General features: G+C 43.9%; 2 protein-coding genes and 1 non-coding gene across 4 annotated transcripts; 2 read left to right on the forward strand and 1 right to left on the reverse strand.

The window, feature by feature from the left end:
• The first annotated feature begins 9,643 nt into the window (after positions 1 to 9,643).
• Positions 9,644 to 38,155, forward strand: VDAC1 (voltage dependent anion channel 1). Of its 2 annotated transcripts, none has more exons than XM_044227664.1 (9): positions 9,644 to 9,794; positions 20,986 to 21,058; positions 21,585 to 21,634; positions 22,902 to 23,054; positions 23,146 to 23,198; positions 29,292 to 29,519; positions 33,468 to 33,618; positions 36,191 to 36,248; positions 37,209 to 38,155. In XM_044227664.1, the coding sequence occupies exons 2-9, from the start codon at positions 20,992 to 20,994 to the stop codon at positions 37,298 to 37,300; spliced, it is 852 nt and encodes a 283-aa protein (XP_044083599.1). In that variant the 5' UTR covers positions 9,644 to 9,794; positions 20,986 to 20,991; the 3' UTR covers positions 37,301 to 38,155. The 2 variants fall into 2 exon arrangements, with proteins under 2 accessions (XP_044083599.1, XP_044083590.1); XM_044227655.1 differs by lacking the exon at positions 9,644 to 9,794 and adding an exon at positions 9,915 to 10,012.
• LOC122897657 lies at positions 27,052 to 27,158 on the reverse strand. Its single transcript, XR_006382587.1, has one exon. It is a non-coding gene; the product is annotated as a U6 spliceosomal RNA (small nuclear RNA).
• Positions 38,156 to 42,479: 4,324 nt separating the features above from the next.
• C1H5orf15 (chromosome 1 C5orf15 homolog) lies at positions 42,480 to 58,241 on the forward strand. Its single transcript, XM_044227676.1, has 3 exons — positions 42,480 to 42,681; positions 55,019 to 55,545; positions 56,716 to 58,241. Exons 1-3 carry the CDS (start codon positions 42,543 to 42,545, stop codon positions 56,845 to 56,847), a joined length of 798 nt encoding a protein of 265 aa, XP_044083611.1. The 5' UTR covers positions 42,480 to 42,542; the 3' UTR covers positions 56,848 to 58,241.
• The last annotated feature ends 12,489 nt before the right edge of the window (positions 58,242 to 70,730 follow it).

Raw genomic sequence — 70,730 nt, forward strand, 5'->3', positions numbered from 1 at the left:
GCCGTCGGCTTCTCTCAGGGAGAATAACTCCAGAGAGAGCAAGGTAGAAGCTCCAGTGTCTTTTCAGAAGTCACATGACATCACTCCTGCTGCATTTTGTCATTTGAAGCAAGTCACCCAAAACTCTGGTCTATATTCAAGGAGAGGGGAACTAGGATCCACCTTTACAAAGGGAGGATTGGGAAAGGCTTAGTGGACTCCCTATAAACCCTCCACACTGGCCTATGGGATCTGGAGGGGATAAATGGGCAGGGCTTGGAATCCATAGTTTATTCCCTGATGACCCTGATGTGCTGTCATAGACTTGCCTGGCCTCAAGGATCCTTACCCCCAAGATGGTGGTCATCTCACCTACTTTAGTAGACACAGGAGGCAAGTGAAAGAAGAGTGACTCCAAGCCAATGGAATCGGTGACCTGAGCATGATTCCTGAAGATTTATTTCAATTATATGGATATCCCTTACCCTGGTTTACATGAACTGGGGAACCATTTAGAAAATTCTCCATGTAACATTGAGCCTGTTACAAACGATCATTACCAAACCATATAACAAAACCAGGGAAAGATAGGATACAATATACATATATATCTCAAGTGTATATCACACACTTGAAGGATGGTTGAAAGGCTGTAGCAAGACATGGAAAAGGCCTGGGAATGCATTTGTTATACAAAAAAGAACAGAGTTGCAGTTATGTAGGTGGGTGGTGAGAGGGCTGGGAACACTTCAAAGAAATGCATATTACTGTTGGTTTTCTTGTCTCTTCGATAAAAGAGGGTCATTCCTTCTGCAGAACTTAGCTCAGCTGTCACCTTTTCAGGGACATTTCAGACTTCTTGGTTAAAGCTGGTCTTCTCTATATTATTCAGTATTTTAGTGCCTTGTTTGTGCCCATATAGTACTTGTCACATTTGCAAATGTCTATCTCTGCAGCCTGTGGGCTCCCTTAAGAGAGGAAGGGACTGGGTCTGTGTTTGTAAGCACAGTACCTTGGACATGCTTGTTGCCCAGGAATTCTTAGTTGAGGTATGAATGAGGTAAGGTCTGAAGGAAGGAGGAGGAAGATGCTGCAGGTGCAGGAGGGAGAGTTTGTGGCTGGTTGAGGGAGGGGAGGCTTGGATCAGCCTAGAGCAGTGGGCCTTGATGTTTAAAAGTCCTAGAGATGTCTAAAAGAGTCTAAGACTGCATGGGCCAATGTTTGAGAATCTGATTAAATCAGTGTTTCTCAACCTTGGCATAGTTTATGTTTTGGGTTAGATACTTCTTTGTTGGGAGGGGGGCTGTCCTGTGTACGATGTTTAACAGCATCCCTGTCCCTTGGAGGTCAATACCACATCCTCCGCTGTTGTGACAATTAAAAATATCTCCAGATGTTGCCAAATGCCCCCTCGGACTGGCCACGGAGTTGGGTCAGAAAACTGGTCCAGCACCCTAGTGAGTCTGAAATCTTTGCATGAATATGAACTGGGGATGTAAAAGAGGGACACCGAGGCCTGTCTCACATAGGAACTGCTCTCTTGAGAACGTGTTCTTCAGACGGCTGGGCGACAGGTTTGGTGTGTGCTGCCACCTGTTGGTGGATGGCTGGGAGTGCACCCATGGCAATCCAGACTGTGGGGACAGTGAGGCCACTTGCCTGGCAGGAGGGCCGGCAGCACGGACGGCCATGAAGGGCTTCTCCTTAAGGATGGGCCAGGGAAACCCCAAATAAGGCCAGCCAGGGTGTGCAGCAACCAGGGAAGCCAGGGGGAACAGGACATTTTCCTATCAATTTGGTCAAGTGTTTAATGATGTGTGTGTTAAAAAACGTATTTATTTCGCTCTTCCTTTTCCTGCAGACATTATGATCCCTCTTCCTTAGAAATCCTCTGATTTGGGCTTGGCCCTCAAGGGTTTGTATCAGGACAGGGACCCTTTGACATGGGGTCATGCCCACAGCTTCTTGTTCCTCAGCCATTCCCCTTGGCCAGACTGCTGGTGATCCCAGAGGCAGCCCCCTGTCACAGGCTACCTTTATGGAGGTAAAGGGGGGTGGGGGAGTGAGGACTGACAGGGGAGAGGGCAGGAGGTTGGCACCTCCAGTGGCCAAACCCAAATTTACCATCTTCTGGTACACCTGCCCCTTCTTTGCGCCCCCAGCTCCATAGGGACAGCACCAGCCCTAGTTACACAGCCAGAAACATCACCTCCATCAGTGAGTCCTACAGGCTTTGCTTCCTCTCTGAGTCTACTTCTACTTTGTCTACCCTCCCACCTCCACTGCTGTTTTCACCATTGTCTAAGGCTCCCTCATCCCAAGCCTAGGCCAGTGCAGTGGCTTTGTTGGACTCTTCTATTCCATGCAGTGTTACCTGAAGTCAGACACCAGTGACTGCATTGAGCTGGAAGCTTGGCCAGGGCAGGAATGTTCTAGATGGAAATACTCACATATCTGCTACCTGGGGTTGAGGATGGGGGTGGGGATGTAGCCCGGCGTCTCTCTCCTGCAGGGAACGTTGAATATGTCTGGGGGACTGGAGATACAAAAGACAAAGAAGGGAAGTTCCTTGGCCTCTAAAACCTAGGCTTAGAACTGGCACACTGTTCCTTCCAGCACATTCTGTTGATAGAAGAGGACCCAAGGCCAGCCAAGTTTTTATAGGAGGGGAAGAAGACTCCACCTCTTGGTGAGAGACTCTTGATGTTTGGGAAGAACTGGCTGCCATCTTTGCAAACAACAATTCTCCTTTAAAGATTCACTTACTCACTTCATTTCTGCTAAAAACCCTCCTGTCAGGCTTTCCCTGACTGTCCTGAGTAGACCTTCCCTTCATCGCTGCTACCCTTACACTGCCTTAATTTTCTACTGGACCTTTATCAGCACTTGACATTATAGTTCATACTTAGTGGTTAACTTTTAGTCTTGCCCACTGCACAGTAAACCGCAAGAGAGGAAGGACTATGTTTGTTTAGTTCATTGTTAAGTCCTCAATATCTCTAAGAGCACTTGGCCCATTGTAGGAACTCAATATATATTTGTTGAATGAATGAATGTTCCAGAGAAATTTTCTTCCATAGCACTTACCGAAGTTCATCATTACATGTAGATTTGTATGGTGATTTGAGCAAAGTCTATCCTTTTACCCACCATTATTTTACATTGCTACTTCTTAGGGCAGTGTCTGGAAAATAGGAACCCATGATGAATTTTGGCTGGGTGAATGAACTCTGAGTGGAGGGACAGGCTGCAGGGCAAAAAGTGAGGCATCTTCCTAGGAAATCATCTCAATTTATAACACACAGATGCCAAATCTTGAAGAAGAGTGCTGTAAATAAATATGTTCTGAGGGGTCTCATTTGGTTTAACAATGGACTATTGATTTCAGTTTGGTCATGTTTTCACAGTCCTGGGGTGGAGCCCCATGTCCAGCTCTGTGCTCACTGAGGAATATGCTTGTTCCTCTGCCTCTGCTCCTCTCTTGATCTCTCTCTTTCCCCCTCTCTCCTTCTCTTGCTAATAAATAAATCTTTAAAAATTTTTTAAAAATGTTCTGAATTGCCATTTTAACCCCCCATTTGGAGCAGCCACACCCCAAATTTCTCACTGTGAGGCTATGTAAGGTCACAGAATTTCTCTGAGGAACACCGGGGGTACTTCTGAAAAATGCAGGTGGGGGCCCCACCCCCCAAATATTAATGGAGCACCTTGAGTGGGGAGACCCCACCACCTGCTGTACCAGTGGCCCTCCAGGTAATTCTCATGTGAACTACAGTTTCAGAAACATTGCTTTCCTTTTCTGTGTTCTAAGTTTGTGTTTCTGGGGGCTAGGTTTTCCTGTAAACCACCTGTGTCTATTAAGTCTTGGTAGGTGTATTTATTTGTTTCTCTCAGAAGGCTTTGTAAACCAGCCATCTATTCGATAATTTCTGGAAAATAAGGCGTGTTTCCTTCCCTTTTGAGGAACCTGATGCTCAGGGTCATGGAGAGATCATATGGTCCAATCCCCTGTGGTTGGGCAGGACCATGCTTAAACCATAGCAGACAGAAAGGAAGCAAAACTGGGTTTCTCCTTCTGCAGATTTACAGGGGTGGAATTAGGAGGTTTGTGTCTGGAGCTTAGAGAAAGAAGAGCAGGGTCCTTGGTACAGTTAGTTAATGGGAAGCCAGTATTTCCCCAGGGGTGAGGAGGAACTGGGGAGGGTAAGGAAGGGTGAAAGGGTTTAATCTGCTTACGTAAGAGTCATGGAAGAACTTGTTTTGTAATGCCATGGCAGCAGGGCTGCTAAGTTTAGATTTGAACCTGAAACTTCTGAACCTTGAGAGGCATCTGAGGCTCTCACAGCTCCCTGTGCTGGCGCTGGCAGGAAGGGTTGTCTATGTCTCTGGCTCCGTGGTCTCCACCTGGGCAGCTGCGGGAGATGGTGGGCATTAGAGGAAGGAGAAACTTAACTAGTTTTAGGAAAGCTATGGCAGGGGCACACGGGTGGCTCAGTCCCATTAAGTGTCTGACTTTGGCTTAGGTCATGGTCCCGGGGTCCTGGGGTCGAGTCCCATGTCGGCCTCCCTGCTTGGTGGAGAGTCTGCTTCTCCCTCTCTCCCTCTGCTGCTCCTCCTGGTTGTGCTCTCTCTCTCTCTCTCTGTCAGGTAAATAAATAAAATCTTTACCAAAAAAATTTAAAAACGAAAGCTATGGCATTTGCAAAGAGAACCCTGATGGTCAGCCCAACCCCCACAATGTTTCCTCCAGCAAAGACTACAGTAGGTCATGGAGGGGGTCAGGGCACAAGAGACTGGGGGCTGGTGGTGTTGGCAGGAACCCTTTGGCTCAGTAGCCAACCTGGCTGCTGATTTGTTGCCTGCCTACCTGTCAACTACCCCCATCAGCCAGAAGTTCCCACCCACCAGCCAGGACAGAGCAGGAGTCACTGTTGGTGGGGCCAGTGAAGAAGCAACTACTCTCTTGGAGCCCCTTGGAGGGCCTTGGGGAAGAAGGACCAGCAGGCACTGTGGTCTCAGCTAGGGCAGATGCTGCGTCTGAGAAAAGACCTTGGTGAGCCAAGAGAAATCAGGAGAAGCCAGTCCTCTTCCAACAGAGTGTACGTGTGTCTGGGTGTTTGTGACTGGGGTTGGGGGTTGGCTTAGGGGAAGGGCTACGAGAGAGGGAGTACAGTCCACAGAACCATTCCCCTGACACCAATTACAAGTTTCAGTGTTTCCAAGATCACCTTTACATGTAATAATGTACTAGAAGGATTTGCAGAACTCACTGAGGGCTTTTATACTCACGGTTATGGTTCTGGAATATTGCCAACTCAGGAAGTGCACTCAAGCCTGGGGGACCAGAGATTTACTGGGGCTCCATAGTCAATTTTCCACGTAGCTGACATCAGCTTCCAGTCCCTCTGCTACTGTGTGATTCAAAGCCCCCACCCTAAATCACATTGTTAGCTTATCCTGTGTGGCCAGCCCTCATCCTAAACGAAGATACTCCTATCTGTCATGATCTTGCAAGGGCTCAGATATTATTTTCCAGAAGCTAAGGGCCAGTTCCAGACCTCTCTTAGAATGAGGTGAGGTTACATTCTTTATCATGCAGAGAGATTAAACAGCCCCCCCTGCCCACAGCAAGTCTTTGAGGCCATTCTTCCTAGATAATTGACAACCCATGGGCATGATTCCTAGCTGTCTGGCCAGGAGGACTGAGAACAACTGTCCCCAGAGTGTGCCACCTGCCCAGAGGGAGGAGTGAGCCACTCCAGGTGGGTCACCTGTTTTGGCGCTGTGTGCCACTCACTATTTAGATGTCTTACCGAACACCTGCGATGTGAACAGTATTCTGAGGAGATAGGAGAATCAAGAGCAAACCGACTGTGAAAGAATTTTCTTTTAAAGATTTTATTTATTTATTGGAGAGAGAATGAGTGAGAGAGAGCATGAGAGAGGAGAAGGGCAGAGGGAGAAGCAGACTCCCCAAGGAGCTGGGAGCCCGATGCGGGACTCAATCCTGGAAGTCCAGGATCATGACCTGAGCCAAAGGCAGCAGCTCAAGCAACTGAACCACCCAGGTGCCCCCAACTGTGAAAGAATTTTAAAGTGAGTTCTAAGCTATTAAAGAAACAAAGGGTTGATCTCAGAGTAAGTACAGAGTGGGGAAAAGAAACTGCTTTAGATTGCACGGCAGGAGAAGGCAGCTTTGAGGAGGTTCCGTGTTAGCTGAGAATGAGAAAGGAAGCAGCTTCAGGAAAGACAGGGGAAGAGTGTGCCTGGTGTAGGGCACGTGTGCCCCAGCTGCCACGTGATGCCTCCACACAGATTGGGAAAATGCACCCGGAAGCAGAAACATAATTGCTTCCTTGGGGCTGACACAACCGTGTAAGGACCCAAGGTTTCATGAACCCCATCTGGACGGGATCTTAGCTCCACCCATCCCCCTGGCCCCATGCTTGTGGTGTGTATAAGCCTCAGGACCCAACATGGAAAACTTGGACAGACAGTGTCTGGAAGCAAGCCCCTTTGGGGCAGCCCTACCGGCTTGGTACTGGAAACCAGGCCATTTTAACTCCATCTGACCTTGCTATATACCTATACCTTTCAAATAATGTTTTGCCTATTAGCAGAGGCCATGGTGCAGAAATTGGGAAATTCTCCCTTAAGTCCCAGACCTTTGAGCAGTGCATGAAAGTTTCAATGCCACCCAGGTGCCCCCATAAATTGATTGTTTTAGTTAGTTTGTTTATTTATATATTTATTTTTTTAGTAATCTCTCTACCCAACGTGGGACTCAAACTCACGACTCACAGTCAAGAATCACAAAGTCTCAGGGTGCCTGGGTGGCTCAGTGGATTAAAGCCTCTGCCTTTGGCTCAGGTGGTGATCCCAGGGTCCTGGGTTGGAGCCCCACATCGGGCTCTCTGCTCGACAGGGAGCCTGCTTCCCTCTCTCTCTCTCCCTGCCTCTCTGCCTACTTGTGATCTCTGTCAAATAAATAAATAAAATCTTAAAAAAAAAAAAGAATCACAAAGTCTCAGGGCGTCTGGGTGGCTACCAGTGTGTTTAAAGCCTCTGCCTTTGGCTCAGGTCGTGATCCCAGGTTCCTGCGATTGAGCCCCACTCGGGCTCTCTGCTCAGTGGGAAGCCTGCTCCGCCCCCCCCTCCGCCTCTCCAACTATCTGTGATCTCTGTCTGTCAAATAAATGAAAAAAAAAAAAAAAAGAATCACAAAGTCCCGTAAATTGAAACACAACTTTCATTATTAATACTGAATAAATTTCCTCCCGGTATTTCTCTCTGTGTGTCTGTATATGTAATTTTTTAAAAACCATGGATATGATGTTGAAACTTCTTGGAACTGCTTTAAACCTAGGAACCTCATGGTTTTGGATACGCAGGAGAAAATTTTTTTTTTTTAAAGATTTTATTTGTTTATTTGACAGACAGAGATCACAAGTAGGCAGAGAGGCAGGCAGAGAGAGAGGAAGGGAAGCAGGACCCCTGCCGAGCAGGGAGCCCGATGCGGGACTCGATCCTAGGACCCTGAGATCATGACCCGAGCCGAAGGCAGCGGCTTAACCCACTGAGCCTCCCAGGCGCCCCGGGGCAAATCTTTATTTTAAAAGTCCCTGGAAGTCTGGATGGGGCATTGGTCCATCCCGGCAGTCGATGGAGTCAGTTCCATCAAAGCTTGAGGACTGATAGAAGGGGAAAAAGGGTCATTCCCTCCAAAGAAAAGGGGTTATACCTGATCTGGGTTTGTTCATAATTACAAAAGAGGACCTGATTGGCTGGTCTTGAGTCACGGGCCCTGGTAGACAGAGTGAAGGTGGGGCTGGGGGTGAGGGTGCTAAGCCTGGCAAGTCAGGAGGCCTTTTTATATTGTTCCCTGGGGGCTGTGGTGGGATAAGTCAACACTAGGGTCTGAGGATTCTATGTCCCACCAGGGTTCTTTACTGTTTTCTGAGCACTTACTTGCATTGTCTTCCATTTTAAACTTGCCACAGCCCTCTTAAGTTGAAGCTGAGCGGTGAGCCCTGTTGCTCAGGGTCACACAACCAGTGAGTCAAAGGGAACTCACCCGTGATTAATCTGAAAGCAGCACCTAGGGGAGCCCCAGAAGGAACCCAGAGCAGGTGGGGCAGAGGGAACTCTTCCCAAGCTCAGCATCCTGAAAGAGGGTTTGGCAAGGAGTGGTGCAGAGGAGGGAGCCCCTCGGACATTTGGTCTGAGCATCACACCTGCGCTTCACTGGCACAGGGTGAGGAACCTGCTCCTCACTAATGGGAGGTTTCCAGAGCCCCGCATTCCCGTAGAGCCATCTGGTTCCGCCCTGCCTCCCTGAGGTCCTGTCCTACCAAAGTCCACTGAACTGCACTCATGGGTGACCAGTGGCTTTCCTTGCCACACTTTCTCCAGGAGTGTGCCGGGGCCCTTGTGTGCAAAGTGGGGATGAGGAAGCTCTGAGTCCCCCAGTCAGCCCAGCTTACTGGCCTGGGCAGAGTGTGAGCATCTGTCCTCCACGCTCCAGGACCTCAAGAGGTTTAACTGTGCTTGCTCACAATTCCAATCAGACTTCAGAGCCCAGTACACCGTGTCACCATCCCCACCCATAACCTAGTGCCCTTCTTCCTCAACATCCCACCCCCACTGGAGCCCCAGTTGCCCTTTCCATTTAAGCTGCCATCTCTTTCCAGAAGCCTGTCCTGACTGCGTCTGCCCACGCCCCACTTGCCTACTCCTTGAATTTGTGCCACAGCTGGTTGTGAACGAGTGTCCTGATTTCATAAGCCGGCGCCTCCTCCACCGGGCCCCCCGACGCCTCAAGCCTTGGAGAACGTTTGTTGGCTGAGGCGAAAGACGCGCGGAATCTTCATCAAGTTACGAAGGGATTCATTCTTGGGAACACTCAGTGGTAATTCTTGGTGAAGGAGACCACCCGCTCAGGCCTAGCAGGGAGCCGCCACGCTCCATCCGCGCATGGCGGGAGGCGGGCCCCTGCTGGACGCTGATCTCCTCCCCGGAGGGGCCCTCGGCTGGCCAGAACCTGCATGATGTCCGCGCGCTGTGAGACTCAGCAGGAGACATTCTGGCGAAACGCATTTTACTTTTTTCACTTCTCAAAATGCTCGGGAAATGGCTACTAGCAGTTTCGTTCCAGGGAAAAAGTGTCTGCTAATGTGGAGTGCGAACTCGGCGCACAGGGGAGTTTTCTCAGCGCTTCGCCCTCGGCCGCCGCAGGTCTCGGAGAGCCTGGGGTCAGAGGCGCGGAAACAATCCTCCGGAGCCGGGACCCGGGAGCGGCGGAACGACAGTTGTGGCCCGTCCTCCGTATCCCCGCCGTCTCGGGCGCCCAGGTCCCCAGCCGGGCCTGGAACTGCCCCCCCAGGAGCCCGATTTAACACCGCTTGAGGGCTTTTGCCAGGGTAGGGGTCCCGGGGGTCCCGGAGGCCACCCGGGCTAGACGCTGGTCCAGCATCGCCGCGTCATTTCCCGGGGAAGAGCGATTGTCTCCCAGCCCCAAGGTCGGGATGTGGGCCCAGGATCCCGCGCGTCTCCTTTTGGCGCAAGTCCCTCCCTCCGGCCACCGCTTAGCGAACCGGAAGACCCTCCTCCCTCCACGCAGGCTTCAACCCCGCGGAGTTCCAGCCGAGACCGGCCCGCATGGGCGGCCGGCACGCGTGTCCCCGCGCACGCACACATCTTGCGCACGTCAGTCCTCACGCCGCCTCATTCCCGTGCCCGGGCACACGCAGCTCTCACGCGTGCCCGCATACCCCATGCGCACACGCACCCGTGGCGGGCACTGAGGGCGCGGGAAGGTAAGGGCGCGAGCCCACAGGGGCTGGGGACCCGGGCCCAGGCCTGGGCGGTGTCCGGGGCGGGCTCAGGGGCGGAGCTCGCCGGTCGGGGCGCGTAGGGTCGGGGCGGGTCCGCGCCGCCGCTGTCCGCGCCGTCCCGCCCTCGGCCCGCTCGCTTCGTTCTTCTCACTGCAGCCCCCGCGGTAGCAGCCGCTGAGCCCGCCGCCGCTGCCGCTAAGGTAGGCGCCTCGGAGAGCGGCCCGCGCTTTGCGGGCGCCCGGGTTTGCGGGCCTGGTCCCGGGGAGCTGACCCGGAGGCGGTGGGGGGAGGAGCGGGCGTGGGTGAGGGGCCCAGGGCCAGGCCCCAGGGAAGGAGCCGGGGCGCCCGGCGCGGGCCTGGCCGGTCCGCGGCGGGCACAGCAGGCCGCGCGGGCCGGAGGCAAGCGGGCCCTGGCGGGGGAGCGGGAGGCCGGACGTCCGGGGGAGCCTGCGGCTGGGACTGGAGCCTGCGGGGACCTGCGGGAACCTGCGGGCGGAAGGGCACGGGCCGCCGCGGGAAGGCCAGGCCGGCTCCAGGTCTAGGTGACCTTTCCCGGCGGCGCCCTCTGGCCCTGGATCCCGCCAGCGCGGGTCGGGAGGGGGACCGCCTTCCACCCACGCTCGCCGGGCTCGGCCCACGGACCTGTGCGGGCCATGCTGTCGCCGCGGGGATCAGTTCCTGTGACGACCGTGGCCTTTCGTTCCCAGACCCACAGGCCGTGTCCGGCGTGTCTGGTCCACGCCCAGAGAATCTGGCGTCCGGCACTTGTCCACCGGTGCCAGCTCCTTAGCGGGCGGAACCGGAGGCTGAGAGTCGACTTAGGCCGCTGGGGCCTGGGCAGTAGGCTAGGCCTCGGGAGAGGACGCCCCGCGGGGAGCGGATGTGGCCTCCTTGGCCTTAGGAGGGATTCCTGGTTCGTTTGCTCATTCATTCACTGCGGCGGAGCTTTCACGAAACTGGTTCAGAGCCCTTGGATTTCAGAGCTGCAGTCCTAGTGACTGGTCCAAGGTCACGCAGCCGAGACGATACCAAACCTGGGTTTTCTCATCTGTGGCATAGGAGCAATTATAGCTCTTCTTCGTTGGGTTTTTGGGAAGAATGAAATGAGGTGCTTAGCGCAGAGCCTTAGATAGAAACCTTGACAGCCTTGAGGCTTTTAGGGAGGTTTTATCCCATGCTCTGCAGACCATTTTAACTCCACGTGGTGTTCTGGAAGGGGTTCAATAAACATAGCCAGTCCCCGTTATTTTAAACATTATTACTAAGCATTTATGTGCCAGGCATTGAGTAACTTTCAGGATAATTCATGAAAAATCCTGTAAATTTATAGACAGATAAGGTCAGGCTGAAGCATGTACTTGCATGTGGGTGCAGATCTGAGGGAATCCTAGCCCTTGACCAGCCTCACTTCTGTGGAGAGATAGAGAATGGACCCCTCCTTTGCTTAATACTCGGTTGGCAAGGCCAGGGCAGACTGCCCAGGACTAGCCTTGTTTCTCCACCCCGGCTCTGGACTGAGTTCTGCAGGGTTCGGCTTAAGCCCTCTGCAGCTTTGTTTTCAGTGCCTGGGGTGGTGCCACTTGGCGCACAGTAGACTTGAGAAGAGTCGATGGGGGTAGATGCACTCTTGAGAGGCAGCTCATCCTTCCCGATAGGAGGATAGTTTTAGCACTGCAGCACATGGCTTATAGTAGGTGCTCATTAAGTATTTCTGAAATTATTGAACGGGCATATGTCGTGGCTGCAGGCCCCGACCATAATCTCTTGATCTTGGACAACCTTTCTAAGGGACATGCACATCTCGTTCACTTCTAGAAAATTGCCTTGCTTAGCAGGGTCACAAGTGTTTCAAGAGCTGCAGTGGAATGTACAGCCCTAGAGTGCTGAAAGGTGAAACTGTTTCCTAATTTGAAATAACTGTTTTAAACATGTTACCTTCATTCTGTGACTTTTCGTGTCCTGTGGGAAACCTGTAGAACGGGTGTTTCTGGGCCTGCAGGGGAGGGTGACCCAGGTGAATGGGTTTATTCTAAGGTTTTGGGCCTGGTTGCTTTGCTCCCTTTCTTTCTTTCTTTTTTTTTTTTTTAATTTTTTTTAAAAAAGATTTTATTATTTGACAGAGCGAGAGATCGCAAGTAGGCAGAGAGGCAGGCAGGGGGTGGGGGGAAGCAGGCTCCCTGCTGAGCAGTGAGCCTGATACAGAGCTCCTCCATCCCAGGACCCTGAGATCATGACCTGAGCCAAAGGCAGAGGCTTAACCTACTGAGTCACCCAGGCACCCCGCGGCAGATGTGGGCAGTACCCTTCAAACTGGTGGTAAGGAGGGACATTGACCCCCCATGTTTACCAGTAAGATGCTCCCAAGACACTGCAGTTCACTCTGTCCTTGGTGGGATTTCTCATGGCCTGACGTCTTTGTTGGTGGTGACTGAGAAGAAGGGTCTGTGGCCTTGGAGTTCCTCCAGACTCCTCTGGTAGCCACTGAGGAAATGTGACCAGTGGGATCCTCCGCTGGGCCTGGGCACCTTCCTCCTTTGACTGCTCGCCCTCAGGGGGTGTGGGTGATTGGGTATCCATGCCCTTTACCCAGAACTGTGCTGGAGAGAGGCTTGGAGAGCAGATTGCGTTCACAACTTGGGTCTGACATGAGCCATTTGATCTAGTACAGTTCAGGTTGCTGTCTTATTCCTCAGTTTCTCCAGTGTGTGATCATCATCATCAAAACAGTCGTTTTTACTAGAGAGCCTGCTTAGCACCCTCCCGGGGGCTTCACATATGTTCTGTGACATTGAATCCACCATCCTACAAGCCTTGGGAGAGAGGTACCATTGCTTCCTTTTCGTGGGTCAGGAGGCTTGAGCACAGAGTTGGTACCAGGGCTGGCAGATTCACACTGAGGTTGCCACACCAAAGGGCCCTGTGATGAGCTGATAGATGTGAAAGGTAGACTCTGCTGTCCAGTAGGGGAGTGTTCTTTCACACTGATCTGAGTGAACCCGTGTGTGGCTGGGTGTAGGCTAGCTCACTGTCAGCGGAGTGCAGTCCGTGGAGTCACCCCTCTTTGTTACAAAGACAATGACCCTGGGCATATTAGGAGAAAGGTTAGTTTTTCCTGGAATGAGGTAGGAGGCATTCTAGGACCTACGTGGAGAATATTGAGCTAAATAGTACTTCATTGTCATCAGGGAGGACTTTGGACCCTGTGGTTGAGGGTGACCTTTTGATAACTTGCTTAGCACCTGTAATTATACTAGGAAATCTATAAAATGCAAACCTCTAACAAAACACTATCTGTGGTTGTTGCATACCTCCCAGGTACCATTTACTGTAGTAAGTGTTTTATGTTAATAATCTAATTCATTTCTCACAGCGATGCTGAGACAGGTCCTCCTTCCCCGTACTAGAGCTGAAGAAAAGTGAGACTTGTCTTGCCCAGGTTACATATCTAGAGAGTTGTGGAGTGATATTGGAACTCAGGGCTGCTTGACTCCCAAATCTACCTGCCCAAGCCCTATTTTTTTTTTTTTTTGAAGATTTTATTTATTTATTTGACAGTGAGAGAGATCACAAGTAGGCAGAGAGGCAGGCAGAGAGAGAGGGGGAAAAAGGCTCCCTGCTGAACAGAGAGCCTGATGTGGGGCTCATTCCCAGGTCTCTGAAATCATGACCCGAGCTGAAGGCAGAGGCTTAACCCACTGAGCCACCCAAGTGCCCCAGCGCTGTCTATTTTAACCCCTCTAGGTCAAGCCAGGTAGCAAGGCTCCAGGGAACTTGAGGAGTCTGAGGCCATGCAGGAGCCCTGGGTGCACCTGGGACTCAGACTTGGCATGGTGCCTGCCAGCCTAGGCCTTTCTTCCCTTGATGGGTGGAGAGGCAAGCAGGGTGTCCCCAAGTCAGTTACATTGTCATGAAGCTTCTTATGGAAGGCTTTGCTGGGGTGGCCTACCTCCCAGAGTGTTTTAAAATAGAAGCAACTGCCTAGGAAGCTGGGCTGCCCAGTGTGAGACTGTCGTGGAGTAGGAGGGAAGGACAGCTGCACTGGGAACACAGACTTGCTACCAGGACCTGCGCTACCAGCGCAGGACGTTGGCTTTGCCAGCCCCCTATAGACCTACCCAGAGGCTGCCTTTATGGTGAGAAATTGTGTGTGAGATGGGGGTGGGTGGGGAGGCTTCTGATGGTGTTGGCCCAGTATATTGGCTTTCAGAGCTGGGCTGGCCTCCTACTGGGGAACTTGCTTTTCCTGGTCCCCAGACTTAGGGGGAGGTGCTTTTATTCGAATCCCTGGCTGGTCTGATGCTCCTCCTATAAGCTGGCCCAGTTCTGCTCAGACAAACCACCTCTAATGCTGTTAAGAGAAACACCAGGGCCAAAGGCTTTCCTGCAGTTTTCCTTTTCTGAGGAAAATTCAGGATGGTGATGGTGATAGAGGTGGTTGCTGTGTTGGTCAGGGTCCTTGCAGGGATCAGGTGCAAACTTATGTGCGGTAATCAAAGAAAGCATAATGAAGGGATCATTTGCAAAGGTGTGAGGAGGGTGTGGAGCATCTGACAAGTGATGTGTATCCCTCCAACCCCCTACTCTGGATCCTTTGGAACCTGGACAGGGCCCCTTGGCAGGAGCTGTGGCCTTGGAAAGTAAACCGAGCCCACTTGAGGCCAGCAGGGAGGGAGCTTGGGGAATGAATACCCCAGCCTCGCTCTCCCATCTTCTTCTGGTGCCTCCTCTTGGCGAAAACCAACCATCCTATGATAGCAGTCCATAATGATCAGCTCTTGGGGCATAGAACAGGATGGAGGTAGAAAGTGGATCTGGAGGAGCAAACAAAGACTATCCAGAATGGGGACACCTGGGTGGCTCAGTCGGTTAAGTGCATCTGCTTTCAGCTCGGGTCATGATCCTGGGGTCTTGGGATGGAGTCCTGCATCAGGCTTCTTGCTCAGGATGGTCTGCTTCTCCCTCTGCCTGCTGTTCTCCCTGCTTATGCACGTGCGCTCTCTCTCTGACAAATGAATAAATAAAATATAAAAAAAAAGAATATGCAGAATAATGGATTATGATTAGCACTGCTGTTTATGGAGCACTTACTGTGTGCCAGACATTCCTACATGTCCTGCCTACCTACCTTACTTCATCTTTGCAGTAATTCTGGTGGAAAGGCATTGTTATTAGCCTGATTTACAGATGAGCAAAGTGAGACCCTGGGAATATAAGTTTATCAAAGTCTTGTCCAAAGTTACACAGCTGGTAGAGGCTGGTGCTGGTAGAAGTCTCATAGCTCCTTCTAGGAGTCACTGGACCTTGCTGCCTGGGCACCCGGATGGGCTGGGAAATGCCATGGCAGGGTGGCTCCTGCTGTTTAGGTCCTAGCCCTCTTGTACCCTTGCCCTCGAAGATGGTGTCTCTCAACACACTAACCTTGCCCAGAAGACTTTCCTGACTGAGCTGAACGCTATCCTGTTCCCTTTGTCAGCCAGATCCCCTCTCTGGATCCTGGATACCTGGATCCTTCTGCCTCTGCCAGCGAAAGTGCTGTGCTGCCTGTTGTTAGGCTGGGAAGGGCGGAGAGGGAGGGAAGAAGGCTTTGGAACAGGTAGCTCAGGCCATTCTCAGGTATGCTAAAGTTAGAGAATTCTGTCTTACTTCTGCCTCCTGATAAGGGTGGCCTGAGCCCCAGGTGGTCACCTGGGAGTAGCATGTGTCCCCGACAGGCCTTGCCTGTTAACCCTGCCATCTCAGTGTAGTTTGAATCTGTTCTTGGAACCGGGATAGATAACTTTCCACATGGCTTTTCTTTTTGGCACCTGCACTGCAATTAATTGCCTTTTAGAATGTGGTTTATTGCAGCATCGTGAAGGCAACATAGCTCAATTTCACACACACTGGTTAGATTTTTTAGTTTTTCTGTTCTTAAAAAAATTACCAGTGTATACCAACAACTTAAATAATGAAGTGGAACAAACATTGAAAATCCCATTTTAACTCCACTCCTTCCTTAAACCCCTTTTCCTTTCCAAGCAGCTCCCAGGCAGCCACAACTTACAGATGGGCCTACAGCTTTTCCATCATATGCAAATGTGTGAACAAATGAACATGTATGTAAAAGGGTTTTCCTCTAGTAACATGGAATTGCACATTGTCTGTGACTTATTTTTTTCATTTAACTACAGCTGGCCCTTGAGCAGCATGGGGGTCAGGGGTGCTTACCCCCCATGCAGTCGAAAATCCTTGTACGACTTTTGACTCCCCCCAGATTTAGCTACTAATAGCCTACTGTTGACCAGAAGCCTTACAGGTAATATATAGTCAATTAACACATATTTTGTATGTTATATATATTATATTACAATAGACTAAGCTAGAGAAGAAATATTAAGAAAATTGTAAGGAAGAAAAAATACATTTACAGTACTACACTGTATTTGTTGAAAAAAATCCACATAAAAGTAGATTTGTTCAAATCTGTGTTGTGCAAGGGTCAGCTGCATATCAAACATAGCTTTCTTTGCCACCAAGTATAAACCCATCTCATTCTTTTTGATTACCACGTGATACTCCTTAGTTTGCAAGCCTCCTGATTTTATTAATTCTTTTCCCTGTTGACCATTTACATTGCTTTTGGCTTGTGTGTTGTCAGTCATGCTGCCATGAGCACCCTCTTGCACTGGTCTTTGGGTGCCTTGGGTGGGTTCCTCACGGTTGAATTGCCACTAGGTTAAGGTATGCCCACTTAGGCACTGGCCAGCCCCTGTCTCCAAAGGGACTGTCCTGTACGGAGTACTTAACACTTGGCGTGAGCAGGACTCAACATTTTCCACACCAACAGTGGATGTTTTCATATACGTTTTTGCCAGTTTGTTGAGTGAGCCTCTCAAACACAGATGTGTCATTCACTTTGAAGCGGCTCCCTGAGGCCATTAGAATAAAGTCCACACCTTGTTCTGAGGTCAGAAGTGGCAGTGGTCCCTTCTGAAGGCACTGGGTCTCCTCAGCCCGAGTGGAGCTCCCCTTAGGTCACAGTGGGGGTGAAGGGTCTCTCCACCCCCTCTCCCTGGTTGCCTTGCACCTTCCCTGTAGAGGGAGAGCCTGCTGCCTGGCTACATTGTCATTTACTTAGACTCTCTTGTCGGTTACTAAGTTTCTATTTTTTTTCCTCCTACTATAAAAATACTTTCTTGCTCCTTGCTCATTTACGCATTAAACAGGCATTTATATTGAATATCTGCTACGTGCCAGGGCTTGTCATCTTTGACACATACTTTTTACATATTTCGGATAAATTTAGGCATGACAGGCTCTGGGATGCTTTGAGTTCAAGGTATGATTTGGGGGTAGGTGTGCACTGTGGGAGTGTTGGGGGTGCTGGGAACAGAGCAGCGTCACTGCCAGGCAACTGATGAGTCAAGGAAGCCATGTCCCCCCAAGGCAGAGGTTATGTAAGTGTTATGCAGGCCATGCTGGGCGATATACTATCTCTACCCTTCCAGCTTCCAGTATGGGCTGGATTTTCATTCCTCAGCTGGAGTGGAGCTTACATAATCCGTTCAAGGTCAGCCAGGGTATGGTTGGGTAGGTAGCCTAGCAGGCAGTGGAGGGTTACCAGGGGCTCCTGTCTCCTGCTGTGATTTACTAGTCTTTCTCAAAGTCATCAGTGACTGGGGATGAGTCTGTTCAGCCCAATCCTGTCCATGCCTTGTGTTCTACATATCCTCGGAAACCAGGCTCCCAGGCTCCCAGGCTCCCAGGCAGACAGCTGGGTTCCTGCTTTCCCTAGGAAGCTTTCTGGCATCTGGCCAGGGCTGGCTGCCTTCCTATGTCAGAGTGCCCCACTTCGTGCTCAGTCCCCAGAGGCTGGGCTTCTGAAGGCACATGGAGTGGATGCTGCAGAGACAGATGGTGAGCGATTTGGAGCTGATCTGGGTGGAGGTAGGGGCTGGGGCCAGGGTTCAGCTTCAGAGTCAGCACAGGCGGGAGGTTACTGAGAAAGCAGGATGCCAGGCTCTCTTCCCTCTGGTCCTGGCCTGAGAAAACATGAATGGGAATTGTAATTTCTACACCAAAATTGTTTTTGTAGTGGGTACTGAGAACTGTGTAAAAATGGGCATATCCTGGGGGCTGTTGGCAGTTGTAAAAAAGCAGAATCTTGGCCCTTGCCTCCGTCCTCCAATAAATGCAGAAGGGGACTGGGTGGGGAGAGCAGAAGACAGCACCAAAAGCACAGGGAAGCTGCATTTCACAGCACTTGGGGGCTTCCAGTGAAGTGGGAGTCATCCTCTTGCCTTTTTTGGTGGGTGTGTGCTCAGGTCCAGGAGTGGGTTTGGCTCCCACTCAGCTGGGGGTTGCTCTGCATCTTCCCTGCCAGAGGCTGAGCGGGAGCCACATGGAGAGCCTGGCCTGATCCACGCTCCCTCTGTGGCCCCAACTCCTTTGTCCTTAGAGGGTAATCTCTTTAATGGCCACAGCCATGTACTTTAGGGTGATATTTGCTGGCAGTGGAGTGGTTTTTTTTTTTTGACAGGTGGCTTTACTTGTTCGGTTTTGGGAATTAGTGACGAGCGAGGGTATTTCCGGAGCATTAAATGATGAGTGATCTGCCTTTTCCCTGAGGGGCAGACCAGTCCAAATATGAAAGCCGCTCCTGTCTGGTGAGGTGGGTCCTAGAGCCAGCAGAGGGTACTTGGGAAGGCCCTGGCGCCTGAGGTACAGGGAGGTCTTAGCTCATCTGGAGATACTGCCACTGTACTGCTCCTCCCCTCCCCCGGGGCTGTTTGTGGCCCAGTGGGGGAAAGGCAGCTCTGAAGAGGGGTGCTTAGTCCACTGATTCCTGTTAGCATTGCTTGGGGTGGAGAATGCTATGGGCCCTTAGCTGAGATGTTGTGCAGATTTCCTTGGGGCTGCATAATTTCAGCCTTGGACACAGGGTTGTTTCATTCCTTCTCCTTGGAGGAAACCAGGGCAATCTGTGGTCAGAACATGCTTATGCTGGCGGTATTCTGTTCTGGAGGACCTGGTGGATGGTTTCCTGCTCTGTTTCAGGGGTGGATGTATCTGTGAGGTTTGTTTTGGGTGGAAGGGGAACAGGAGTCCCCAGACTTGAAACAGCCAATGAGGACAGCCTAAAATGGATCTTCCCCCATGTTTTTTGTGCCTGACCCTAATGTGGACTGAGCTATCCATGGTTCTAGCTTGATCATGTGCAAGAAATAACACGAGCAACAAAAATAGGATAGCGTAAACAGCTCACTGGGCTGCTCCACTCCGCTCTGCTCTGACACAAAAGTGAGGTGAAGCAGAATTAGCAAAACCTCTGAAAAACGTAAAATAGGACTTGGACCACAATTTTATAATTGTGGTCGTTTGTAGTTGTTTATTTTCTAGTGCACTCATTGCTTCTTGCAGCGTCTTGGAAATTAAGGAAATGCGGCTCCCACTTACTGGGAACATGCCATGCAGGTGTTTGTTTGTGTGAATACATACATATGTGATTTCATGTGGGGTATATGCAGATTCAGTTTGGCAATTTAGGCATACTGTATTTTAAAAATTAATGGAGCCATCTGTGGGTTTATTGGATTTCCGCTAATTGAGGCTAATGATTCTGGAAATGGAGAAGATGCATGTGATGGTTGCTGTCTCGTGGCTTCTCTCTGCCTCTGTGTGTGCTGCCCTGGGTTAGGATTTTAATGCTGTGTATGTACTACGTCATAGCAAAGCCTCCCAGGGAAACAGTGTGATCTTTAGGGCAAGGAGTATTTGAACTACTCACCTTCCTTGAACACTGAGATGTTTAATAAATGCTTGTTGACTGACTTAGGATATACAACAATTTCAAGTAGAACTTTGATAGTTGATTTTATTTTATTTTATTTTTTAAAGATTTATTTATTTATTTGATAGAGACACACACACACACAGCGAGAGAGGGAACACAAGCTGAGAAATGGGAGAGGGAGAAGCAGGCTTCCCGAGGAGCAGGGAGCCTGATGCGGGGCTCAATCCCAGGACCCTGGCATCACGACCTGAGCCAAAGGCAGACACTTAACGACTGAGCCACCCAAGCACCCTGATAGTTGGTTTTAAAGATTTATTCATTTATTTTATAAAGAGAAAGAGCATAGGAGAGTGGGGGAGAGGGGAGGGGCTGAGGGAGAGGGAGAGAAGCAGACTCCCCGCTGAGCCTAGAGCTCCATCTGAGGATCCTGAGATCATGGCCTGAGCCGAGATCAGGAGTTGGGTGCTCAACTGAGCCACCAGGTGCCCCTGATGGTTTTCTTTCTCCCTTCCTCCTCCTCTTCCCTCCTTTCTTTTTAAATATTTTATTTATTTATTTGAGAGAGAGAGAAAGCATGAGCAGGGGAAGGGGCAGAGGGAGCAGCAGGCTCCCTGCTCAGCAAAGGGGCCTGTTGTGGGACTCGATCCCAGGACCCTGAGACCATGACCTGAGGCTTAACCCTCTGAGCCACCCAGGCACCCCTGATAGTTGATTTTAAAAATAAAGTCCCATTGCTGCTCAATAAATGTTTGCATTTATTTTTCAGGCTTGTGTGTAGTTTCGTTTCCTTCGACATGGAGAGTTGCCTAATTGTTAGGTTTTACTATATTCTGTGTGAAGAAAATGGTACTCAAAAAATGGGTTCCTCTGAAGTGCAATTTTTTGAAATGTTAACATTCATTTTGGCACATAGTAGGTACTCTGTATTTTGTTGAATGAATGAAATCAGAACCATTTGGAAAATAAGCTGGCCTGATAAAGCTCTGATTTCTCTTCATCGCATTTAATGTCATAGTAGCCGACATTTTGTAAGAAGATACATTTTATTGGCAAGAGTCCTGCAGTTCACCAAAGTAGTTGGCTCATGGGAATGTGTCGTTGACAATTAATTCATTCAGCAAACATTTACTGACTCCTGCTATACTCTGGGCTTATGCTCAGTCCTGGGGATGCCAAGAAGAGATCTAAAGGCAGGCTGATCTGCTATCAGCAAAAACTTGTTAGGTATCTCAACCTCTGGATACAAGGAGAAGCTCGAGATAATAAGGCTTCTCTGTGCACATCTGGAACTCTGTGCTGATGATTTTTATTGGTGGTTAATTATAGCTAATAATTTTTATTGATGGAAAACTAATTTCCTTAATTACTGAATTATTTCTTCTGGTGATTCTTTCATTGTAGCAGAAGATGGCCGTGCCTCCCACGTATGCTGATCTTGGCAAATCTGCCAGGGATGTCTTCACCAAGGGTTATGGTGAGTGTTTCCGTTCACAGGCTGGATTGGCATGTTTGGGATTTCACCCATCGCATTTTGAGAGACGTGGGTCAGTCGGCTCTTACAACTTTCACGTTAGGGAAAATAAGACAAGCTTTCGATGGCTGGTGAAGTAGTTTTGGTTTGTGCAGCTGGTAGGGGCAGGCTCATGAATTACTACAGACAAGCAGACGTTCTGAGTTCCTCTCGCATGGCGGGGAGCAGCTCTGTGGATGCCGTTGCAGTGGAGTGTGATTTCTGAATGTAGCCTGTCCTTCGGCATGTGCTCACGCTGTCCTGCACCTTTCCCTCCCATTCTGCTGGGAGTGCAGGTCGGGCTCTGGGGGGTGCTGTGCCTTTTCTTTCTGCCACTGTTTGGTGCCTCCTGAGCTCCACATGTGGGCAGGCAGCAGCGGAGACAGGCTCCCTATACACTCCTGGCATTTTGGAGCAGCAGGAGGGGGCAGAGATGCTACTCTTAAGTTAGTTATTTAACCTATTAACAGTTACCATCTCCTTTCTTTAGGATTTGGCTTAATAAAACTTGACTTGAAAACAAAATCTGAGAATGGACTGGTAAGTTGTCTGACCGACACAGAGTACGAGTGTTTATTGTAGATCAGTAGGTAACTGCCATGTCCTGGGTGGCAGAGCCAAATGAAAGGCCCTTTTTGGTTGTGGTGGGTTGTGGTCGTCACATTCATTGCCGCCTCTATGGGATGGTTGATCCAGGGGAACCCTGCTGACAGATCCCCAATTTAATAGCTTTGTGTACTTAATTGACAGGCCTCAGTTTTGTTTTTCCTTGTTTCTTATATTAAAACTGACTTGTTTTCAGGGTGCATTGGTGGCTTAGTTGGTTAAGTGTCTGATTTCAGCTCAGGTCATGGTCTCAAGGTCCTGGGATCAAGCCCTGCATCACCTGCTTCTTTTTCCTCTGCCCCTCCCCCAACTGTGCATCCTCTCTCTTTCTCTTTCTCAAGTAAATAAATAAAAATGTTCAATAAAAAAATTTTACTGGTTTTCAACGCCACATAATTAATTAAAAAAAAAAACTTAGTAGTTCCTTTTTTTTTTTTTTTAAGATTTTATTTATTTGACACAGAGAGAGAGAGAGAGATCACAAGGAGGCAGAGAGGCAGCCAGAGAGAGAGGGGGAAGCAGGCTCCCCGTCAGGCAGAGAGCCCAATGCGGCCTTGATCTCAGGACCCCGAGATGATGACCCGAGCCGAAGGCAGAGGCCCAACCCCCTGAGCCACCCAGGCACCCCTCCTTTTTTTTTTTTTTTTTTTAAAGATTTATTTATTTTAGAGAAAGAGTGCGTGCACAAGCTGGAGAAGGGTAGAGGGAGAGGAAGAGAATCTCAGAGAATCTCAAGTGGACTCCTGCTCCAGAGTAGTGGGGGCTGGATCTAGTAAGCCTGAGATCATGACGTGAGCTGAAACAGAGTGTTGGATGCTTAACTGACTGAGCCACCCAGGTGCCCCTTAGCAGTCCCTTAGAGATTGTGCTTATGGCAGTTGTTGGAAGGAGGAAGTTTTGGGGCTGATCTACTGCAGTGTCATCTTTAGCCCAGTGCTTTTTCTATTAGGATGGAAGGGGGATTGCCTTCCTGTCTAGACTAAAGCATTACCAGGGAGGAAGGAAGTTGTCTCCTGGTGAAGAATTCCTCAAAAAGAGTCCTTCAATCAACAGACTTCTTTCGCCCCATCTGCATTTAAATATTGAATTATAGGAGAGGCTTTAGCCCCTGCCCCACACATCCTTACATAAGGGGACGTATGTTCTGTTTATGGTGGCATCGTGCTGGTGGACAGGCTGTGACTCTTTCTCTCCTTTAAAGGAATTTACAAGCTCAGGTTCAGCCAACACTGAGACTACCAAAGTGACGGGCAGTCTGGAAACCAAGTACAGGTGGACCGAATATGGTCTGACGTTTACAGAGAAATGGAACACTGACAACACACTAGGCACAGAGATCACTGTGGAAGATCAGGTAATGGGCCCCAGGGAAAAGACGTAGTTTTATTCATTGACATCTGTTGCCCTGCCTTTTGACTAAACCTGGCAAATTTTTTTCCGTTCAGCTTGCACGTGGACTGAAGCTGACCTTTGATTCATCCTTCTCACCAAACACAGGGTAAGAATCTCATGTGGCTTTTTTTTTTTTTTTTAAAGCAAGGACATTTAGCCATGTGTTCCAGTAAGATTCTGCACTGCCCGTTGTGGTTCTCCTGGCTTCATTTGTGGCAGGCTGTAGGACTTGTGGTCCAATAATGCTTTTTCACGTGAGTGAGGCTGCTGCTAATACAAATGGCCAAGGCTGCAGGGCAGTGGCGAGGTTTGGAAGCAGGGACTAAGCGATCATGGTTGCCACCCCAATTTGTAGGCTGGGAGAGTCCTCTCCCCAGCACCAAGATAGTGTGGCTTCTAACTGTAGGGAGGCTCCTGAGGCTGCTCTTTTTGCCCCATGCCTCCTAGCCTCAATCCAATTAGACTTGACAGTTATTGGGCTCATTAGGAGGCAAGATGGTGTGTTGGTTGCCTCAGGTCCTTGGCTAGACGGGGTACCCTTTTTTTAAATTTTTAACCATTCAGAGAAGTAGTTGTCTTAAACTTGGAGAAGGTTGTTTTACATACTGCTGACAGGTGCAAGAGTATATACTGAATTTCATTTGTTAGTTTTTAAAAATTGTAGTAAAATATACATTAAAATCTAGCATCTCAGCAATCTTTAAGCATATATATAGTGGCATATGGATTTCATCTTTTGCCGTTCCATATTATTTCTTTTCTTCCCTTCTGATGAATGTGTTTTAGAGGAAGGGTCTACTGAGCTCAGAGCCTATACTGCATGTGGGTAACTGCAAGGGACTGGGCAGGCAGGGCTTCTGTCTCTGGAGGTTGGAGTCTTACTGTAACTTTGTTCTGAATGATGTGAAGACCATTGGGCAGGAGCTGCATTTGCTCTTGTTCTCATCCTGTTGTAGTTTCTCCCTCAGGAGCATTGCTTTCTTGCTTGCCTGCTTCCCTCCAGGCACCCTGCTGTGACAGGAGAGGTTACCCAGAGAGATGCTCTGATCTCATGGGAGGCAGGGGAATGTGCTCACATGCTTGAATTTGCTGCCTAGGACTTTGTCTGCTGTGCTGAGATGGCACACTTAGGAATTTTTAAGGGTTTTCCCTCCCATTACATTTGGGAGGTTTGCAGAGAAGTCTCCAGGTCCTGCAGTAATACACATAAGAGGAACATTTTTTTAAATGTAACTTTGTATTTTGAAGTAATTTTGTACTTAACATACACAAAAATGTTGCACAAGTAGTGTGTAGAGTTCCCTTATTTCCTAGACCTGGCCTCTCCTAATGTTAACGTCTTACAGGACTACAATATGATGATCAGAACCAGGAAATTTATATGGTTTTCGTAGAGTTAACTAGTCTGTTGTCCTATTGATGTCTTATTTCAGGTCCATGATCTAGTTCAGGGTACTAGATCACATTTAGTCATCAAATCTCTTTTGTCTCCTCTAATCTGAGACATAGTCTTTCTTTGTTTTTCATGACCTTGACAGTGTTAAAGAGGATTGCCCAATTATTTTGTAGAATCCTTCAATTTAGGTTTGTCTGATGTTTCCTCATGGTGAAACTCAGGGTACCCATTTTCACAGCCACAGAAGTGATGTTGTGTTGCATCTTTCTTGGTGCGTGATGTCAGGGCATAGATGTCAGTATGCTTGTTACTAGTGACATTAACTTTGATGACTTGACGAAAGTGGTGTTTGTGAGGTTTCTCTATGAAGCTCTTTTTCTCTTTGTAAATAAGTATCTTGGGAGATACTTTGAGACTATGTAGATAATTTGTTTCTTATCCTTTGAGTAAGAAACCTAGTATCCATTGGTGATTCTTGCCTGCAACAATTATGTTTGGCAGATGGTGATTTTTCTCTTCCCATCATTCCTTCTGCATTTATTAATTGGGATTCTACTGTAAGGGAGAGCTTGCTCTTCTCCTTCATTTATTTATTTAATCAATTATTTATATCAGTACTGATCTATCGACATTTATTTTATTCTGTGGGTTATAATCCATTACCATAATATATTTTATACTCGTTTGTTTTAGATATGGCTATTGGGCCTCCTTCCAAGTTGACATCCTGTGTTTTATTATCCCCTATCATTTCTTTTGAGCTCTACTTCAGAAGATGTACCAGGCTCATCTTCTGCTTGTTCTCTAGTCCTGCTATCAGGCATTTCTCCAAGGAGCTTCAGTTCATTTTATTGAAGAATGGCATTTAGAAACCCAAGGTTGTGTCCATATTGCTCCTGGGTATTTGAGACAACTTTTGATGGCCTGATGGAGATTGGAAATGAAAGCTGGCTTTCCAAAGCTACTAAGGGGGATAGGCTGGGAAAGCGTCCTGGCTTCTGTCTGGAGCTGAGCATAGAGCACATTATGGATGAGGCTGCAGATTCATCTGTGCACCAGCACCCACGCTGGGTACCCCACCACAGAAAAAAGCCAGTTTGTTAACCAGAAATCAGAGTCATGCCTCACTCAGGCAGTTGTCAGTTCAGCACCAGGAAGTAGCTTAAAAGGAAAAATCCCAGTAATATTTGAAAGAGGGAAAACTCCAAAGGCGTGGAGTGTTACATGAGAGCAGGAACCTGGAGAGGAATCTGAGTCACTGCTCCAGCACTGCCCATTCTGTGGGGACTTTGTGCTCCTGGCCAGAATTCTTTGAGACAGCGTAGGGGAGGCACTGTGTGAATGGTCTGGCATGGCTGGTAAACACCGCTGTTTTCACCCGCAGCACACTATGGTCAGCAGCAGCTCCCCCGCCCACTTTTTAAAAAGATTTTATTTATTTATTTGGTAGAGATCACAAGTAGGCAGAGAGGCAGAAGCAGGCTCCCCACTGAGCAGAGAGCCCAATGTGGGGCTCGATCCCAGGATCCTGGGATCATGACCTGAGCGGAAGGCAGAAGCTTTAACCCACTGAGCCACCCATGCACCCAGCACAGCTTTTTACTGGTGGTTATACGATGCCTGGTTTTTATCGTTCTTGGTCTCCTTTTCTTTCTAAATGTCAGCCTTTGAGCAGATTTCTTTCATAAATCACCCAGCTAGCATGGTGCCAATTCGATAAGCCAAAACCTAGGCTTCTTTCCCCAAAGAGCAGGAAGTCCAGAATAGGTTTATTTTGAATTTTTCTTGTGGAGAGAGAATTTGTTTGGTTGTTACTCCTTTCTTTCAAAGCTTGAGAAAATGTACCAAAGCCACATGAACAAAAGTTGCACGCATCACTGTCATTTGTGAATGGTGTTTGCTTTACTTTCAGCCACAATGTCTGAAATTCTATCATTGGCAACTTGGAATGTTTAACCTTATTTTTTTTAAAGACTATTTATTTGACAGAGAGAGAGAGAGAGAGAGAAAGAGACAGTGAGAGAGGGAACACAGGCAGGGGGAGTGGGAGAGGGAGAAGCAGGCTTCCCACTGAGCAGGGACCCTGATGTAGGGCTCAGATCATGACCTGAGCTGAAGGCATCTGCTTAACGACTGAGCCATCCAGGCGCCCTTTAAATTTTTTAATATAGAAAATTTCAAACATACAAAAGCAGAGAAAAAAAAAAGGCAGAATAGTATGTTAAGCCCTCATCATGTTCCTATCACCCAGCTTTAATAATTATCAACACATAAACCAATTATGTTTTATTTATACATTCATAATCTCTCCCTCAGACTTTTTTGAAATAAATCAGTTATCACATAATTTCATCTGTAAGTATTTTAGTATGTATATTTAAGTGATAAGATTCTTTTTTAAAATTTTTTAATTCCAGTTAGTGAACGTATAGTCTTACATTAGTTTCAGGTGTACAATACCATGTTTCAGGAATTCCATACATTACCTGGTGCTCATCACGGCAAGTGCCCTCCCATCCCCTTTCCCCTTCCCCTCTGATAACCATCAGTTTGCTCCCTAGAGTTAGATATGGAACGCTTCATGCATTTATATGTCATCTTTGTGCAGGGCCCATGCTCATCTTCTCTGTATCATTTCAATCTTAGTATATGTGCTGTTGAAGCAAGCACGATATGATTCCTTTTTTTAAAAAGTATAACTACAGGGCGCCTGGATGGCTCAGTGGGTTAAAGCCTCTGCCTTTGGCTCAGGTCATGATCCCAGGGTCCTGGGATCGAGCCCTGCATCACGCTCTCTGCTCAGCAGAGAGCCTGCTTCCCTTCCTCTCTCTCTGCCTGCCTCTCTGCGTAATTGTGATCTCTGTCTGTCAAATAAATAAATAAAATCTTTTAAAAAAAGTGTAACTACAGTATGATTGCATTGTAAAAAATTAATCATAATTCCTTGAATTTTAAATCTCTAGCCTGATCAGATTTACATGATTTCATTTTTCTTTTTTACAGACTCAAAAATTGTCCATGCAAAATTGCAAATATTGCTTCCTGTGGCTCCTTAAATCTCTTTTTTAAGTTTTAGATTCTCCTCCTCACCTTCCCCTGCAATTTATTCATTGAAACTAGATCATTTGTCCTGTAAGATTAGGTATAGACTAAATTTTGCTGTTTGCATCTCTGTGGTGCCATTTAACTTGTTCCTCTGTCCCCCATGTTTACCGTGAATCAGTAAGTCTAGATTTAGATTCTAGATTGTTGCATTTAGATTCCTGGTGGGGGTGGTAAAATACAAGTGGTACTCTATGCTTCCATGACTTGGATATAGAAGGCGTGGTTTGTTCTTTGTATGTTAAAGTTGGTGCTATTCACAATTCATTCATTAGGGGTTACAAATTGGTGATAATTCTACTTTAATCATTCATTCTTCATGTGGTAGCTAGAATATTTCAATAAAAAGAAACTTCTCATAAACTATTGGTTATCTTGAGATAGAGTTAGGGTAGGAAAGGTGGGAAAATGTTTGCTTCCTTTTTAATTTATTGTTTTGAAGTTACACTTTGGTTTTCTAGTCTCTGATGATGACTGCTATGTGTGTTTTAAGTGTCATTATGAATGAATGCATAGGTTTATACATACTTGTTATGTTTCAATCCATTGCTGGTGTTATTCTTAAAGATGAGCTCATTGTTACATGTTTGAAGCCGTTAAGAGTCTCTTCAGGCCAGCTCTGAAGGCATTGTGCGCCAACCACAGTAGTCTTTGGTAGCTTTGATAAATACCTCAAGTTCACCCTGTCCTGATTTGTAGTCTGTTGTTTCTCCAAGGGACACTGGTGCCTTTTAGGAGAGGCTGGTATTTAGAGTCCAGAGTCTGGGTGCTGGGAATGAAGTTTTAATCTCAGTGTGAATGAGATTGGGGTGGGCAAGGCTGTGTAGATCCCGATCTCTGCAGACAATGCAGCTTGCTGTGGGAGGATGTCCATTTTGTAGCTGAATAACAGAAAATAGTCTAAATTTTATTTGATAGGTGTGGTCTTGTATCCCATTGACCTTTGGTAAAGGCAGGGTAATATATTTGCAGGTGACACGAGTCTCCCTATTTTCCTGAGTAGTAAGCACAGGAGGCACCAATCTGGTCATACATGCAGATCTGGGATTAGCAGACAAGACCCACAGACTTGTCCTGTCTTGCAGGACTTCCCAGCCCCCATGACTGCAGGGCCTCAGGTTGCAGGTCAGTATCCAGGTCTCTGAAATATACTTATTAGGATCTCTTGAATACTGAATTAAAAGCTATCTGTTATATTTACTTAGAAGGGATCTATCTAGTATTTGTTACTTTCTTTACTTACAAAGTTAGAAAGCAAGCATCTCCTTAAAAGGGGCTGTTTAGATAGCTGCCTTCATGACAGATACACCATGTCTTTTTCATAGTCTTAGAGAATAGCAAAGAAACATCTGTTTCATAATTACACGGTGGCATTTTCCCTAATAAATGCCTGTGCAGGCCATTACATTAAGCATAGGGAGAGTTTAGTAAAAGAAAATTACTTAGCACTTTTCCCCCAAGCTTTTCCAGCCTCTGTTCTCACTTCATTATTGGGGCATTTCTGCACATTGGATTCTGGTTAGAGAGCTAGTATTCTGCCGATGTGGCCTAGAGGCTGTGTAAGGGAGAACTGGGCCCTCACTTGGCCTCCTATCCCTGTATGTAAACTGGGATTTAAAACAATGCTTTTTTGGTACTTGTTGGTATGGTTGTTGCAAGGCGAGTTAGCTTGTGATCTTAATACAATTTCTTTTCTTTCAGGAAAAAAAATGCAAAAATCAAGACAGGGTATAAGCGGGAGCACATCAACCTGGGCTGCGATGTGGATTTCGACATTGCCGGTCCTTCAGTCCGGGGTGCTGTGGTGCTGGGCTATGAAGGCTGGCTGGCTGGCTACCAGATGAATTTTGAGACTGCGAAGTCTCGAGTGACCCAGAGCAACTTCGCGGTTGGCTACAAGACTGACGAGTTCCAGCTCCACACTAACGTGTAAGTGTATGTGAGTGTGGTGTGTGAGTGTGTGCAGAAGGGAGATTGCTTTTCAAGCTCAATTTTTAATCACTTGAGAGTATGTTGAAAGCAGATGAGCCAAATGGCCTGCTGATATTTTTCTGTTTCCCACCTGCCTATTTCCTGAAGTGGCTTAGGTTCTTTGTGTTCTAGAGATAATCATTGTTGTCACTGGTACACACAGAATGACTGCTCAGTTACAGCAGTGGCATGATGTCCATCCAGAGGAGAGTCCTTTCCCTGCTAGTGTCCTTTTGTGGACATTTAAGCACCTTTCAGTTTTAGTAGCAAAATGGCAGGGAAAGGTGCCACTGTCTTTTTCTCTGTGTGATGCCTGAGGTCAGGTTGCTGTGGTAAATGAAATGCAGATCTGAGAGACAGGTTAGGGAACGGTGATCTCAGTTGCATAGTGTCTTTTCCGCATGGCATAGCATGCACAAGTTTATTGCCTACCAGACAGTACATGAAGGGGAGAGAAAAGTGCAGATTAGGTTAGTGAGCTCCTTGTAATCAACCTTGGGAGTTAAAGTGGAGTGCTGCTGATTTAGATGAATGGAAATGCACATTTCAGCCCCAAATCCCCTAGGCATGAGAAACTAACCTACGGCACAACTGGGGGACAACTTTACCAATTTTCTTTCTTCCCACTAGAGGGCACTAAAGCAGCGACTTCTTAAAGATCTAATAACAATTCCATTTACAAACTTTTTTGAAGAATTTTTACCCAGTAGTTCCCCCTTTTCTGCCCTTTCACTTTCCACGATATCAGTTGACAGTTCCACAGTCAGCCGCGGTCTGGAAGTAGATGATCTCCTTCTGATGTGTTGTCAGAAGGTCAGTAGTGGCCTGATGTGTCACTCACCTCACCTTCATCCCATCATGTAGGCATTTGTCGTTTCACATCATCCCAAGAAGGTTGTATACTGGGCTGCCTGGGTGGCTCAGATGGTTAAGCATCCGACTTCTGATTTCGGGTCATGATCTCAGGGTTGTGAGATTGAGCCCCATGTCGGCGTGGAGCCTGCTTAAGATTCTCTCTCTCTCTCTCTCTGCTTCTGCCGCAACCCCCTCCCAAAAAACAAAACAGTATGAAGAAGGTGTATACGATATAATATTTTGAGAGGCCACATTCATATAACTTCTATTACAGTATATTGTTAGAATAGTTGTATTTTATTAAAATAATAAATTAGAAGTTATTGTTGCTAATTTCTTACCATGTCTAATTTATATTTTAAATTTAAATTTGTCTCAGAGATGTATGTATAGGAGAAAACATATAGTATATACACGGGTTCGCTACTGTCTGTGGTTTCAGGCATCCCCTGGGGGTCTTGGAACATACCTCCTGCAGATAAGGGAACACTATTTTAATTAATATAATTGACATAACAGAATATAATATAGCAGATATTAATATAATTTTTGAATTTTTTAAAACTAGGAAATCACAGGAAAACCATAGTGAAGGACAGTCCAGTGTTTCCTGGCTGGGAGTGGGAGTGTGTGACTACTAAGGGGGTGGAATGAGATTTGGGGGTGATGGAATTGTTCAGTATTCTGATTATAGTGGTGGTCACACAAATATTGCACATGTGTTAAAATCCATAGAAGTGTACACCAAAAAAAGTAAAGAAAAAAATGTAAATTCAAAAAAAGGTAGCATACAAAAGTGTCACAGGAAAAACAGTGCAAGTAATAGAAGGGTTTTTTTATTTTTTTATTTTTTATATTTTTTTAAAGATTATTTATTTATTTATTTGACAGAGAGAAATCACAAGTAGGCAGAGAGGCAGGCAGAGAGAGAGAGAGAGAGGGGGGAGGAAGCAGACTCCCTGCTGAGCCGAGAGCCCGATGCGGGACTCGATCCCAGGACCCTGAGATCATGACCTGAGCCGAAGGCAGCGGCTTAACCCACTGAGCCACCCAGGCGCCCAGAAGGGTTTTTTTTAAGTTGGAGTTTTGACTGAAATGGAAAGTCTTTCTTGGTTTGGAATTGGAAATTGGTACCAGTTCTAGGAAGAACAATGGCTATTAGCGTTTCCCCCACATACCTGAGCCTCATGTACCTGATTTTAAAATAAGTGGACATGATTTATTTTTAGCTGGTGTGGGAACAGCTGACACAGCTAATCCGGGTTGCCCTTGTGCGTGTGGAGGCCCCGATGTGTAATAGAGATTCTTTGTGCTTTATATAGTTGAATTTGAACAATGACTTCCCTCTGTTTATGGTTTTGAGAGCTCAGTACAGGAAGGCAGTGTTGCCGGTTTTAGAATATATTTTTAAAAAACTGACAGTTTTTTTTGGACAAACATGTGAACCCAAGAAAAACTTCCAATTTCAGTTATACTAAAATCCCTCAGAAATCTATTATCTAGGACAAGCTGCTATTTTGTAACATCCTCGGATTTTCTGAAGAATTTAGGATTCCCTGTGGAATCCTGGGTTGCCTGGGCTAAACCTGTACTTACTGGAAGCACAATATCTGTATGATTGAATTTCAGGGAAAACTTTAGCATTTAGAATGTATTTATGAGCGTCTGCTTCAGGGAGAGTGTAGTGGTGAGGAGCAGAGTTAGCAGTGAATCAGCAAGAATTTGTCCTTGGATTAGTGAGTTCTAAGGTCTTTGCTGAATTCCACAGCACATAGGCTGTGCCTTACCAGTTTCCGGTGACATTTCTACTTGAAACACCCAAAGTGATGAAGTGGAACTTTTTCATGTTAAGAATGTGAAGAGGTGGAAGGGGATATTTCCAGAAGCTGGAGTCAGTATCGTGTGTTTGGAAGAGAGGAAGGAGTTTGTCCCAGTTGGGTTTCATTCTGTTTTTGAAGGAGACATTTTGTAATGCACCAAGTAGCTCCTTTTCATTGCATCAGAACTGCAAATACTGGCAGTTTGGACCAAGAGTTTCGCACAGGTGGACCAGTCTGAATTGCAGGTGAAGCTCTTTTGTCATCACTGTACCCCCAAGGGACCAGGTTGCTTTTGACTGTGTCTTTGCAGCAAGCAGTGGCTGTAGCTGGGGTGCTAAGGGCTATAACTGCCTTCTGAAAAATAAGAGTGGCCCAGCCTTTCTTACCATTTCTGACTGAGTTCTCTTCTCATTGCTTCACTTTCCTTACTATTGTTATGATAGACACATATATAAAAGTAGTAACATTAGCAGTAGCAACAGCAAAAAAACAAACTAACTCCCCCCTCCAAGAATCGCAGGGTCTTAGTTGCTGCATTTATTCATTCATTCATTCATAGAAAGTATGAACAGAGGGAGGGGGAGAGGGAGAGAATCCCGAGCAGACTCCCTACTGAGCAGGGGAGCCCGACTTGGGGCTCCATCCCATGACCCTGACATCAGGCCCTGAATTGAAATCAAGAGTTGGACGCTCAACTGACTGAGCCACTCGGGTGCCCTGTTGCTGCTTTTATTTTTTAAAAATTTTTAAGGTTTTATTTATTTATTTGACAGAGAGAGACAGTGAGAGAGGGAATACAAGCAGGAGAAGCAGGAGAGGGAGAAACAGGCTTCCTGTGGAGCAGGGAGCCTGATGTAGGGCTCCATCCCAGGAGGCTGGGATCATGACCTGAGCCAAAGGCAGATACCCAACAACTTAGCCACCCAAGCGCCCCACTGCTTTTACTTTAAAGAATATTTTGGAAGCCAGCTTCAAGTTGCATGCAGCCAGAGATTCCTGCCTGGGGGTGTTTCTGGTGATGGTTCACATAGCCTTTCCCTTCCTCTGAACCCTCCCAACTCCAGTGTCTGTTCCATTCCTATCAGACTTTTCCCTAATTGGGTGGGTACCTGTTTTGTGATCACTTTGGTTCATTTACAGCACCCCTGTCCTCTGTTAGACTTGGACAGCTGTGCCCAATTGCAGCCTGCCTTTGGGGGTGGATTAGCATCTATGCTGTGCTTGTTTGCAGAAATGATGGGACAGAGTTTGGTGGCTCCATTTATCAGAAGGTGAACAAGAAGTTAGAGACCGCTGTCAATCTGGCCTGGACTGCAGGAAATAGTAACACTCGCTTTGGAATAGCAGCCAAATATCAGATCGACCCTGACGCCTGCTTCTCGGTGAGTTCCTGTAGAATCATGCATTGCCCAGGCTCCACATGATGGTGGGGTTGGAGGCCTTCTGGATTGCTGGGGTTGCATGCTTGGGCTGGAGATTTTCTCGCTGGGAGAGAGTTTGAAATGAAAAAAGTGCTAATAGTAATCGTGCTGACCGTGGGTGCCAGGTACTGTGTGTGACCCATTATATGTGGGTTACTGTATTTAATTCTCACACAACCCATTTGAGGTAAGTGCCTTTACAAAAAAATAATCATCCCAACCCTCTGTGCACAAACGGGGAAATTCAGAGAGGTCAGTGGCCAATGGGGCAGACATTTGGTATGTGCTGGGGCCTGGACTTGATGTTTTGCTGGGGAGCCTCCTCCTCTAATCATCCCTTGTTCCTGCACACTGTAAAGGGGTTTACTTTGAATCTGAAGGTTTTTTTTCTTTCTTTCTTTCTTTTTTTTTTTAAAAAGATTTTATTTATTTATTTGACAGAGAGAGAGAGAGAGAGAGAGATCAAAAGTAGGCAGAGAGCTAGGCAGAGAGAGAGATGGGAAGAGAGAGACTCCCTGCTGAGCAGAGAGCCCCATGCGGGGCTTGATCCCAGGACCCTGAGATCATGACCTGAGCCGAAAGCAGAGGCTTAACCCGCTGAGCTACCCAGGCGCCCCATGAATCTGAAGGTTTTAAATGTTTATTTTCCTTCTCATTTCTCATTCTCTTGCCTCCTGTATTGGATATTAACTTCTGTATTGGATATTAAGAAACCAGGCCCTGGCATTTAGCAGTTGACATCTAATCATGCAGATTCAGTAGCTTTGCTCATGGACCCCTTGAGTTGCACGATTTTTGCATTAAATCCTGTTGAACTCATCTCTGTTGTCACAGGGCACTACTAGCTGCATCTCTTTTGGGGTGGAATGAGGAAATCTCGTGTTGCAGGATGGTCTTTATATAATTTACAAATAGGCCATTTGAAGTCTGAAATGGCAACAATCTGGCTCCTTTCCAAGCATTTAGAAACAAAGGAAAAGGGGCCTTAATAATTAGATGGGATAAGCAAAAAGGAAGAGCCAGATAGGGCACTGTCTGCTGGAAGATCTTCCTTCCCGCTGCTTTGTTCTTTCTCATGAGAGTTGTCAGATCAGAAAACAGCCAAGCAGGAAAACATGCACATTGGCAGCCTCAGCTTTTTCCAGGACTTGGTGTCCTCATGGCTTGAAATCACTCTGCTCCTGACCTCTTCATATTTCACAAGAAAGAGGCCAAAGAGAGGCCCAGATTTCCCTAAAACTCAGGCAGAAGAACAAGGGCAAAATCATTATTGACCCAACTGCTTCATTCAACTTAATTATTTTTTTAAAGATTTTATTTATTTATTTGAGAGAGAGTGAGCACAAACAGGAGAGGAGAAGCAGAACCCCCAATGATCAGGGAGCCCGACGCTGGACTCAGTGCTGGGACCCTTGGACCATGACTTGAGCTGAAGGCAGACCCTTAACTGACTGAGGCACCCAGGTGCCCCTGAACTTAATTATTAATCAGCATTCACTAAGTGCTGAAATTTAAGTGACTGGCTAAGACATTCTTTTACTCTAATGTTCATTTTATTTTATTTTTTTTTTAAAGATTTTATTAATTTATTTGACAGAGATCACAAGTAGGTAGAGAGGGAGGCAGAGAGAGAGGAAGGGAAGCAGGCTCCCTGCGGAGCAGAGAGCCCGATGAGGGGCTCAGGCCCAGGACCCTGGGATCATGACTTGAGCCAAAGGCAGAGGCTTTAACCCCCTGAGCTACCCTGGCGCCCCTCTAATGTTCATTTTAAATTCAGGCATGGCATTGCCAAACCTTCTTCATGTCAATATGATTTTTGCTTCCTTTTTTCATGAAGGGAAAACTCTTTTTTTTTTTTTTTTTAATATTTTATATATTTAAGAAAGAGAGTGAGAGAAAGTGAGGAGCATGCATGAGCCCGGGCAGAGGTAGAGGGAGAAGCAGGCTCCCAGCTGAGCAGGGAGCCTAATGCCAGGCTCAATCCCAGGACCCTGGGATCATGACCTGAGCTGAAGGCAGGCACTTAACCAACTGAGCCACTTAGGTGCCCCCATGAAGGGAAAATTCTAACAGTGTTATGCCTTTAAAAAAAAAGAGCCTCAATACTCCATCTGACATTTGCTGTTTTCCCTTATCCTAACAGATTTTGAAAAAGTCTTCCATATAAGAAAGGCTTATATTTCTCTGGCCACAAATGAAAGTCTTTACCTGTTATAAATTAAATATAGACCTCTGCACAGGTCTATATTTAGGGTATATATATGGGCATCCATACCTTAAGGAATCAAATTTAAATAATAATTTCCTTTTAATTGACAGTTGGGTTGACTCTTTGAGTTTCTTTTCTGAGACTTAGCTCTCAGATTTGATATATTTCATGTTAAATGTAATGAATCCCATAAATGAAGTGGTCAGGAAAAAGAATTTGATCCTGAATTCCAGGGTTGGTGGATTACAGAGCTCTTACTCATTTTGGAGATGGAAACAAGAAGTACTTGAGAATTTCACTCTGTCTTATCTTTTCCTTGACTAGGCTAAAGTGAACAACTCCAGCCTGATAGGTTTAGGATACACTCAGACCCTAAAGCCAGGTATGTATGTGTTGCTTGTATAAATTCGTGAAATCAGTTCTTAAAGAAAAATTGGGGTGGTGGTTTGCTGCTTTATGTTCCTACTCATATAATACCCGTGTTATACATTATAGATGAGTATATATAAAGTTTTATAATGAAATGTTTATAAAAGGACATAGAGTCATTATAAAACATTTGGAGACTAGAAGTAGTAAGTAGGAGAGAAAAAGGCCAGGGCTAACATACATTACACTTTTGGTTATTTTTTCCCCTCTGTTTTTCCAGTGTGTTTATAATGCTTGATACTTATTTCCAGTAGGTTCTTAAAACGAGTCCATAAATCATCCTCACTGTATAACTGTTACGCAGGTTTCTTCTGCACAGTTGGCTAGACCATTCTCTGGTGTCTGAGAGCTACAGAGATGGTACCATCTTGGGGTTAGTTTGGTCAAATTGGGTCTTTGAGCTCTAGAAATCTAAGAGTACATGATGGCAGAATTAAGCTGTTGTAGGGAAAACATCAGTTAGTTGTATGCATGTGTCTGTGTTTGCGTGCAGGCTGAGTGTGTGACGGTGGAGTCTGATTCATGGTTAGGTTTCATTCCAAGGCATTTTTGCTGAAGAAGTTTGCTGCCTGGTGCCAGTGGTGGAGAGATTATTGCAGCAGGGGTTGATGAGAGGACAAAGAAAAGTGCACTCCGTAAAGTGGGTTTGTGTAGGCTGTGGAATAATAATTAGTATTTTATAAGCTCATTCCAGGCTACCAATTAATTAGTCCAGTGGTGATCAGTAGGAGGCATTGATGGGTCACGTGGTTTTGTTTTGCTGATCACACACAGTCGAAGCAGGTTCTGAATTCACTGGGGTCTTGCCAGTGTGCTTTGAGATGCCTAGCATGTTAACCCTTCTTCTGTGTGTTGACTTTTCTTATCTGTTCTCTCCTCCCTCTTCCCTCTCCCTGGGACTGTTCCCCTGCAGGTATCAAACTGACGCTATCAGCTCTGCTGGATGGCAAGAATGTCAATGCTGGCGGCCACAAGCTTGGTCTAGGACTGGAATTTCAGGCATAAATGAATACTGTACAATCGTTTAATTTTAAACTATTTTGAGCATAGCTACCTTCAGAATTTAGTGTACCTTTTAATGTTGTATGTCTGGGATGCAAGTATTGCTAAATATCATGTTAGACCTCCAGGTGAAAGATGATTCAGCTTTAAGGTGTTACCCTTTCAGAGGTACAGAAGAAACCCAGTTCCAAGAAAAGTCCTTTGAGCTGTAGACTTGGAGGAGCTTGGGGCCCCCTCTAGAGAGTTCAGGTTTCTTTTTTATCTAGAAATGGCTGCAAATGGAAGCTGATAATTTGTAGGCACTTTGTTCATTGGTATTGAGTACATGAATGAAATTATGACTTCTTGAGAATTGAACTGGGTTTCCTGTCTGAAGGAAGGAGAGACTCATGGGTGGTAATGTACACACTCATCTGAAAGAGACTTTTTTAGACAGATTTTCCTGACCTGTTTCCACTCCAGTCCATCACCTCTTTTACACCAAAAGTAGTCTGCAGGGTGTGGTAGCTGTTTCTTTTGTGCCATTTTGAGGGTGGAAAAGTTGGATGTGATGAAGCCAATAATTCAGGACTTAATTCCCTCTCATGTTGTGGTTTTCTGCCCTTGCACCAGAGTATGAAATAGCTTCTAAGAGTCCCAGCTCTGAGCTGGGAAGAGTCTCTGTGACTGTAATCGCATTGTGACAACACTCGGAATCGAAATTGGACTTGTTATATTCTCGCCACTCAGTTTATTTTTTAGCCGTTTAATGGGTACATTTTAGAGTCTTCCATTTTGTGTGGAATTAGATCCTCCCCTTCAAATGCTGTAATTAAAATCACTTAAAGTAAAACTTGAATAAAATATTGAAACCTCATTCTTCTGTTGTCTTTATTAATAAAAGTATAAGTAAACAGGGCATTTGGCATTTGTGTTTGTACTGTGTGTGTGTGTGTGAGAGAGAGAGAGAGAGATTTTTAGTTTTCTATTGTTGCATAACAAATTTGCCAAATAGTTGCTTAAAACAACACTCATTTATTTCCCAGGCCTGTAGTTCAGAAGTCTAGCATGATGTGACTGGGTTCTCTGTTAAGATTCTCATGATGTGGAAATTAGGATGTCTGTCAGACTGTGTTCTTGTCTGGAGCTTGGGGTCCTCTTCCAGGCTCACATGGTTTTAAGAGAATTCAACTCCTTTTGGTTGTAGGATAATGGTCCTCATGTCCTTGCTGGCCATCAAGTGGGGGTTCCTCTCAGCAAATAGAGGCCAGTGCCTTCCTTGCCATATGGTCCCCTCCCATCTTCAATGCTGGAATGGAAGAATTCCCTTACTGTCAAATCCCTCTCACACTTGAAATCTCTAGGAGGAGCACTAGCCACACCTTACCCCTTTTAAAAATTTATATATATATATATAAATATAAATATATAAATATAAATATATATATATATATATGTTTTCTTTTTTTTTTTAAGATTTACTTATTTGAGAGAGAGTGCATGTGTGCCTACATGCAGGGGGAAGAAAATCTCAGTGCGGAGCCCAGTACAGGGCTGGATCGCATGACCCTGAGATCATGACCCCAGCCACAATCGAGAGTTGGATACTTAACTGAGTGTCCAACTGAGCCAGCCAGGTGCCCCTATTTTTTGTTTATTGAGGTAAAATTGACAGAACACATTAGTTTCAGGTGTAGAGCATGATTCAATATTTGTATATATTGCAAAATAATCACTACATCTAGTTATATCTGTCACCACACAGTTATAATTATTTCCCCTTGTGATAAGAGCTTCTAAGATCTACTCTCTTAGCAACTCTCAAATATACAATCTAGTATTACTAACTATAGTCACCATGCTGTATGTGGCATTCCCCAGGACTTAAACTCATTTTTTCTAAAAAGATTTTATTTATTCATGAGAGACAGAGGGAGAAACAGCTGAGTAGGGAGCCTGACATGGGACTTGATCCCAGGACCCCAAGATCATGACCTGAGCTGAAGGCAGATGCTTAACCGACTGAGCCACCCAGGCGCCCTTTAACTCATTTTGTAACTGCCCCAACCCTTCTAAAGTCTCACCTGATTAGGTGAGGCCCTCTGAGGAAAATCTGCCCTTCTTAAAATCTCATGTGCCCTTTAATAACCTAATCACAGTAATGATATCCCATCATATTCACAGGTCCCTCCCACATTCAAGGGCAGGAGATCATACAAAGGCATGGATCACTGGGGTTTGTTCTAGAATTCTATAATGTCTTATTTATTTAAAAAGAATATTTTTTTAAGGATTTTTTTTTTTTTTAAGATTTTATTTATTTATTTGGCAGGGACAGACAGAGAGAGAGAGGGAACACAGTAGGGGGAGTGGGAGAAGGAGAAGTAGGCTTCTTGGTGAGCAGGGACCCCAATGGGGGGCTTGATGCCAGGACCCTGGGATCATCACCTGAGCTGAAGCCAGACACTTAACCAACTGAGCCACCCAGGTGCCCCATGTATTATTTATTTTTTTAAAAGATTTTATTTACTTGACAGATGAGAGAGCACAAGCAGGGGGAGCAGCAGGCTCCCCACCAGGCAAGGAACCCAACTCAGGGTTCCATCCCAGGACCCTGGGGTCATGAGCTGAACCAAAGGCAAATGCTTAACTGTCTGAGCCACCAAGGTGCCCTAGAATTCTGCAATTTAGATTTTAAAAAATGACAATGTGTAAATTTCAAACACAAAGTAGAAGAGTAAACTATGTATATATTATCTGGCTTCAGTAAATGTGAACTTATTTTCTATTCAAATATATATATATATGTATGTGTATGTGTGTGCATGTGTGTGTGTATATGTGTATGTGTGTGTATGTGTAATGGATGTTTGAAGGTGGCAATGCCAAACAAGATTTACTTAAGCATTTTGTGTCTCCCAAAACTTGTTGGCCTCAGTATTGTCATACTGTCTTCATTGGTCGGGTTCGTGAGGCTCTGTATCTATTTCAAAACGAACTTGTGAATTTCTCCAGAGATTTTGGCACAAAATGGTTATTGGGTACATCCAGTCAGATGCCAGTTACAGTACTAGTATTTTGAAATGTACAAAGGGCCCTGTGAATATTGAGAGTATATTTCCCTTCCCACTTACATAAATATCTGCCTGTTGTATGCAGTATGTCAGAATATTGTGCAAAATTCCCCGAGTTCATGGTATTTCATCAGTAAGAAAACCTAAACATTCTGGTGTGGGGACAAAAGGAAGAAAGTGGACAAAGAAGAGAAGATTGAAGGTAAGTTTATTAGGGAAAAAGGCTAATGTCTAAAGCTCCCAACAAGCAGAAGCTGGAATCAAGAGTCTTATTCGCTAAACTGAGTGGTGGTTTGTGTACCCAGAGAAGGGAGAGCTCCAAGGGAATTTGGGAAGACTTTGTGTCCTGGCTACCGTGAAGGGTTTGGAATAAGGGCACCATTCAGTCTGTCTAGGCTTGTGGTGGGCTTAGGGAAACGAACATGAATGACCTCTTAGTTTTTTTACCAACACAGAGTTTGTGTGTTTCTGAGCTGTCACTGGGGCCAGATAAATGTTAAGGGAAACCAGATTCAAGAGAAGAGGGGCAGTTCAGCTGTGTCTCTGGAGGATTCTTCTGTGGGAATCATGGAGATCAGAGTGGTGAAGCTATGGGTACAGCAAATGTCTTGCTTCCTGCTACAATGATTTTCCTGCAGATCAATGAATTGGAATTTCTATGATTTTAAGCCTACAGACATTTATTTAAGAAACATTTGCAGACACTCTGTTTATGACTTTTTATTACTAATGGCATTTAGTAAAATACATTTTTAGAAAAAAAAATTTGCAGAACACACAGGCCAAAGCATTTGTCAAGGCTGTGGGGGAATGCTAAATCTGCATTTTCAATATATTGGGGGTTTTAAGTCACAAAATTTAAAAAGTAACAGAAGCTTATTGTAGGAAATGTGGAGGCTGTTTGCGCCCTACTTCCTGGCCTGCTTTTCGTGCTTTTGCTCCATTATGCCTTTACCATCGTATAGTGTGTATTTTACACTATTGTCTTCCTCACAAACTGTACAAAGGGTATGTGGTTTGTTTTATTAATTGCTGTATACTAAAATATGAGAAGGTGCTAAATATCTGTTGAAGTAATAAATAATTAGGAGAAAGATAAAAAGTAAAACATTTACCTATAATTCCACCACCTAGATACAGCTGCTGTGAACAGTTGGGTTTCATTTGCCTTTGGGAGAGGGAGGGCAGCTACTTCCCTTTCAACGTTTTTTAAAAAAGATTTTAATTTATTTGAGAGAAAGAAGGAGAGCAGGAGAGGCAGAGGGATAGAGAATCCGAAGCAGAGTGCCCCCTGAGCATGGAGGTGGAGGTGGGGCTTGATCTCACCGCCCTAAGATGGTGATCTGAGCCAAAATCAAGAGCTGGCCGCTTAAATTAAGTCAGTCAGAGAAAGACAATTATCCTATGATTTCACTCCTATGTGGAATTTAAGAAAACAGGGGAGTACGGGGGAAGGGAGGGAAAAATAAAACGAAATGAAATCAGAGAGAGAGACAAACCCTGAGATTCTTAATCATAGGAAACAATCTGAGGGATGTTGGAGGGAAGTGGGGGGGAGGCGTAGGAGGAGGGGAGGGATGGATAACTGGCTGATGAGCATTAAGGATGGCACCTAATGGAATGAGCGCTGGGTGTTATATAACACTGATGAATCACCGAACTCAACCTCTGAAACTGATAATACACTGTATGTTAATTAATTGAGTTAAAAAAAAAAAAAGAGTTGGCTGCTTAACCCATTGAGCCACCCGAGTGCCCCTTTCTTCTAACAATGTTTTAGGGGCACCTGGCTAGTTCAGTCCATAAAGCATGCCACACTTGATCTCAGGGTTGTAAGTTCGGACCCCACTTTGGGTATAGAGATTACTGAAAAATAGTCTTAAACAACAACAACAACAATGTTTTAAAATACTTCCCTGAACTATAGAATATCTCATCACATAGCAGGCAGGGAGGGCCGCGCTCTGACCCTCTCTAACACTTTACAGCCTCAGGCCGCAGGGGCTTGGGTGGGGCGGGCCAGCTGCAACAGCTCCCTACCCTTTCTCTCCTCCGCGGATTTCCTGAGTGCCGCGCTGGGCTGCGACGTCATCACGTTGGGACGTAGATGCCTCAGGCCGTGGTGCCTTACGCAGTGTCTGATGTCATGACGTAGAGCCTAGCAACCGCGCAGGCTCCTGGCGGAGTCCGTTATGGCCGCTGCTACCTTGAGGAGGATGAGGGGAACCGTGCAAAGGAAACTGCGGCCTTCGCCCGGCCTTCAGGTCCCCGGAGTATTGGCGTGGCCGCTGGTCCCGGCGCTCCTGCTTGCGTCCGCCACCATGTCCAGTGGTAAAGGGGGCGCGGCGGCAGGGCGGGCGCGGGAAGACGCGGAGGGCCAGCACGGGCGGTGAGACAGGCCCGGCCGGGGAAAAGACGCTTCGGAGTGTCGGGAGCAGATGGCACTGTGTAGACAGGGCAGGGTCTCTAGGGGCGAGGACGGAGGGTAAGGTGTCTGAGGGAGTCTGAGGAGGTGGGGTCTCTGAGAAGCCGAGAAATGGGGATGAGAGATGCGGGGATCCAGGGAGCGGGAGCAGAGTATGTAGATGGGCGTGGAGGGAGGAGTGGTGGTGGTGTCTAGAGAATCTTGAAGAATGGGTTGCTACAGGGTATAGCAGTGGTGGGGTCTCCGAAATTGCTCGCAGTCGTGAGGGGACAGAGGGGACAGATGCTGAGGAGATGACCGCGGTTAGGAGGTGTGGTGTCTAGAGAGGGTCCCAACGCCGGTGCGTGGGGGGGGGGCAGGGCGGGGGGAAGGCACGCAGGGGTCTAGCGGGGCCAGGGGAGTGTGGGCGGTTTCCGGAACCGTGAGGTAAGGGGTAAAGACCAGGGTGGGCCGGGGCACTGACCAGACTGAGCTGATGGAATAATTTTTGGAGAGCAAAAGTGAAGGGGAGAAAGCTGTCTTAGGATACTGGTGCATCTCTGAGATCTGGGAGGTTCTGGTGCTTGGCAAAGAGCCAGAATACTGAGGCTCTGGGCTCCTGAGGGGCTTGGGAGGAGGAGAGGAGGAAGGCGACAAGGGAGATTCTTGGTAAACATGGTTCATTGTGTCCTGGGTTAGCTGGAAAAGACTATTGCTTCATTTAAATAGAGTCGTAGGATTTTATTTCATTTAAAATTTTTTATTAAAATTCTTTTTATTATTTATTTAGGTATGATTGGCATATAACATGCTAGATTCAGGTGTACAACATACATTTGGTATTCGTGTACACCGGGAACTGATCACTTCAATAAATGTAGTTACAACATATCACATTTTGTAACAGTTACAAAAATTTTTTTCTTGTAATAAGAGCTTTTAAGATTTACTCTCTTTGCAGCTTTCAAATATGCATTATTACTTTATTACTGACCATAGTCACCATGCTATTTATTACATCCTCATGACTTATTTTGTAATTGGGAGTTTCTTCCTTTTGGTGCTCCTCTACCATTTCACCAACCTCCAATTCTCTCTTTTCTGGCAACCACCAGTCTCTTCTATATGAGTTTGGCTTGTTTGCTTGTTTGTTGTTGTTTTGATTTCTTCCCCCCCATAGAGGTGAAATCATATGGTATTTGTCTTTCTCTGTCTGACTTATTTCAGTTAGCATAGTGCTTCAATGTCCATCCATGTTGTTACAAATGCTGTATTTCATTTTTTGTGAGTGTGTGGCTGAGTATTATTTCATTGTATATACATACCACATATTTACCTATTTGTCCATCCATAGGCATTTAGGTTGCTTCTCTATCTTGGCTGTTGTAAATAATGCTGCGTGATTAAGTATTTCTTTTCTTAGAAATATTACATTGTGGGGCGCCTGGGTGGCTCAGTGGGTTAAAGCCTCTGCCTTCGGCTCAGGTCATGATCTCAGGGTCCTGGGATCGAGCCCCATGTCGGGCTCTCTGCTCAGTGGGGAGCCAGCTTCCCTTCCTCTCTCTCTCTGCCTGCCTTTCTGTCTACTTGTGATCTCTATCAAATAAATAAATAAAATGTTAAAAAAAAGAAATATTACATTGTGAATGAAGATATTGAAAGCTTTATCAGGAAATAAAGAAGTGTGTAATTTAGGGCCTGAGACTTAGGGGGGCAAATCTATTAATAAGAATTTGTAATGATTAAGCAGTATTTTGTTTAGTATTCCCTTTTTTCTTTAGGCAGACATAGCCCTGCTCTTCTTCTTAAATCTTTTTGGAATTTTCAGAAGAAAAACAGTGTGAATGGGATAGTGTTTTCTTATTTGCCAACAGGGGCTGTCTAGCCATACATTCGTCTACTACAGTGCTGTGGTTACTTCCTTAGGTTTCCCCAGCAGCAGTGAGGGCAGGGCAGCCACCATCCCAGAAGCATCTTAAGTTTGTGGGGAAGGACTGAGATTCATTTTCCCAAGGCCCTTTCATCAAGAGTAGAATATAACGAGGATTTCTTTGGTTGATGCAAATATTCCTTTTCCCAAAGTACTTACATGGTATGATTGCTTTGGTTATTTAATCATTTAAGACAAAATCTGACATTTAAGCATTTATATTTCTTACTGGAATGATTAAGACATACAGTTTGCGGAATATATAGCTGGTAACTGTAGTTCATAAACAGCTTTTCCCCTGGTTGAAAATTTTGTAGGGAGGGTCAAGCAAGGGGGAAATGTGGAGTATTAAGGTGTCTTCTTGTTTCTATTTATTAGAGCGCCATAAATACTGCTCCAACTAAACTGGGACATGTTAGATAATCTTTCTTTTTTTTTTTATTAAGTCTTTCTGTCAATTTAAAATTCTTATTCTCTTGTAAAAATAATTTGAATGTAAACTAACATATGCTCTTAAGAAGGAGGCAGCTACATTGCAGTGCTGCATGCCATTTGTAAAACTTTGGTAAGAGAAGTGTTTTTTGTAAGCTTACCTTATGATAGAGCAATTTCAAGTAATTACTCTTTTGTTTAATTTTTTTTATTTTAAAGATTTTTAAATTTATTTTGAGAGAACACAAGCAGGGGGAGGGGCAGAGGGAGAGAGAGAAGCAGACTCCCTGCTGAGCAGGGAGCCCAATTCGTGGCTCAGTCTCAGCACCCCAGGATCATGACCCAAGCCAAAGGCAGACACCTAGCAGACTGAACCACCCAGGCACCCCAACGTAATTACTCTTTTAATAAAAAAAAAACAGCCAAATAAGATGTGTTGAGTTCCAAACTTCAAGTAAGCATAGAAAGTTAGGAAGTCACTGCATTAGATTTATTTAAACTTGTTTTATATTAGGTTTCTTTCTTTTTTTTTTTTAAAGATTTTAATTTATTTGACAGAGATCACAAGTAGGCAGAGAGAGAGAGAGAGAGAGAGAGAGAGAGAGGAAGGGAAGCAGGCTCCCTGCTGAGCTCCCTGCGGTGCTCTATCCTAGGACCCTGGGATCATGACCTGAGCTGAAGGCAGAGGCTTTAACCCACTGAGCCACCTACTGGGCATTGGTGGTTCGGTGGTAGAATTCTTGCCTGCCCACTGAACCACCTAGGTGCCCCTCATATTAGGTTTCTTAAAATTGCAGTACTTGGTTGTATTCTTGGCAATCTGTAAGGATTTTAAAGTTTTATATTTTTATTTTGACAAAATCTAAAAAAATTAATATAAGCATTGTTTTGGATCACTAGATGATCATCTTATGATTAGGTCTTACCACGTCATTTCAAAAATGCCTTCTTTCTCTGTTTGCCATCGGATTGCTCCCAAATGGTCACCTAAATTGAATTTGTAATATGTTTAATTTTTTTTTAAAGATTTTATTTATTTATTTGACAGAGAGAAATCACAAGTAGATGGAGAGTCAGGCAGAGAGAGAGAGGGAAGCAGGCTTCCTGCTGAGCAGAGAGCCCGATGTGGGGCTCATTTTTGAGGCACTGTTGCCTCAGTGCCCATTCTGGGTACTCAGTGCCCATGCAGGGTACTCTGCATTCTTGTTGAAGAGTTATTGTGGGACACCTGGGTGGCTGGCGTACTGGGATCGAGTCCCACATCGGGCTCCTTGCTCGGCGGGGAGCCTGTTTCTCCCTCTGCCTCTGCCTGCCATTCTGTCTGCCTGTGCTCGCTCTCTCTCTATCTGACAAATAAATAAAATCTTTTTTAAAAAAAGAGTTATTGTTGTAATCTATTTTAAGACAGTTTTTTAAAGAGACCCGTTAAAAAAAAAGAGAGAGAATTTAATGTAGAAAGTCATTTTTAAAATGTTGTTTTAGGGGCGCCTAGGTGGCTCAGTGAGTTAAGCCTATGCCTTCGGCTTGGGTCATGGTCTCAGAGTCCTGGGATTGAGCCCCGTATAGGGCTCTCTGCTCAGCAGGGAACCTGCTTCCCCCCACCTCTGCCTGCCTCTCTACCTACTTGTGATCTCTCTCTCTGTCAAATAAATAAATAAATAAAATCTTTAGGAAAAAAAAATGTTTAACTAGAGTGGTAATATCAAATAGAAAAGGGTAAAAGTGGGACATTTAGAAATCTAAAGTAATACATATGATTGTAGAAGCTCAGCAATTAAATCCATAAAGTCAGAGTCACTTTGTTCTGAATACTCTTCATTTCTGCCTAGATCGTATTCTCTGGTTTGAAGGAGTGGAGGACCAGGAGGTCCAAGTTTTTACTCCTTGAACAATACTTACTATTTTTTTTAAAGATTTTATTTATTTATTTGACAGAGAGAGTGAGATCACAAGCAGGTAGAGAGAGAGGGGGAAGCAGGCTCCCTGCTGAGCAGAGAGCCCGATGCGGGGCTCGATGCTGAGACCCTGAGATCATAACCTAAGCTGAAGGCACGAGGGAGGCTTAACCCACTGAGCCACCCAGGCACCCCTGAATAATACTTATTAACTTTGCTCCTACTTGGTGCTAGGTATTGGAGTTATAATAACAAATGGAGTGATATTGGAGATACCCTTAGAAGAATGAGTGGTTTTTGCCTGGCTGAAAACTATGGGAAAGGCTTTTCAGAGAGTGTGATAGGTGCAAAGATGCTACTTGGGAAGTAGTGTAGGGTTTGTGGTGAGAATTGGGGCAAGAGCATGTTTAGTAAACAGGTATTGCTATCCGTTAAGTAGGCAACAGGGATAGAGTAGTTTGGGAGTTTAGTAAGAGATGAGGTTGAGGTAATGGGTGCCAGATCATGTAGGATCTTGTAGGCTATTACAAAGACTTAGAGTTTTACATTTGAGAGAAAATGGAGAGCTCCCGGAGGGTTTTAAGCATAATTGAACTTAAGTTTTTACAGGATTACTCTGGCTGCTATGTCAAAAGCAGACAGTAGGAGTTAAAGTAGAAGCAGGCAGAGGGTTTAGAAGGCCTTACTCTTTTGGAGTGGGAAGTAAAAGTATGTTTCCTTAAACTTTTTATTTTGAAATACTTGTAGATTCACTTACAATTGTAAGAAATAATATAGATTCTGTATACCCTTTACCCATTTCCCCATCTTAAGAAACTGTAGTACCATGTCACAACCACGGTATTGACATGGATACAGTCGAGATAAAGAGCATTTTCACCAACCTCTTGTGTTGCTTTTTTATAGTCACTCCTACTTCCTTCCTATCCCCACTCCATCTTGAAATCCTGACAATCACTAATCTGTTCTTTATTTCTTTAATTTTATCATTTGAGGAATGTGATATAAATGGAATCATATAGTATGTAACTTTTTGGAATTGGCTTTTTTTTAATTTTAATTTTTTTACCTAGCGTAATTCTTTGTAGATTCATCAAGTTGTTTCATGTGTCAGTAGTTTGTTCTTTTTTATTGCTGAGTAATACTCTGATATTATATAGACACACTGCACTTGTTTAACCACTCATCCTTTGAAGGACATCTGGGTTGCTTCCAGTTTTTGACTTTTATGATTAAAGCTGCTACAAACTTTCATGTGTGGATTTTCTGTGTGATTTTAAGTTTTCATTTCTTTGGGATAAATGCCCAGGAGTGCATTAGCTGGGTCATATGGTAGTTACGTATTTAGTTTTTTAAGGAACTGGCAAACTGTTTTCTGTCATAGTTGTCCTATTTTATGTTACCACCAGCAGCATTTAAGTGATCTAGCTTCTCTGCATCTTTGCCAATATTTGGTGTTGTCATTACTTTTTAATTTTAGTCATTCTGATAGGTGTACAGTAATAGCTTTATTGTGGTTTTAATTTGCATGTCCCTAGTGGCTAATATCTTTTCCTGTGCTTATTTGCCATCTGTTTATTCTCGTCGGTGAAATGTGCCTTTGTGTCTGTTGCCTGTGTTCTAATTGGATGGTTAGGTTTTTCATTTTTGAGTTTTCAGATTTTTTTTTCTTTAATTTGACAGAGAGATCATAAGTGACAGAGAAGCAGGCTCCCTGCCGAGCAGAGAGCCCAATATAGGGTTCAATCTCGGACCCCGAGATCATGACCTGAACCTAAGGCAGAGGCCCAACCCACTGAGCCACCCAGGCGCCCCAAGTTTTCAGGTTTTTTTTAATGTATTCTGGATGCTAGTCCTTTTTTGCATTGGATCTCACAAATATTTCTTTCTTTGTATAGCTTATCTTTTCATCCTCACGGGAAAGTCTTTCATGGAGCAAAAGTTTTTCATTTTGATAAATCAAATTTATGGATTTTTTTTTCTTTTTATGTATTGTGTGTCAGGTCTACAAATTTGTGCCTAGTCCTAGATTCTAAAGATTTTTTTCCCTTTGTCTTTAGAAAGCTTTATGATTTTACATTTATTTTTATTTTTTAAAGATTTATTTGAGAGAGCAAGCACATGTGTGCACTTCAGAGCAAGGGGAGGAGCCCAGGGGAAGGGAAAGAAAGAGGGAGAGAATTCCAAGCAGAATTTGTGTTGAGTGTGGAGCAGGAGGTGGCCTTGATCTCATGACCCTGAGATCATGACCTGAGCTGAAACCAAGAGTTGGATGCTTAACTGACTGAGTTCCTAGGTGTCCCTACATTTTACATTTAAATTTGTGATCCAAGGTTGCCTGGGTGGCTCAGATGGTTGAACATCTGCCTTCGGCTCAGGTCGTGTTCTCCAGGTCCTGGGATCCAGTTCTGCGTTGGATTAACAGCTCAGCAGCAGGGGGTGGGGGTATCTGCTTCTCTTTCTCCCCCTGCTTGTGGTCTCTGTCTCTCTCTCTTTCAAATGAATAAATAAAATCTTTAAAAAATTTTATATTTATATTTTTATGTATTTATTTATTATTGTTATTTTTTTTTTTTAAGATTTTATTTATTTGTCAGAGAGAGAGGGAGAGAGAGCGAGCACAGGCAGACAGAGAGGCAGGCAGAGGCAGAGGGAGAAGCAGGCTCCCTGCCGAGCAAGGAGCCCGATGTGGGACTCGATCCCAGGACGCTGAGATCATGACCTGAGCCGAAGGCAGCTGCTTAACCAACTGAGCCACCCAGGCGTCCCAAGTAATCTTTACACCCAGTATGGGGCTTGGACTCATGACCCAAGGATCAAGAGTCACGTGCTCCTCTGAGGCAGCCAGGTGCTCCTGTGATCCATTTTTAGTTCATTTTTGTATAAGGTGTGAGACTTAGGTCAAGGTTTATTTAACTTGTTAATATGGTGGATTGCATTAATTGATTTTTGAATACTGAATTAGTTTTGCACCCTGGAATAACCTTTGTTCATGGAATATTATTCTTTTTATATATTACTGATTTCTATTTGCTAATATTTTGTTAAGGATTTTTGCAGCTTTGTTCATGAAAAATACTAGTGTGTAGTTTTCTTTTTATGTAGTGGTTTTGTTTTGGTATCAAGATAATATTGGCTTCATAAAATAAATTGCACAGTGTTTCCTCATGTTCTCTGGGAGAGATTCTGTAGAGTTGGTGATAGTTCTTTAAACATTTAATTCTCCATAAAACCATTTGGGACTGGAGATTAATTCTTTTGGAGTTTTAAAATTAAAGATTCAATTGTGTTAATAGTTATAGGGCTATTCACATGATGTATTTCATACTGGGTGAGTTGTGGGAGTTCGTGTTTTTAAGCCTTGGGTCTTAACTTTCTCTTTTGGTTCGCTTTTTATGACATTGCTCTGGCAGGGGAGGAGGGGGTTTCTGCACAGTACTGTCAGGTAGCTGTAGAACTCTAGGGTCTCCTCTTGATCTCTGTTGACACCCAAAGGGTAATGGTCTTCTTGTTACTTCTGGACTAGGGTGGGAGTATTTTCTCTCCTTATCCAGTGGTGGGGGTGGCCTTGTTACTACTGGATGATGATTAAAGTCTTGACTCGATACTAGGCCTCTTCTGACACCATTACACTGTGGAGGGGGAAGAGGCACCTTGGTACAGCCTGCAGAAGGTGGCTTCTGCAGTAGGCTTTCTACTTGGCCTTTGCTGGTATGGATGAGAGCAGAGCTACAGTGTGTGTGTGTAAGTGTTTGCCTGGAGTAGAGCAGTCATTTTCTAAAGTTTTCTTTCTTGCTAGGCTGCCTCTCTCCTAATTTTATTGGTTAGAGAGAACAGGCTTTTTTTTTTTTTTGTAGTGGGACAGGAGAGGGCATGTTTTTGTACATACTCATTGATGTTTCCATGTTGGTTTCTTTAGCTACAGGTCTAGAATACGTGAGGGAAAAAGAAAATCCAGGGAAGTCACAACTAGGTTGTTCCTCAGGTCCTGAATCCTCTAACCACTCTGCCTTATTCTTTCCACCTTTCAGAGTCTTATGTTATTTTATATATAATATCTAGGGTTAGTTGTTTTCAGTGGAGGAGTAGGGAAAAGTTTGTCTATTCCCATTCTTCTGGAAGCCTAAGTAAGAATTCATTTTGAATATGTTAATTTGAAAGTCAGACATCCAAGAGGAGATGTCAAGTAGCAGTTGGATTTATAAGTCTAGAGTTCTGGTAGTTCATGTAAATTTTCTTCTCATGGCTTCCTTTTTCTCAGAGCAGTTAGGAAGTAATGCCATCCATTGAAAATGAGGACAACAGAGAAGGTGTTTTTGAGAACAGAGGAGCATGTGAATGGAGTGGTCTCCTAAGGGAGTGGGAGGCTAAATGAACTAGAAATATACAGTATAATTTCCAGCAACATTACATGTACATCTGAATCTTTGGCGTTGAATTTAAAATGAAATAAAAATGGTGACATGATTGTGTATTTATTTCCAGCCATGTTTAGCTGCTTGGTGCAGATGGGGAGTAGTCAGAGAGTTTGATTGAACTTGGGATGTAGCCTTGCCAAGTGAATGGGATGTAGCCTTGCCAAGTGAATGGGACAGCGTGAGCAAGGGGGAAGGGGATTGGTGGTGTACATAAGGGAGGGTTCATGGCTGACTACAAAATTGAATCTTGGTAAAGAGAAAGGACAAGGGTATTGGGCAAGGATGGGATGGTGGTCATGGGGGACTGAAAAGATGGTGGAATCAGAGAATCATAGGTCCTTTTGAACTATGAAGGCAAGAGAATGAATTAGGATAGGTGGTCATATCAGCAAGTAGGTTGCCTGCAGTTGAGATTATGGAAGAGTTGTGATGATAGTGACCACGGTTTGATAAGTTTGATAAGGTAAGGGAAAGGTCTGGCTTATCAGAAGAGAGGTCGATGTTTTGAATTCCAGACAGGAGCACTTGGGTAGAATGAACTGATTTTAGCCAGGAGCTAAAGTCATTGAGAATAGGAACTTTTGATGGACAAAGGTTATTGGATTATAGCTGATGATGGGAGAATCAAGGCCGGTGCATTTAAGGGGGGGAATGGGAGAATGGTTTGGAAGGGCCCTTCTGCCCTCACCCCTCCCCCATCCACCCCAGAATACTTTCCCCTCTTCCAAACCCAGTGGTGCAAGGATGTGGGTGAATAAACAAATGTTAATTAAAAGGACTTCAGGGAAATTATGTCTTTAAGGGAGAGCAGTTTTCAGTTATAAAAAGAAAGTAAGGGATAAAAGAAGGGATTTGCTGATATCTCACTGAATTCCAGAGTGCACAGTGGATCGGTTTCTGGACAGGGAAAGGGGTGGGAGGTGGGGATAATTACAGTCATTTGCACTCCTATCAGCTTGTGTCCTTTAAATATACATGATAGTTCTATTTTAGTATATGTGCTGCTGAAGTGAGCACTATACATGATTATTCTAAAAGTCACATATAGAAAGACAGTTTTTTAAAAAGTGAAGGTTAGTTAGTTGGCTCCCAGCTTTAAGAAAAAAATTAGCTTTTGAGGCGCCTGGGTGGCTCAGTTGGTTGAGTGACTGCCTTTGGCTCAGGTCATGATACTGGAGTCCTGTGATCGAGTCTCAGAGTCTGCTTTTCCCATTGACCTTTCTCCACTCATGCTCTCTCTTTCTCTCATTCTCTCTGTCTCTCAAATAAATAAATAAAATCTTTAAAAAAATTAGCTTTTAAATCATATTTTCCCTGACTTCGATAGGAAAGTTAAATATACCAGAGAAATAGTAATTTGTAAATGCAAATATAAAAAGTCTTAAGAAATTCTTGATTTCTGACTACGGTACTCAATTGTAGGCCCTCTTTCTTTGTTTTCTTCTTCTTCTTTTTTTTTTTTTTTAAAGATTTTATTTATTTATTTGACAGAGAGAAATCACAAGCAGATGGAGAGGCAGGCAGAGAGAGAGAGAAGGAAGCAGGCTCCCTGCCGAGCAGAGAGCCCGACACGGGACTCGATCCCAGGACCCTGAGATCATGACCTGAGCCGAAGGCAGCGGCTTAACCCACTGAGCCACCCAGGAGCCCTCTTTGTTTTCTTCTAATGGAAAGTTTCAGGGAGCCAACTGTTGAAAATACTTTAAGGCAGTTTTACTAATTTACTAAATTTTTTTAACCAATTTACTAATTTTTTTTCTAAGAAATTCCAGTCAGTCTCATTGAAACTAGCCATTTTTTCTATACAAAAGAGTTGTCAACTATGATACACAAACCAGAGTGTATTCATGTATTCAAGTATTACATGTTTTAACATATAGTGGTCTGTTAGGCTGTTGATTTACGTGCATACACATGTTTGTGAAAGCCCAGGAATGATTTGGTTTAATCTTACCCCTACAAAGTATTTTACTTTAATTTGATAGGCTTTAAAATAGTATCTTTGTGTTTTTAGATCTCATGTGACAATTCATCTTTAAAAAAAAAAAAGATTTATATACTTTCAGAGAGAGAGAGAGAAAGAGCACAAATTGGGGAAGGGCAGAAGGAGAAGGAGAGAGAGTCTTAAGCAGACTCTGCTAAATGTGGAGCCCAACACAGGCTTGATCTCATGATGCTGAGATCATGAGCCAAAATCTCAGCTGAGATGCTGAGCCAAAATCAAGTTAGATGCTTGACCAACTTCACTATCCAGGTGCCCCAGACAGTTCATTTTTTTTTTACAAGTATAATGGGTATTCTTAAAGCTTTTCAACAGATACTACGTTAGATTGTATATTAGAAACACTGTTAAATTTCAGCAGGGATTCTTCTGAACTTTTGGTGTATAGAGTTACTTCTGTAAGTAATTTAAACTACTTTAGTAAACCATACTGAGTGGGTGGGAGCATAGGGAAATAAGAGCTTGTACGTATTTGGTGTCATTCCCATTCTGGATTGCCTTACCCAATCTTTAAAAAATAGTCTAGTTCAGGACACCGGGGTGGCTCAGTGGGTTAAAGCCTCCGCCTTTCCACTCAGGTCATGATCTCAGGGCGCCCTGTGCTCTCTGCTCAGCAGAGAGCCTGCTTCCTCCTCTCTCTGCCTACTTGTGATCTCTGTCTGTCAAATAAATAAATAAAATCTTAAAAATAAAATAGTTTATTTTTAAACACTTAAGTTTTCAAGTTCCTAATCCAATTTCCTTTTCTTCCCCTCGAGTTTTTGCTTTCTTCTTCCTAAGAGTACCTAAAAGAAAGAAAGGAAGGAAGGAAGAAAGAAAGGAAGTTGGTCTTCAGGTTCTAGTATCACTTAGAAATGCTGATTACAGCTTGCTTATAGCTCTTCTTAAATTTGTTGTATTGTATTGAAAATATTTAGGTTCACATTTTTTAGAAAGATTTTATTTATTTGAGAGAGAGAGAGAAAGAAAGAAAGCACAAGCAGGGCAAGCATCAGAGGTAATGGGAGAAGCAGACTTCCTGCTAAGCAGAGAGCCAGACTCAGGGCTTTATCCCCAGACTCTGGGATTATGACCTCAGCCAAAAGGCAGATGCCTGACTGATTGAGCCACCTAGGCACCCGATAGGTTCACATTCTGTATCTAGTTTGTGACCTCCTTGAGCCAGGATCAGCCACTAGTCTTTCTGTTTTGGAGATGGGGTGCAGTCTGGACAAGGGTTATTGAAGTCCAGCCCCTTTTTGAAATGAAAACAGAGGGGATGGATAAGAAAGAGCTTTGTATGAATTTCACCGTTATGACCCAAAGTTATCCCATCTATTCTTTCCTTTATCTTTTGATGACAGGCTGTGTAATGTAGCAGGTCTTTTATTGTGCTAAACTTCTTACTTTCTGGCTAAAGAGTTATTACCTGATGAATAGTTGACTAAGAAGACATGTAACTGATTGCTGGCCATTGAGACTTATTAACAAATTCTCAAGGGAAAGGAATTTGGCAAAGAGAAATGCTTAGTGAAAAATTTAGGTAAATATGCTTGTAGCCTGGTGGAGATGAAGTTGGAGCTTTCAGTTTAATATTCTTTATTCTAGCTCAACCACAAACTGATTTGCCGGGCCACGCTGTACCTCAGCAAGATGTTTCTGCTCCAAATATGAGTGCTTTAACACATGAAAACCAAACCAACCTTTCTGTCTTCCAAATCAGCACCACTCTCCGACCCACAACTAGTACAGAGAAAGGTGGAGGGGCATCTGTAGCCCCTCATCCCTCACCTACTACTTCTCTGTCTCAAGAGGAAACAGATAACAATGAAGATCCCAGCATAGAGGAGGAGGATCTTCTCACACTCAATAGTTCTCCGTCCACTGCCAAAGACACTCTGGACAATGGAGACTATGGAGAACCAGACTATGACTGGACCACCAGCCCCAGGGACGAGGAGTCCAGTGAGGCTCTGGAAGAAAACAGGAACTACATGGAAATTGAACAGTCAGTGAGATCTTTTAAGACCCCATCCTCAAATATGGAAGAGGAAGATAGCCATTTCTTTTTTCATCTTATTATTTTTGCTTTTTGTATTGCTGTTGTTTACATTACATATCACAACAAAAGGAAGGTATGTTTGGGGTTTTCAGCCCCTCTAATTGCCCTTAATTATCTCAGTCCTATTTCTTATTAATGTTTTGATAATTCAGAATTTTTTTTCTTTTTCAGTCAAGTTTAAATTGATGGTAAAATTTCAAAATGTCTGATCAGTTTATAAACTCGTGGTATGTTTTAACAAATTACAGACATTGCTTTACCTTGTGTGCTTCTAAAAAAAGAAGTAGAATTGTTTTTTAATGAGCAAAACCAAAGCCTAGTGTTTTTTTTTTTTTAAAGGATTTTATTTATTTATTATTTATTTGACAGAGAGAGATCACAAGTAGGCAGAGAGGCAGGCAGAGAGAAAGAGGAGGAAGCAGGCTCCCGGCTGAGCAGAGAGCAGAGAGCCCGATGCGGGACTCGACCCCAGGACCCTGAGATCATGACCTGAGCCGAAGGCAGCGGCTTAACCCACTGAGCCACCCAGGCGCCTGAGATGTTACATCTTAAGTTACCATTTCTACTTCAGTGGGAATATTTATGGAGAAAGTTTTTTTTTTTTTTTTAAGATTTTATTTATTTATTTGACAGAGACACAGTGAGAGAGGGAACACAAGCAGGGCGAGTGCAAGAGGGAGAAGCAGGCTTCCTGCCAAATAGGAAGCGTGACATGGGGCTCGATCCCAGGACCCTGGGATCATGACCTGAGGTGAAGGCAGATGCTTAATGACTGAGCTCCCCTGTGCTCCAGAAAGATTGGTTATTTAATACTTCTAATTAAGTAAACATTGAACTTAATAGTATTTAATAATTTTTTTCCCTGGCTATAAAATCATTACATATTTATTTTGAGTGCCAGTGATACTCTATCCCAGTGTTGAAATGTTGGGCCATATCTGTTCTAAACATCTAAGGGACTTGTTAAATAGGCAGGCTTCTGGGCTCCACTGTGGTTTCCTAATTCATTTCTATAGATAGAATCCAGAATCAGTCTTCAGCAAGCACACTGTACATTAAAATTTGAGTAGCTCTGTTTTTGTTTACAAGAGGGAAAGTAAAGCCCTTTTGTTATTGTTTTTTTACTTTTTGAATTTGGTAACCTAGGCTTGTATAAAACCTTTTTATACTTGTTATACTTTTAGCATATCCTCTATTTTCTTTTTGGCATATCTAATTTATTTTATTTTATTTTATTTTCCAGATTTTCCTTCTGGTTCAAAGCAGAAAATGGCGTGATGGTCTTTGTTCCAAAACAGTGGAATATCATCGTCTAGACCAGAATGTTAATGAGGCCATGCCTTCTCTGAAGATTACCAATGATTATATTTTTTAAAGCACTGTGATTTGAGTTTGCTTATTATGTAATTTTATTTGCTTGACTTTTTTATATAATATTGTGCAGATGTTTTGCCATAGGCAGTTGGTACTTAAATGAGAGATGGGGGTCTCTCTTTATTTTGCCTTGGTGCTTTGGAAATGAAATGTCACAAACAAGAAGTATATAATTTTTTATCTACACTTTTAGAGGTAAATTTAATCAGGTGTCCAGAATGTGGAGCTAAGCGTTCTCTGTTAGTTTTGTTTTAGATTTCTTTATTGTACTTCTTCTGGAAGTATTGGTAATGCTAGTTTTAAAAGATCCTAGCCTTCAACTAAATCCTAACATTATCTGGAACTGCTGGCTCAGATTCTCTTTCTGCCATCCAAGTACTATATTTTTAGCACACATTTTGTGCTCCCAAACTGTAATCTACAAGGATGTGTGTAATAGTGCTTGGCATATAAGTATCATTTTTTCTTTCAGGAAAATTGATTTGCATATTTTTGGATAATTTAAACATAATTTAAGATAATGATATTGCTCAATCCGACTGCAGTTTTAGGCAACACATTAATAAATGTCTCTAGAAATTCTGGCAATAGAGAGACTCTGTGGTTTGCAGTGGACATAGATAAAATGTTCCAGAGATACCATATATTGGCTTGAATTACTGAATTAAATTTAGAGATAGAAATTGTGGCAAAATATTAAATACACATACAATTGCTTTTAGTTAGCAATTGATTGTAGCATGGGTTCCTCCAAGCTTTCAAGTAAGGAGTAGAGTTTGAAATTGTATCAGATTTGTTCACTTTGTTTATTATTTTATAGTAAGTTTGGATAAATCTTAGGGGCCATTATCACTTAAATAATATTGTGTCTAGGCCTTTCAAATTAAAATTACACCTGAATGAAGTTGTTTGTATACATAAAGGATATATGTGTACACTGACTTTTTCTCCCCCGTACTTGTTTTATTTTCTTTTGTTTTGTTTTTCACAGCAACTGGAAATTATTTACTGTATTTCATTTTAGCCTGTCTTTATATAATAAAGAGTTGATCAGTATGTAAATATGTGATTTGAACCATGGTTGACTTACAAATGTCACTGCAACTTTTTAGAAAACATAACCCTTACTATATGTTGAACACCTGTTCAGAAAGCCCAGGAGAGCCAGTGGGCATGTGCTTTGTCTGAAGATGGAAGAAGTAGGGCAGTCCACCATTTCTTTCAGGTGGACAATTTACTGTCCTGATAAGGGGAGCACAGTGGAAATACACCTGAACTGTTTTATTGCAGTAATTTTTCATATCTGAAATTGTATTATTTAATATTTTGAATAAGATTTTAAAAATAAATGGCAAAGATATAAATCTATGATATTAAAAGTGTGTTTCATTTTAATGATGGCATGGAGTCCTTCCTTTGGGTGGTGACAGGGGTCATGCTTTGTTTGGGAGGAAGCTAAACTGACCAGCTTGTTTTTGTTCCTTTTAGCGATAGTACTCTGCTTCTTTGAATCCTCTTAGATTTCAAATTCTATTTTAGGTCCAGTTTTCTGCTAGGTACTGAAGTTTATTGAAAACTGGCAAAGTAGGATTGCAAAGAAAGCAGCTAAATCAATATATAGTTTCTGGAGTTCTGGCCTCCTTGTTGTGTCCCTGTTGAAGGTTCCCCTGTCAGGAAGCTCATACCCCCTTAGTGGGTCTAGGGTTCTTGGGCTTTTCCTGATGGCACAGTCTTTTTGCATTCCACGCCCCAGTGCTGCAGTCAAATAGTCTTTGACTTTTGGAGCATCACATCATACACTGAGTGGACATGCTGCCAGTGGGATGCCTGACTGGCTCAGTTGGCAGAGCATCTGACTCTTGATTTTGGGGTTGTGAGTTTGAGCCCCGTGTTGGATGTGGAGATTACTTAAAAAACATAAATCTTACTTTTTTTTCAAAGATTTTATTTATTTGACAGTGAGAGAGATCACAAGCAGGTAGAGAGGCAGGCAGAGAGTCCGATGTGGGACTCAATCCCAGGACCTGAGATCATGACCTGAGCTGAAGGCAGAGGCCCTAGGACACTGAGCCAACCAGGTGCCCCATAAATCTTATTTTTAAAAAAGATTTTATTTAGGGGTGCCTGGGTGGCTCAGTGGGTTAAGCCTCTGCCTTCAGCTCAGGTCATGATCTCAGGGTCCTGGGATCGAGCCCCACAGGCTCTCTGCTCATCAGGTAGCCTGCTTCCCCCTCTCTCTCTGCCTGTCTTTCCACCTCCTTGTGATCTCTCTCTCTCTCTCTCTCTCAAATTAATAAACAAAATCTTAAAGAAAAAAAGAATTTATTTGAGAGAGAGCGTACACAGTGGGGGGAGGGAGAGAGGAAGAGGGAGAGAGAGGATCTCCCGCAGACTCTCTGCTGAGCAGGGAGCCCAATGTGGGGCTCAACTCCTGTATCCTGGCATCATGACCTGAGCTGAAGGCAGATGCTTAACTGACTGAGCCACCCAGGTGTCCCTAAAAAAACAAAAAACATAAATAAAAAAAAAAAAAGCTGCCCTTAATAGCTACTTTATTTAGCTATTTTCCTGTTGAATATTTAGGTGGTTTCCAATTCTTGGTTCTATTTCTATGTGATGAACATTTCATTTTGGAATCAGTTTGTTGGTTTACAGGAGGCAGAGGAGGCATACGTAGGACTGGATGGCACAAATGAGACCCACGCTTGAGTCTTCCAGTACCAGTGTCACCAACTTAGGTGTGCTGTGTGCTCCCTTCTCTCAGTGTCACATCCTGGGTAGACGAGGCACTCTGCATCAAATGTGGAGATTAGTGGCATAGGAGATTACCCTTTGGTTCTGTTTCTGTACCGTACCTGAAAGGAATGCTTTGAAACTGGTGAGGCAAACACAAACAGACATTTTGAGTTTGTGCAGGCAGGAATGTCTTGACTGGAGTTTTGATTTTAGATGTGATCTCATGAGGGAGAGTGCAGCCTCAGAATGTGTGCAGGGGTGGCCCTCTATAGCTTGCCCCAGAATGTAAGCTAGAGAAAGGAAGACTGGTTCTGACTCATCTCTGGCCCCATATTCAGCCTTGCCGGGCTCCTACTAGGCCCCTTGAAATTGTTCACTGATGTGGTTGTGAAATTAGGGAAGAAGGAAATCAAGACAAATGACACTCAGCACCGGCTCACATTGTTGGCATAGGGTCTAATAATGCTACTGAGATTGGGAACCCAGAACTGCACGCAGTGGGGGAGAACCAAGATGTGTGTCTGCTTTATCCAAACAGCCCATGGCCTATCCATGTTATCACAAAAGGCACTGGTTCCTTCTCTCTTACTTTTTCTCTCTCTTCTTTTTATGGTTAAATATATCTCCACTGTGTGTTTATGTGTGTGTGTGTGTACCATATTTTCTTCACCCATCCCAACGATGGACATCTAGGTTGTTTCTTTGTCTTGGTCACCATGAGAAAAACTGCAGCAAATCTAGGGTGCAGATATCTCCTCGAGCTGGTGATCTCATTTTTTTCAGATACATAACTGAAGTGGAACTGCTAGATCGCATGATAGTTCTTTTTTATTTTTATTATTTATTTTTAAAAAGATTTTATTTATCCATTTGAGAGAGAGACAGTGAGACAGAGCATGAGCGAGGAGAAGGTGAGAGGGAGAAGCAGACTCCCCATGGAGCTGGGAGCCCGATGTGGGTTGATCCCGGGACTCCGGGATCATGACCCAAGCCGAAGGCAGTCGTCCAACCAACTGAGCCACCCAGGCGTCCCTCTTTTTTTTTTTTAAAGATTTTATTTATTTATTTGACAGAGATCACAAGTAGGCAGGCAGGCAGAGAGAGAGGGGAGGAACAGGCTCCCTGCTGAGCAGAAAGCCTGATGTGGGACTAGATCCCAGGACCTGAGATCATGACCTGAGCTGAAGGCAGAGGCTTAACCCACTGAACCACCCAGGTGCCCGGTAGTTATTCTTTAAGTCTTTTAAGGGGCCTCCACACTGTTCCCCACAGTAGCCGCTCCAGTCTACATTCCTACATTCCTCCTTGCTCTGTCCCAAGCTAACTACTTTCATAGTATTGTGTATAGGATTAATTACACCGCATTTTATTTATTTATTTGTTAGAGAGTGTGTGAGCACAAGCAGACAGAGTGGTAGGCAGAGGCAGAGGGAGAAGCAGGCTCCCCGCCGAGCAAGGAGCCCGATGTGGGACTCCATCTCAGGACTCTGGGATCATGACCTGAGCCGAAGGCAGCTGCTTAACCAACTGAGCCACCCAGGCGTCCCACCACACCATATTTTAATATTTAATTCCCTGTTTGTTTCTCTCATTACATGGAATGACTTGAAGGAAAAAATATCTATTATGTTTCTAATAGTGCTTGGCATATACTAGGTTCTTAATAAATAAAAGTTCTTTCGAGGTGCCGGGGTGGCTCAGTCGGTTAAGTGTTTGCCTTCGGCTCAGGTCATGATCGCATGGTCCTGGGATCCAGTCCAGCATCCAGCTCCTTGCTCAGCGGGGAGGCTACTTCTCTCTCTGCCACTCTTTCTGCTCATGTATTCTTTGTCTCTCAGGAAAAAAAGAAGAAATCTTAAAAAAAAAACAAAAACACCAAAAAACGTTCTTTTGAAATCTTAAGATTCTTTTTTTTTTTTTTTAAAGATTTTATTTATTTATTTGACAGAGAGAAATCACAAGTAGACCGAGAGGCAGGCAGAGAGAGAGAGAGGGAAGCAGGCTCCCTGCTGAGCAGAGAGCCCGATGCGGGACTCGATCCCAGGACCCTGAGATCATGACCTGAGCCGAAGGCAGCGGCTTAACCCACTGAGCCACCCAGGTGCCCCCTGAAATCTTAAGATTCTTAAGGAATCTCCATACTGGGGTGCCTGGGTGGCTCAGTGGGTTAAAGCCTCTGCCTTCGGCTCAGGTCATGATCCCAGCGTCCTGGGATTGAGCTTTCTGCTCGAGGAGGAGCCTGCTTCCCTTCCTCTCTCTCTGCCTGCCTCTCTGCCTACTTGTGATCTCTGTCTGCGAAATAAATAAATAAAATCTTTAAAAAAAAAAAAAGGAATCTCCACACTGTTCTCCAAAGTGGCTGCACCAACTTGCATTCCCACCAACAGTGCAAGAGGGTTCCCCTTTCTCCACATCCTCTCCAACACATGTTGTTTCCTGTCTTGCTAATTTTGGCCATTCTAACTGGTGTAAGGTGGTATCTCAATGTGGTTTTAATTTGAATCTCCCTGATGGCTAGTGATGATGAACATTTTTTCATGTGTCTGATAGCCATTTGTATATCTTCATTGGAAAAGTGTCTGTTCAGGTGTTTTGCTTTTAACCCAATGCTCTGGTAAAGGCAGAATGAGGACACCTGAGAGAGAAACTTGGCCCCTAAACCCTGCCGAGGTCCTAGCTCAGGCATGCTAATTGCCCTGAGCTCTCTGGGGTCCTGGGTCCCACTGCCTCTAGGCAAAAGGGAACAGCCAGGGCAGTGTGGGAGGGATCCTCTGGTCTCATTGCAGGGAAAGGATGAGGATAGAGAACTGGGAATGGGGTTGGAGGTTCCAAGGAAGCCCCAAATGTCACCTAGCAGATGCCTGGATGATTTGGGGGTAAACCCAGCTGGTAAGCTGCATGCCTCAAGGGAGCTGGGAAGGTAGTCCCAGTGATGTGGTTTTGAAACATAGGTGAGGTTCAGTGGGGTGAGGTCCAGAGCCAAGGATGACATAGAAAAAAATTCTTGGGACGTCTTTGGTGCAAAAAGGTGGTTTTATTAAAGCATGGGGACAGGACCCATAAGCAGAAAGTGCTGCTCCACCGGCTTTGTGAGAGGTGGCTAATTATATACTATGGGGGAGTTAAGGAAAAGGGAGAGGCTTTAACCCACTGAGCCACCCAGGCGCCCCAGTGTGGAGATTCCTTAAGAAATTAAAAATAGAGCTTCCCTATGATCCTGCAATTGCACTACTGGGTATTTACCCCAAAGATACAGATGTAGTGAAAAGAAGGACCATCTGTACCCCAGTGTTTATAGCAGCAATGGCCACGGTCGCCAAACTGTGGCAAGAACCAAGATGCCCTTCAAAGGACGAATGGATAAGGAAGTCCATATACTCTATGGAGGATTATGCCTCCATTAGAAAGGATGAATACCCAACTTTTGTATCAACATGGACGGGGGTGGAAGAGATTATGCTGAGTGAAATAAGTCAAGCAGAGACAGTCAATTATCGTATGGTTTCACTTATTTGCGGAGCAAAACAAATAACATGGGGGACATGGGGAGATGGAGAGGAGAAGGGAATTGAGGGAAATTGGAAGGGGAGGTGAACCATGAGAGACTATGGAGTCTGAAAAACAACCTGAGGGTTTTGAAGGGGCGGGGGTTGGGAGGTTGGGGGAATCAGGTGGTAGGTATTATGGAGGGGACGTATTGCATGGAGCACTGGGTGTGCTGCAAAAACAATGAATTCTGTTACGCTGAGAAGATATTTAAAAAAAAAAAAAAAAGCAAAATACCTGGACTCCTCTCAGTTGGGATTCGTGTCGCCCCCTGGGGATAACAGTAGGTCAAGACAGGCACGGTCTCTGTGGTGCCCATTGCCAGGCAGAGAAGAAACAAATTAAGAAATCCCAGTGGAGTGTTTTATGCCAAAAACTGGATTTCACTTTTGTTTCTTCATGGTAGAGGTGATTTAGACTTACTACAATAGCAGCAGACACTTCGTGAGGGCTTCTGATAAGCCAGGCACCAGCCCAATAGCATAGTCATTATTATTATCCCCATTTCACAGATTAGGAAACAGAAGCCTACAGACTTAATCGACCTGCCTGAGGTCATAAAGCTGATAAGAGAGCTGGGATTTGAGCTCAGGTAAGGTCAGACTCCAGACACCCCATTCTTCATTTGCTTAAGTTAGAGAAAAAGAGCTACAGAAAAGAAGAAAAGGTATCCAAAGTTTCTGGTCCCTTAGGCCCTAACCGTTAAGGTATATTCTCTTTTCATTTGAAGTTGCTTTTATGGGATGCCTGGGTGGCTCAGTGGGCTAAAGCCTCTGGCTTCAGTTCAGGTCATGATCCCAGGGTCTTGTGATCGAGCCCTGCCTCGGGCTCTCTGCTCAGCAGGGAGCCTGCCTCTCTCTCTCTCTCTCTCTCTGCCTGCCTCTCTGCCTACTTCTGATCTCTGTTTGTCAATAAATAAATAAAATCTTTAAAAAAGCCTATTTAAAAATTGTGCTTTTATTATGAATATAACATAATATGCTATAGGAAAATGCATCAAGCAAATGTACAGCTTAATGAATCATTGCAAAGCAAATGCTTGCGTAGCTAATTGCCCAGACAGAAACACAGAACTTTGCCAGCCCCCAACCTACCCCTTCTCATCACAGTCCTCTTCTTGTCTCCATAGGGAGCTATTATTTTGACCTTTCAGGCAATTACTACCTTGCTGTTCTTTTTAGATTTATCTCCTAAGTACATATGTCTGAACACTGTGATTTGGGCAGTTTGGGGCTTTTATATAAATTGAAGCCTACAGTATGCATTGTATATATTTTTTTGTGATTGATTTATTTCCTTCTACATCATGATGGTGAGATTCATCAAGTTAGTGCACTTGTCTTCATACTGTACTATATATTTTTCTGGTTTACTCTCGATGGATAGTGGAGATATTTCTAGTAGCAGACTATTATGGATGACATGGTTAGCAACATTCTTATACATAGATCTGTCCTTCGTTACTTGCAAGAACGTTTGCATTTCTGATAGTATATACCTGGGAGTTGACTTGCACATTGAACACGTTCAATCTGAATAGCAAATGCCAATTTTCTCAAGTGATTGAACCAATTTATGCTCCTTCTAGCAGTGTGTAAGACTTTCTGTCACTCTACATCCTTGCTAGCCCTTGGCGTTGTTAGTGTCCTTAATTTTAACTATTTTTGGTGGATCTGTAGAGGTATCTCATTGTAGTTTGACTGCATTTCTCTGATAATTAGCCTTTTTTTTAAAAAAAAGATTTTATTTATTTATTTGAGAGAAGGAGAGAGAGGAAATGAGAGGGGAATGTAGGAACAGAGGGAGAGGGAGAGGCAAACCGCCTGCTGAGGAGGAATCTCAATGAGGGTCTCGATCCCAGGACCCCAAGGTCGTGACCTGAGGCAAAGGCAGATGTTTACACCAACTGAGTCACCCAGGTGCCCCTGATAATTAGTCTTATTAATCATTTTTTCCATTTGTTATTGGAATGTTCTATTTGTGAAGGACTTATTCAAGTATCTTGCTTGTTTTTCTATTGAATTATCTTGTTTTTTTTCTTTCTTCTTTTCTTTTCTTTTTTTTTTTAAAGATTTTATTTATTTATGACAGAGAGAGACAACAAGGGAGGGAGCACAAGCAGGGGAAGTGGGAGAGGGAGAAGCAGGCTCCCTGCTGAGCAGGGAGCCCGATGCAGGACTCGATCCCAGGACCCTGGGATCATAACCTGATCTGAAGGCAGATGTTTAATGAACGAGCCACCCAGGTGCCCCTCTCAGTCTTCTTCTTACTGTTTTTTGAGCATCCTCTATTCTAGATATGAGCCCTTAGTTGGCTACTCAAATCCATTTTTTCACTCTATGTCTGGGTTGCCTTGGCACTCTATTGAGGGTGTCTTGATGAATGTAAGTTCTCAAAGTTTTTTGTGGAAATTAGAGCTGTTTTATTTGTATACTTTACATGCATAAATGCACAGATTTTAAATGTTCAGTTTAATCAGTTTTGGCCTTTGTATGTATGTGTGACTGCCACCCCAGATAACATAAACAGTATTTCCATCACCCCAGAGAGTTCCCTAGTACCTCTTTCCAGACTCTTCTTTACCCATCTTCCAAAGGTAACCACTTTCTGATTTCTATCACTGCAGATTAGTTCTACTTGTTCTAGAATTTCCTATAGATGGAATGAAAAGTGTGCATTCTCTTGTATCTGACTTCTTTTGGTCAACATAGTGCTTTTTTTGTTTGTTTGTTTGTTTTTAGATTCACCAAAGCTATTGCATTGTCAGCAGGTGTTTTTTTGTTTTTTTGTTTTTTTGAGAGAGAGAGAGAGAGAACAAGCAGGGGGAAGGGCAGAAGGAGAGGGAGAGAGAGAACCTTAAGCAGGCTCTCTGCCCAGTGTGGTGCCCAACTCGGGGCTCAATCTCATGACCCTGAGATCATGACCTGAGCTGAAATTGAGAGTCAGACACTTAGCCAACTGAGCCACCCAGGTGCCCAGGCAGTTCATTACTTTTTATTGCTGAGTAGTATTTATTGAGTGAATAGATCCCAATTTGTTTATTCATTCTATCAATGGACATTTGTATTGTTTCTAGATAATAGACACATAAATCTCTCTCTGCATTTAATATATATTATACAAATATTAAATATATTAATGTTGCATTTTAATTACTTAATGATATTTCATAATATATTAAATGTAGAGTATGAATGTATATGTTAAATTTTAATTTTGAGATAATTGTAGATTAATATGCAACTGTAAGAAATAATATAGAGATCCCATGTATCCTTTACCCAATTTCCCTCAGTGACATTTTGCAAAGCTGTAGTACAATATCACAACTAGGATATGACCTCGATGATGTCAAAATACAGAGCAAGGACTCTACTTGTTCCCCTTTTGTAGGCATGCCCATTTCTCTTGCACTCTGAAATTCTCCTTAATCCTTGGCAACCACTAATCTGTTCTCCATTTCTATTACTTTATCCTTCAAGAGTGTTGTATAAGTGAAATCACATAGTATATAACCTTTTGGGATTTTTTTTTTTCACTCAGTATCATCCTTTGGAGATTTACTCAGGTCTTCCCTTCCTTCCTTCCCTCCCACCCTCTCTCCCCTCTTCCTTCCTTCCTTTTTCTTTCTTTCTTTCTTTCATAGAATTTAGTGATTCATCAGTTGAATGTAACACCCAGTGCTCATTACATCCCATGCCCTCCTTAATGCCTGTCACCCAATTATCCCATCCCCCACTCACTGCCCCTCCAGCCACTCTGACTTTGTTTCCTAGAGTTCAGTATCTCTTATGGTTTGCCTCCCTCACTGTTTTCACCTTATTTCACTTTTCTTTTCCTTTCCCTATGTTCATCTGTTTTGTTTCTTAAATTCCATATATGAGTGAAATCATATGGTATTTGTCTTTCTCTGACTGACTTATTTTGCTTAGTATAGTACCCTTTAGTTCCACCCATGTTGCAAATGGCAAGATTTCATTCTTTTTGATGGCCAAGTTATATATCTAGATCTAGATCTAGATCTAGATATATAACTATCTCCTACATCTTCTTCATTCATCTGTTGATAGACATCTGCCATCTGGGCTCTTTCCATAGTTTGGTTGTTGTGGACATTGCTGCTATAAATATAGGGCTGCAGGTGCCCCTTTGGATCACTATGTTTGTATCCTTTGGATAAATACCTAGTAGTACAATTGTTGGGTTATAGGGTAGTTTTATTTTTATTTTTCTGAGGAAACTCCATACAGTTTTCCAGAGTGGCTGTTCCAGTTTGCATTCCTACCAACAGTGTAAGATGGTCCCCCTTTCTCCACATCCTCTCCAACATCTGTCACTTCCTGACTTGTTAATTTTAGCCATTTTGACTGTTGTGAGGTGGTATCTCATTGTGATTTTGATTTGTATTTCCCTGATGCTAAGTGATGTTGAGCACTTTCCCCATGTGTCTGCTTGCTATCTGGAAGTCTTCTTTGCACAAATGTCAGTTCATGTCTCTTGTTCATTTCTTGACTGGGTTTTGTTCTGTTCTGTTTTGTTTTGATCACCCAGGTTCTTTCAAGCATTCAGAGTTCTTTGTTTTTTTATTGCTGAGTTGTATTGCATGTTATGGATGTATCACACACTCTTTAACAATTTACCTATTCAAGGATGTCTGGGTTATTTCCGGTTTTTGACTATTATGAGTAAAGCTGCTATAAACATTTGTGTGCAGATTTTTGCATGAATATAGGTTTTCATTTCTGTGGAATAAATGCCTAGGACTGCAACTGCTGCATTATATGGTACTTGCATATTTAGTTTTTAAAGAAAGTGCTAAAAGGCTTTCCAGAGTGACCGTCCTCTATTTTATATTCTTACCAGCAACATGAGTGACCCTGTTTCTCTGCATCCTCACCAACATTTGGTATTGTCACTGTTTTTTACTTTAGCCATTCTCATAGGAGTGATATCTTATTATGGTTTTAATTAGAATTTACTTAATAGATAATGATGTTGAATATCTTTTCATGTACTTGTCGTTTGTGTACCTTTTTGGTGAAATGTCTCTTAGTGTCTTTTGCCCATGTTGTCAGTGGATTATTTACTTTCTGCTGTTTTTTTATTCTTTTGGTTTTTTAAAAAAATTTTATTGTGGTAAAACATAAAATTTATAATTTTAACCATTTTAAGTATACAATTCAGTGGCATTAATTACATTGACACTGTTGTGCAACCATCACCACTAATTGTTTCTAAAACTTTTTCATCATCCCAACAGAAACTCTGTGGTCATTAAGCAATAACTGCCCTCGTCCATCCCCCACCTCTCCCCACCACCCCTGGTAAGCTCTAATCTACTTAATGCCTCCACGAATTTGCCTACTCTGGATATTTCACACAAACGGAACCATGCACTCTTTGTTCTTTTGTGTCTGACTTTTTTCACTTAGCATTACGTATTCCTATTGTAGCCCATATCAGAACTTCATTCCTTTTTATGGATGAGTAATATTCCATTTTATGTCTATACCACATTTTTTTAATCCACTCATTTGGTGGTGGACGCTTAGCTTGATTCCACCTTGTAGCTGTTTTGGATATTGCTGTAATTAACATGGACATACAAATATCTATTCGAATCCTTGCTTTCAGTTCTTTTGGTATAGACCTAGGAGTGAAATTGCTGTGTCATATGGTAATGTTCTATTTAGTTTTTGAGGAACTGCCAAACTACCACAGCACCTCTACCATTTGTACATTTCCATTACCAGTGTATGAGGGTTCCAACTCCACATCTTTGTGAACACTCATTATTTTCACTTATTTATTCATTTGTTTATACCCTAATAGATATGAAGTGGTATCTTATTGTGGTTGCCATTTGCATTTCTGTCATGACTAAGAATGTTGAATATCTTTTCATGAACTGATTGGCTGTTTGTATATTTCCAGAGAAGTGTCTATTCAAATTCTTTGTTCATTTTTTGATAAGGTTTTTTGTCTTTTTGCTGTGGAGCTTTAGGTATTCTTTATATATTTCAGATCTTGATTCCTTATCAGATACATGATTTGCAAATATTTTCTCCTGTTGTGTAGATTGTTTTTTCACTTTCTTTATCTGTCCCTTGATGCAAAAATGTTTTCAATTTTGATAAGGTTCAAGTTACCTGTTTTTCCTTTTCTTGCTTTTGCTTTTTTTAAAAAAATATTTATTTATTTGAGAGAGAGAGAGAGAGAGCACAAGGCAGTGGTAGGGGGAAAGGCAGAGGGAGAGTGGGAAGCAGGCTCCCTGCTGAGCAAGAAGCCAAATGAGGGGCTCGATCTCAGGACCCTGAGATCATGACCTGAGCTGAAGGCAGATGCTTAACTGACTGAGTCACCCAGGAAACCCTTAAAAAATTTACTTTATGATGAAGGATAATTGGAAGGCAGGGAGGCAGGGACAAAAGGCCGCCCCCACCAACCCTAAGAGGACACTATCCTTAAAAGGATCTTACACCGCTCTGGAAGGAGCCCTCCACCTTTTCCCATATAATAGGTGACAAATCTGCTTGGATGACAGACGCTGGGAGGGTTAATCAGATTAAGACAGCCTGCCAACAAGCCCATAAATACCCCTAAACTTAGAAACTCTGGTGGAAACCCTTTTGGGTACCCTCCCTCCTTGGGAGCTTTGTACTATCTCTTTGCTGCCCACCACTGTCTGGTCTACCTCCTCATTTTTCGAACTGGTGTAACCAGGAACCACAGGCACTGACAGAAAAAATATCCTGCAACATTTTAAATTCCAGTATAGTTAACATACAGGGTTATATTAGTTTCAGGTGTACACTACAGTGAATCATCACTTTCATACTTTACAAGTGCTTGACATGCACTCTTTAATCCCCATCACCAAGTTTACCCATTCCATTCTCTTTTATGGCTGAATAATATTTCATTGTATATATATATGTCACATCTTCTTTATCTATTCATCTGTCAATGGACACTTGGGCACTTCCAAAATTTGGACATTGTCAATAATGCTGCTATGAACACTGGGGTGCACATATCCCTTTGAATTAGTGTTTTTGCATTTTATTTTAATTCCAGTATAGTTAATATACAGTGTTACATTAGTTTCAGTTGTACAGTATAGTGATTCCACAATTCCATACATCGCCCCATGCTCATCATGACAAGTACACTTCTTAATCCCCATTACCTATTTCACCCACCCCTCCATCTACTTTTGCTCTGGTGACCATCAGTTTGCTCTCTATAGTTAAGAGTCTATTTCTTGTCTTGTCTTGTCTCTCTCTCTCTTTTCCCTCTTTGCTTATTTGTTGAAGTCATATGGTGTTTCTCTTTCTTTGACTAATTTCACTTAGCATTATACTCCCTATCTCCATCCATATCATTGCAAATGGCAAGATTTTATTCTTTTTAAAGACTGAATAATATTCCATTATATATATAACATATATATATAAAATATGTGATATATATGTGTGTGTATGTAGATATATATGTATGTATGGTAATATATATGTATGTATGTATATTATATATATACATATATATATATAACTTTTTTCCCATTCATTTTATGGACATGGGCTGTTACCATAATTTGGC

This window comes from Neovison vison, chromosome 1 (assembly GCF_020171115.1).
Source record: "Neovison vison isolate M4711 chromosome 1, ASM_NN_V1, whole genome shotgun sequence".
Taxonomy (NCBI): domain Eukaryota; kingdom Metazoa; phylum Chordata; class Mammalia; order Carnivora; family Mustelidae; genus Neogale; species Neogale vison.

Coding starts and splice junctions, on each gene's coding strand:
- VDAC1 (XM_044227664.1), top strand. CDS start 20,992: ATGGCCGTGCCTCCCACGTATGCTGATCTTGGCAAATCTGCCAGGGAT. Junction 21,059..21,584: donor TGTCTTCACCAAGGGTTATG/GTGAGTGTTTCC, acceptor TCCTTTCTTTAG/GATTTGGCTTAATAAAACTT. Junction 23,199..29,291: donor TCCTTCTCACCAAACACAGG/GTAAGAATCTCA, acceptor CTTTTCTTTCAG/GAAAAAAAATGCAAAAATCA.
- C1H5orf15 (XM_044227676.1), top strand. CDS start 42,543: ATGGCCGCTGCTACCTTGAGGAGGATGAGGGGAACCGTGCAAAGGAAA. Junction 42,682..55,018: donor GTCCGCCACCATGTCCAGTG/GTAAAGGGGGCG, acceptor TCTTTATTCTAG/CTCAACCACAAACTGATTTG. Junction 55,546..56,715: donor CATATCACAACAAAAGGAAG/GTATGTTTGGGG, acceptor TTTATTTTCCAG/ATTTTCCTTCTGGTTCAAAG.